Genomic DNA, 71,378 nt, shown 5'->3' with positions numbered 1-71,378 from the left:
CCTGAGATCGAAATTTGGTAATTTTGATGTTTTGTAAACTCTTTTATTAATATAATTTACAACTTTTTGCTAAACTGAAAGTGTACTGACAAAGCTTCTTTGGAAAGCCAGCAAAGGGAACATACGAAGTGATGACTACTAACCTCGTGACCGAACTTTCGTCAAATTTCATCTGACTTAACGAAGCGTTGTTGAAATGCAATCTTTTATAGGACACTGTTTCGGTTGACGTCTGTGACGTCTTTGATCGATTTTGACCGATTATGCCTTAATTTCAGATTGCTGGAATACAAACAAAATTGTCCAATGCCGGCAGCCCCGATAATTTCGCCGTTCTCGACAAATATGGAAATCTACCTCAAGACGCACTCCCGGCAAGGTATGATCATTACTCGGCGTACCAATTGGCCTGGCAGTCTCTTCACATATCGGCCGCTGCTGCTTGCAGAGGAAGCAGCCCTTCAGGGGTGAAAGGCCCATACAAGAACATTGTTTTGGCGAGAGATAAGCATCAAAATAAAACCTGCAACGAGACTTGTCCCCAGGCCATATTCAGTACCTGCGATGCAGAGCTGTCTATCACCGGAAAGGAGGGTAAAGCCACTGCAAATGGAAAGCACGCGGGCACGTTTTACAACTGCGATTGTGATTCTGAAAACTACGCGGGGGCAGGAGGTGATGAGGTGGCCGTCCCTAAATATGTGATCAGCAGCCGCAATCCATACTATTACTACAGCTTCTGCTGCGGTCGAAAGATTTGTTCCAGCTTCTGCTGCTACCGAAAGTAGTCTAGACATAAAACCTATTCGTTTGTCTTTTTAAGGGTTTGATTCAACTCAGCTCATGGTATAGTAAGAGGGAATAATGTTATTTATCACCGGAACCTAGTTTCTGGTATGTATCGGAAGTAACATCAATAAAAGCCTTTAAACGGTGCGACATTTTTCGTTTTGGTATTCATTTATCGTGTATCTATTACTAGCAGTCGAACTTCCGTGTGCGACCAAATGTCGTTAGAGGCCATCCTCTAGGGCGGGGTCGAGCGGAAGAGGTAATATCAGTCCGTCTCGAGGGCGAAGGCGAGGGCCATGATACTCAAGTTTAGGAACATAACACTTGGTCTACCCTTGCCATCAGATTGATCTCGCCGCATGAGGTACAATTCCATGATTTCCTGGGCATTTCAGTACAAGCTTCGCGCTCAATCACCCGCTTAAAGATTCGCGACCTCTGTCGAATGAAAAGTATAACAATCGTTATCCGTGAGCAATGGTTTGTTTCAAGAGAGGCACCGTGGCCAAAAAGTTTCGTTTATTAGTTATACAGGCGCGACACTGAATTTTGACTAAATTTGGTAAATCACTACATAATCTATATGCTTGGGGTATAAAATGAATAAAACGGAGCTAAACTTTCTTTTTTTTTTAACATTTTTAGTATTATCACAACATCACTTACATCACTTTCACTACAAAACTTAAGGTTACAGCTAAATTATTTATATCCCTGAATTCTGAGTATGTAAGGACTAGACTGGAAAAAAGAAATACTACAATTAAATTCCGACAGGTAATGAAATCGTCTTATACCGGCTATCTTGATGGATGGATGGATTTGTCATATGTGTCTTGCCTGTGCTTTGTAATTTGGCACCGAGCTGTCTGGGTTTGAGAGAGAAGAGACGACTCTCTTATATAGAGAAAAGGAATATTTCAAAATATAGCAAAAGAAGCTGTTGGCCGTAGTAAACATTTCGAAGCAAGAACTTAAATGGCTCTCACTTTCTATGTCCTTGATTTAACTTCAAACCATGATCAGCAGTTCGAAAAATGGTCCTAAACTGTCTGTTTCTTTGTTTTTGTGTTTGCCGTTTTTGTTTGTTTGTACGCCAGGTACAAAACAAATGCTAAACTGAAGTATAAACCCACCTAAACGAGAAACTGCCTCTAGTAGCTTTTTCTCCTTCTCCTTCTCCTTCTCCTTCTCCTTCTCCTTCTCCTTCTCCTTCTCCTTCTCCTTCTCCTTCTCCTTCTCCTTCTCCTTCTCCTTCTCCTTCTCCTTCTCCTTCTCCTTCTCCTTCTCCTTCTCCTTCTCCTTCTCCTTCTCCTTCTCCTTCTCCTTCTCCTTCTCCTTCTCCTTCTCCTTCTCCTTCTCCTTCTCCTTCTTCTTTTTTTCCTAATTTTTATTTGCTCGTTCATTGGATTAAAATATAGTTTTCGTTTTCATTAACGAAGCTGTGTCATTTCTCTGGCTATTCGGGTCATTCCCATAAAATTTCCGTCTGTCATCACCTTCTCCCGGTTAATGAGTCGGTCGGTTGGTTACTAAAAGAATAAAACAAAACCAGAGGAATGGTGATGAATTTTCGTCTGTCATCACCTTCTCCCTGTTAAACGTGAATCGGTCGGTCGGTTCCTAAAAGAATAAAACAAAAGCGGCCGAACGAGCAAAAGCGGGAATTGACGATTAAATGATTGCAAGTGAGATACTTGATTTTATCCTTGCCCCTGACTGTCGTCACACGTCGGAGCCAATATTACTCTAAACATCACTCGAAGACGTTGTCCTCTGGATGAACGTGAGATCGATTAAGATGTCAGAGTCACGTGAACGGGTATTAATGGAGCTAGCTAAAGTATTTAACTTAGGAGCATCCGAAAAAAATAATGACAATAAATTAGAAACTGATTTTTTGGGAAACTCCTCTAATTGCCGTCTATAATTTGTTTACAAATCTTCTATTTTCTCAAGATCTTCGAGTGTATGAACTTACACCTGCATTCTCTTTCAACGGAAATTATTATAAGGGTAAGTTACGGCCCACAACAATTCAACAAATGACGAGGAAAAATGGTGAGTTCGTGAGGCACAAGACCGGCCAAGTGAGTTGAATGAAATTTTAAATTCGCGCACCCCAGGGGAGTACTATAGAAAGTTTTGTACAGGGAGGCTCCGCCCTGAGGTACAACTCCTTATCCCTTTCTATATCATTTTGACAGAAAAGGAATTCCTTTCGTATACCTTTCATAGAAAAAAAGGATCCCTTTCAAATACCTACTTAAGAACATTGCATCTCTTTTCTAAACCCTTGAAATAAAGTTAATGATGTAGAGCTTAATAAAATAAATGATACAGCCGCAAGGTTCGTCCGTTCGAAATATTCTAATTAAGATTCCTTTTAAATACCTAAATGACAGATTTTCCTAACCTTTCATATACCTCAACTTGCAAAATACTTACCCTTCTGTATACCTGAAGCTTGAAATAGGTACCCCTTTTGAGTGGAGGTTCGCCGTAAAGGCAATTGTAGGGAGTACCCCCTCCCCGTTTGCGCCACGCGCTGACGTTTCTGTAATTCGGAAGAAGATAGCATACTTTGAGTGTATCTTTTGTTATCGAGGAACTTAGTTGCCACAAAGCACACTCGCTGGCATATCTCTGAAAAAAACAAGCACGATATACGCATTTTTGACAAGTACGTAAGACTTGTAACCTAGTATAGCTATATGACTTAGGGCATAATTGGAGCTAGAAAATTGCTCACCTCTGGGAGTTAATTTAACCGTGAAACGTCTTTTTCGCGGGCAACACCCAGGCATGGTTGTCTGTGCGATGGCCTTACTACTTTAATGCCACCTCTGAAAATGTAAAAATATCAATCTTACAGTCCTCTAGGGATCTCTTAAGCAAACATCTGTTCATAACATTATTTCCTCAAAAATATCTAAAAAAGGGGGAGAAACTAGAACGGAAAAAAAATATGAGACGTTTTGTTTATTGAGTAATGCATCTCATCTGGTAAATTAAATAGAAAGGAATTCAAGACTACATCTTTTTTGAAAATTGCTATATTAAAGCTCAATATATTTCAGGTGTTTTTTGAGAGCAATACGAACCTCCAGCCAACCAGACAGACAAGCAAATGCCCCTGGTGAACAGAAATTAAATATATCAGCAGAGAGAACTGAGATTAGTCATGTTTATCTTTAGCTTCAATGCAAAGTTACTAACTACAGTAGAATCCCGATAACTCGAACTAGGATAACTGGAACTCCCCCGCTAACTCGAACCAAGTCCCATTTTCCTTGGATTTGACCCCACTTTTCAGTCACTTGAACTCGGTTAACTCGAACTCGGATAACTCGCATTCCCCGCTAACTTGAACTAAATTTCGTTTCCCTCGATCAAAATCTACCCCGATAACCGAATTCTGGTTCATGTAACTCACCACGGATGTCATCCCATTAGCTTTTGTTGTCGTGTATTCGGTAAAAACACTCAAAACTAACACCACAGCAATTTGATTTTAATTAGTGCAATTGCAACCGACCCTTCACATATTTGACAGTCATTGCCCGATCTTGTGATTCATACCGGATGAAACAGTGTTACAGAGCAGAACGTTATGAAAAGTACACATGCATTTCTGACGAGATAAGTTGTATTTGCATTGTACTGTATACTGAAGTGCTGAAAAATCAGTGAACTATCAATTATTAACATGGCAAGTTGGATATTCAATCGACCCCGATAACTCGAACCACCGCTAACTCGAACTGTTCTTCGTTTCCCTTCAGAGTTCGAGTTAACGGGGTTCTACTATACTTTCTAAAACCAAAAGTGAGGTCTTTACGGGAAAATCGTAAATCGAGACCTTACCTTACTGACCTCGCTATCGCGAGATCAATACGGCACGGTCGAGGTTTGAAATTTTCCCGTAAAGAACGGACGTTCGAGGTTAATAAGTTGTTCATCTTATGGACCTTCTAACTTTTTGCTTTGCTTTTGCAGGCCAACCAGAGTGCCCGTCATATCGGCTACAGACACAAGCCATATAATAATGTGCCTTATAGAACACAAAGCAGCTCCGTATTTGAGACACGCATAAAAAATTAAAGGAAACGACATATCCTAAGTATTTTTTAAACTTTCAAATGTAACCCTCAAGTTTCCAAGACAACCATGGAATACCTTGTCTACATTGCGTGAGTTTTGCGCAGCATTTAAAGCAGTTCCTAAAAATTTGATACTTCAATATCAAGTTATTCCAAGTAATTTTTAGTGGATAGCTGAAGCGTGATATCAAGATAAAAGCTTAGAAACATTACGTAATTTTAATTTGTACACGACATTTCATGACGCTTAAATAAGACCTAACAGCTTTATAAGCAATTTTATTTTTTTAACAATTTGCGCGCTCATAAGTTGAAAAAATGGAGAATTATCCACCAAATAATTTCTGTGCTGGCATTAATACTTTAATTCATCGTTTTCTCTAAGCAGGGAAAAGAAACATAGTTAGGGTTACTATACTACTAAGTTTTTCAGCCGTTGACCTGTAACGAAAATGTAAGCGGAAGGTAAATAAATAAATAATGTACCGGTATTCATATTTCAATTTATCTTTGTTTTTTTCTGAGCAGTGAAAAACTAATATAGCTTAAGATATGGTTATTGTCAAGTTTTGACCACCGGCCGCGAATCAATAACTTACCTTGGGTCGAAAATGTCAGTTGAAGGTAAATAAATAATGTGCTGGTATTAATACTTTAATTTATTGGTCTTTTTTTCTCTGCATAGTTAGGGCTTGTTAGTAACTTTCCCTGGGGCGAAAATGTAAGTTGAAAGTAAACAAATAATGTGCTGGTGTTAATATTTTGATTTGTTGTGGTTTTTTTTATTATCATTTTTTTTATTTTATTTTTTTTTTTTTTTTCTGAGCAGGGAAAAAGAAAAGACATAATTAGGGTTATTATCAAGTTTTGGCCACCGCGAACCAATAACTTGCTCTGGAGTGAAAATCCAACTTGAAGGTTTGGGTATGCCTCTAAAGGTGCGCATGCCGCTAACATGAAATGATACACTCGGATGAAAGGTAAACGTTCTAAACCTCATAACTGAAAATAAAGCGAACCGGTAAATACTGGACAGACCAGAGGGTTGTTCTTATAATATTACCAAAACAACAAGGTGTAAGTACGGGGAATGTGTACCACGACAGCAACATGTGGCAGAAATATTTCGAAAATGTCAAATTTTCAAACCCCGCAGTGATGTGTCAAACTTTCGGCCACCACTGAAACCATTATCACCGCTGCCGTGAAGGCAGGAAGATTTAATCATGGCTGTATATGACTTGCCAAAGGAACGTTGCGTTAGAAGAACACCTCCCAGGGTACGCCTTCTACCAATTTAAAAATGGCTCGCCTGCTGTTGAAAACAACGAAAAGATGAACGTTTTAAAACTCATTAAACGGGGAGGCGAATTGCTAATAAAACTGTAAACTCAACAGGGGAGCATTTTTGTGATATTACTAGAAAACCAGGTCGTAGCTATGTGGGAAATATCACGATAAATCTACAACAGCAACATTTGACAGGGTCTAAACAGTTTTAATGTTCGTTAAACTGAAGTAAGTCGTTAAACGTGAAACTGAGCGATGGATCATTTCTACTTTGTTATTACGAAATAGAAAACATGTGCCATGTTTCTATCGAGTTATAGAAACACGAGTGGAAGTTATGTTTGGGAGAACGAGAAATACTGTGGGAACACGAGCCGACAGGCGAGTGTTTCTATAACTCGATAGAAACAAGGAGAACATGTTTTTTATTCCTTTTAGAAAATTCAGTGACAAAGAAAAGGAAACAACTTGTTCACTATGATCATCAAAATGTAAATTCTCTTTGCTCCCGCCATCATTACGTCAACAGCTCCTGCTAGGTATAGAAACACGATTTTAAACCAATCAGCGCGCGTATTTTCGTTGGGCTATTTTCTAATCATAAGCATTTGAAACTCGTCATACTGGGACAAAATTGAATGTCAAAAATACCTTCCAAACTCTGCAAAATTAGTGAACTAGTAATCTTTCGATCAACAGTCGCTGAAAACGAAATATCTTCCTGGGTTACAAATTCCGTCGAAAAAAAAGAAAACAGAAAATATGTTTATCGTTACGTTCAAATAATATTTGGAGTAGTTTTCGCCCCTTGCAAAGCTTTCTAAACATTTTTTTTTTAATTTCACTAATTAAGCACCTCCTCTGAGAAAAAAATTCAAAACGCACAGGAACATGATCAGCCTAAGAAATGAATAACTAGGGCTTCAATAACATATCCAACTGTACTTTTACTAATTGGATAATCACATATGATGTAATAAATACTTTCCTGAAAGGGGACAATGTTTTATTCTGAAATTGACGTTCTATCGTTCACTTCAGAAAGTGCCAAGTACGACGTGGTTGGAAGGTCAAGATTTTTCTCTCTCACAGTTTCTCTACACTAACGCTCATTCTTTCAATAGGTAGAAATTAATTTGCATCTGACTGTTTTAAATTCGCTCTGCAGAAAATTACACGTTTTCATGCAATTCAATTATTGATCGAGTCAAATTGCTACATTGCATTTGAAGTGGATTCTTCTCACTTTGAACAATTTTTTCTTTTTTCGATTTACAGGGATAGAGCAAAAATGAAGATTGCCTGGTTCTCTACCTGTTTGCTTGTACTCATCCTTGCTTCAGGAATGGAAGCCAAGAAAAAAAAGAACAGGCGGGTAAATAGTATGCAATAATCAAAGTGATATTTATATTGTCCTAGGGCAGTTACAAAAAGAGAGACAAAGAAAAATCACTTTCATTTGAAAGCATCTATCTTAACTTAGCTCCAAAGTTGCTCCAGTTTCGATGCTTCGTGAAAAACGTCATAGGCTGAATGTTTCAAGTGCCAAGGTCGAAACTTGACATAAGCATTAGCCCTTTGGTAATTTTGGTGTTTTGTAAACTTTTTTGGTGCAATTTGTTCACAATTTCAAGGAAAGTGTACTTTGAAAATGTATGATTAGAATAGCTCCTTTCAGAAGCCCCAAAAGCGAGCACATGGAGTGATGACGATTGCGATTTTGTGATAGAATATGAACAGAACAGAAAATGTGTTAACAAGTGATTCTTTTATAATTAAACGCGACTAACTGCAAATAAAATGACAAGAAATGGAAAGAAATTTCAATTAGGCACAAATTGCTTCGTCAGGTTTCACCTGACTAGCCTTGTGTTATATATCTAAAACTGCCTTAATTTCAGCTTGCCAAAATAGAAGCTCAGTTGGCCAAAGCTGGCAAGCCCGAAGGTTTGGCCATGCTCGACCAAGATGGACATCTGCCTCAAGATGCCCTCCCGGCGGGGTATGATAAATACTCGGCATACGACTTGGGTTGGCAGTCTCTTCACATGGCGGCCGCTGGTGCTTGCAGAGGGAGCACCCCTACAGGGGGAGGAGGTTGCTGTGGAAACGTGGTTGTGACGAGAAATGCCGCTGATAAGAAATCCTGCACAGAGCTTTGTGCCCAGACCGGCAACAGCAACTGCGATGCGGGTGTTTCTATTTACGGAAGACAGGGAAAAGCCACTCAAAATGGTGAGGTGGTGGGTTCGTTTTACAACTACCCATGTAATTATGTTGAACACGGAGGAAGTGAAGCATCCAGCCCTGACGAAGGAATCATCGACTACTCCGGGTATTACAGCTTCTGTTGCTGTCGAAAGGGATAATCAAGATGATTTATGTCAGCTTCTGTTGCTCCCGAAAGTATTTTAAACATAATGTCTTTAGTACGTTAGTATTGATAAAGGTTTGATCATGGTAGGGTAAAGGGGAATTATGAATATAAACAGGAACTTAGTTTCTGGTATGTATCAGAAGCAACATCAATAAAAGCTTTGAAGGGTTGGATTTTGTTCGTTGTACTTACTTGTGATACCCACAAAACAGGATCTTGGTACCTCTTGAGGGTCCTTTTCAAAATTGGGTTAGGGGGTTAGGGTTACCCCTAACCCTAACCACCTCCGCCCTTTTTATATTAGAGTTCCCTTCCCGGAGTGCGTCTACAGTGTCGTAAGTGGCCATCCCCAGGGGCGAGGCTGAAGGGTAACTTAACGTAAATTTTTAAGAGTGACCCCGAGAAATAAAATTAGGTAAGTGTCGAAACTTAATAGTTGTGTCAGCTCGGCCTCCAAATTAAAGGTCTGCAACCTCCGTTATACATTGAACGATAAGTGTAGCAATCCCAATGCACCAGCAATGGTTGTCTCAAGAGAGTCAGCTTGACCAAGAATGTCACTGGATTTATAATCTGAAGGACCATTGTTCAAAGCCTCCATCCAGCCATTTCACTTGTTCTCGGTAGCCCTGGGCTTATCCCCTCTGCCCAACGTTGTAACTAGGCAAATGGTTCTGACCTCCCACCAGTTAGGAATTTTACCAAGTAATGTTTCGCAAGTCAGTGAAGACATGACGCCATTAGTGTTAAGCAACGCAGAATAAACTGCCTTCTTTTAGTAACCAAATAAGGCAAGGTGTCGATCACAAAATCATCAAAGCATGACATATCGTAACAAGTGAGTACTGTGTGCTTTGTCTGCGTGGCGAATTTTGTATTCATATCATTGCCTGCGACGGAGGCTTGCCAGCGTAGTAACTTAGAACTGATAGTGCCTGTGAGGCCTGCCTGCTTGGCAAATTCTTTGTACTGATAATGCCTAACAGTCTCTTCTGAGTAATGAGATGCTTTTCGCGCGTAAGGCTCGCTGGTATGGCGGATCTGTACCTATGTCTGCTATTGGAAGTTTTCACTGTTCCTGGGTTTTCTCGGGTTATATTAGAACTAGAGTAGCTCCGGAAGGGTGGGAAGATGAGAGACCTTGAGAACGAGGTTGGCTCTTGATCAGGGTGAGTGATTCCTGTTGGTATACCGCATATTCTCGGTAGCCACCAGACTGTAAGCGAAATCCCTATTCGAATCTTTTAATTGCACGTATATGGTGGGACGTAAAAGATCATGTCATCCAATGGATGATTTTCGGGAATAGCAAAACCCCTAAGAGGAATTTCGGAATCATGCTGAGGGAATGAAGCCGAGACTAGCGGAAAATTTTTGAAAATTACAATAATATTTTACCGACTGTGCGAAGAAAAATGTAAAAAAACGTCTATGAAATTAATTTATTCTCAAAAATTCAACTTTTTTCAGTCTCAAAATTTTTGTTTGCCCAGATTGCTGTCAGGAAAAACAACATTACAACACCACTTATTAAACTAAACACTTAACCTTGCTCTCCTACGCGAAATTTCCAGTTCGTTTCAACGCACAGCAGCGAGGAAAGTATAGCTCACGGCAGTCGAGGATTGGGGCTGGACGCGATGGAGTGAGAAAGTGTTTTGTTGGGCTCCTTCGACAAGAGATGTGTATCTTCAATGCTCCAACTTTGTGAGCCATGCTATTGTCAGAAAAACAGCAGCAAGGAATCGCTGAACTCTATTGATACTAAGGTTCGTGAATTGGAAAAAACAAGACATGAGAATCAGAAAGACTTATTCAGAAGAGCAACCAAGATCTCTTTACAAAACTTATGAATCTAGAGCGATACTCCCGTGATTACAACATACAAATTATCGGTGTGGAAGAAAGAAAGTCGCAGATAGCAGTGCCATTCTGCTAGATTATCTCGCACTGCTTGGTTTTCAAAATGTCTCCGCTGAAGTCGAAAATGCCCATCGGACAGGGAAGAGAATTTAAGCTGAAAAACCGCAGTATTTATCGACAGATAAACGCAAAGATTCTTCAGTAAAATATTAATCCATTTTCGAATGCGCGTCGCCGTCATCCTTACGTGAGATATCCAACTCGCTGTGATCGTAGCCAAAAGAACTAGCGCTGAATAGAAAATTGCGAATTTGTATAATTTCTAAAAAAGCATGACAACCTCGTGAGGTATACCCAAATTTTCGAACATTTTTCCTGGAAATTTTCCTTCCACTTAATTTAAATACCTGAATTTCCGGGATTTTCGGTTGAATGGTTCGCTTTTCGGAAATTCGACAACTTCCGAATTTTCTGGAACTTTTCCCTGGAAATTTCCTAACCATTGGTCCCCGTTTCGAAAATTTCGGAAATTTTTGGTCGAATACAAAGCGCCCTTGGTATAGCCCCATGTAAAGGAATCCAAGAGGGTCTTGGATTCCGGATTCCACATCGTGGATTCCGGATTCCGGTGACTGGATTCCGGATTCCATGCCTATGGATTCCGGGTTCCAGACGTTCCGAGATTCCGGATTCCAAAGGTTTTAACTCTGATGTTCATTCGTACTGCGATAGCAGATTCTGCTATTAAAGTACGAATTGAGTAAAAAAGAAAATACCATTTTCTTTTCAATATATCAAAATGTGTTAATATCCTTAAACTGGAGTTCATACGGCATCAATTAAATTAACTTTTGATAAAATAATTAACTTGTTGGGGTACCTGTTAAGAAGAGGCGTCTCTGAAGTCCACTGAGTAATCCACAGCGTTGAAGCTATCTGACGAACTGTTCTCATCAAAACGATTATATCGTCAACAGAACCAAAAGTAGTAGAAATTGAAGTTTGGTGCTTTGAATGTTCAAATTGAAATCGCCTGCTAAAACTATTTATTTCTTTATTTCAGTGTTTAGCCAATACAGCTACTAGTACATTAAACAATAGCCGAAGCCATTTGCTGCAGCTACTTAAGAATTGGTTGATATAAATTTATTTACGTAAAATGTCCATTATTTTAGAGTTCCGTAGGAATTTTTATACGACAAAACAATAACTAGGACATTAGTAAACCTCGTACAGTCTTATGCCGCTGTCTGACACTCAGTGTTTTGTTACTGCACTCTACTTACAATCTTCGTGCAGAAAGCCCGTTCCCGTGGATTGTACTGTAATTTACTTCGCGACTTGTCGATCTCCCGCACAATTCTCGACAATTTGTTGTTAAAAACTCTTGTTATATTCCCTAAGTAGTTTCATGCAGGAAATATTTGCATAAAAATATATAATTCATTGACCAAAATAAGATCATTTTTTGGTTTAGAAATTTGTGGAAACACCAATATGTTCACTAACTTCAGATAAAAATACCCTATTATCATTTCTCCGCTTGTAATGAAAATGTGGTTTACGACAAGCAAATAAATTCTCCTTTTTTCCCCTGTTAATTCCAAGGAATAAACGTTGAGAATGAATAAGTGTACAACCCTGATTAAATAGCTGAAACACGCACGAATGTCGCATTCGATGACATCTTCACAATAACTACTTAGTGAACGACCACATCCCTTTTCTCCGTTCGTTGCTGACAACTGGCAAAATGCAAGCCGGAGGTGTTTTGTCAAAATTTACAGGGTTAAGGAGGGGCAAACTATTCGAAAAGCTACGCATTTCAACTATTGAAACAGGCTTGCTAATTTTAAGTGTAAAATGATCGTAAATGATTGGGCTCAACCTACGATCTAACGGCTCAACTCCACTTAAAATTCCTCCTTATTACACAACATGAAGTGCCCTTCATGAACACGAGTGAAGCGACAAGAAAGGTCGAGTGACCGAACAGAGAACGGCAAATGTACAAAAGTCACGAACCGTAGAAGTCGTGTAGGCTAGTCAACCCCATTTTACACTGGGACGACTCAGCAGACTTTGTTTGTGCGCTTTCTGACCTGTCGAGACCTGAGAAAAAGGTAGGAGTGCAAACTTAGTTTTTCCACTTATAGTTTTGCAGAGAGCACAAATCTTGACACAAATGCAACTCGGTCACATAAACGTATAATTGAGTTAAGTTAGATAACAATAGCCGTCCATTTGTTTTGTATCCCATAGTTAGAAAAGGTAATGTAATAGTGGTAATAATAATAATAATAATAATAATAATAATAATAATAAAAAGAAAGAAACGTATAAATAACAACGTATACATTTATATTAGACCACCTAAAATTAATGAATGCGTTATGCATCCATCGATTCCAGCTGTTACCATCCCCTTCCCCCACCGGCCGAACCCCGGGAATTTTTTTTCGTGGGACTACAAAATCCCCGTCAAAATTACAAATTACAAAATCCCCGCCCCTGACAACAAACAGCATGTTCAATAACGTAACATGCGCCTTGCTGCCTGGGTGAAAGTTCTAATGGATAGTTCAGATAGTCTTGCTTTGAATCGGAACGTATAAAGACGTTTCTTCGGGCAACGGAAAAGTAACAGAGGTTATAAACTATTATTACCTTAGAACATGGCCTTCAACTTTTCAATACATTGCTTTTCCAGAATCGACCACAAAAGAAGAAGCAAAGCAAAGTCTTCATTATCTGGCGATTGCATGGATCTAGCGATAGGTCAAGTTTTCTCGCCCACCACCCTCGGGGCAACACAATGTTGTACAAAAACCCCGCCCCCGGGGGGCTGGGCCCTACAAATCCCCGAGGTGTAACAACTGGAATTGATCGATGCATTATCAATTATAGATTGTTGTCGAAAATTTCCCGCAACATTGGCATTCACGCGCCCGGTTAATTAGTGTTTCGAAAGCATTTAGTGTATATTTAACAATTATTCCACGAGTGCGCGTTGGATATAAGATGGAAGATAGCCAACGACGCGCGAAGCGCCGAGTTGGCTATAACGATCTTGTATCCAACAAGCGTTTCCGTTGACGCGTATCGGCTACGATATTTATGGTCAATGGTAGTTAAGCTCATATAATTAATCAAAACTCAGGAATTGCAATATACCATTGCTAGTTTTTAATAATTTTGGGTATGTTTTGGGAACAAAAATTACGACCCACAAGTACGCCTACTCCTGGTTTCGCATAGAAGAGACATTGCGCTAAATTTATAGAATTTACCTTTACTAGCGAAATATAACATCCTTTCTGTTCGATTACGTTTCGATACGTTCTTCTTGGCAAAGTTACCATGCCTTAGCTTATTGGCCTATATTGTTTATTCCTATTCTAGATCTGTATCATCTGTACGATAATGACAATGAATCGGAATAAATTCAAGTCTCACTACACTCAGATAACTTCCCGGGCAATATTTGCCCATTGACAAGCAGATGCCGATAATCGCACGTGTCAGAGCTAGAGATCGAAAGAGAACGTAGCCGGAACGTACTTCTCAGGACTTCGTAATTAACCCTACAAACCTTGCAATTTCCTTGTCTTGTTTTTGTTTTTCTTTATTCTTTATTCTTGGACTCCTGCATACGAATTCAAGTGAAAACATAAGTTCGAGAAACAATCGAATTAATTCAAAATGCCGCACAAAGATTTCTCTTGATGTTCATATACCCGACACATGTCACACATGGATTCACGTAAGTAGGAGTCTAAAACAAACTTTTATGACTAATACATACCTTTCCCGCTCAGCTTTATGCTTTCTCCGGTGTTTTCCCATCTTTTAGAATCCTCAACGCAATGTCGAACAGTAGATCCAACAGTCGAAATAGTGAATAAACACACTAGCTCGAATTTCTCGCTCGCCGGAAATTTAAAAAGTAACTTAATAATTGACTGGCGCCTGCAAGCGTTACTCCATGGGGTGTACATCCTGGACAAAAATTTTAAATGGTTAAGCTTCGATTTTATCTTTAAGCAGGCTCGTCAACTACCGCTTCCACCGCAATCGCATTTATTGAGAATTCAGGACTTTCCGGCATTAACTTCGATTCCTTACATCTTGATACCGAAAACCCGGCGACGTACAGGAATAATGAAACCCCCTATGGGGCCAAGTAACTCCCGTGAACAGTGTTGACAGTTCTAAAAAAGTACGCTGTACTTGAAGTTATTTCAGGGCCAAAAATGTCACAAATCTGACACAAAGACAATACAGTGCATGTCAAAATGGTGATCTTCAACAAATGATGCATGCGCCCTGGCCTATTTAAGAATCAAAGACCACAACACCGCCGTGTTGACAAATATGATAGTTTCAAGTGAGCAGTCGAGTAGATATCAAAGTTTTTACAGAGAAGGTTTCGAGAGGTAGGATTCCGGATTCCAGAGGCTAGATTCCGGATTCCAAAGGCTGGATTCCGGATTCCAAAGGCCTGGATTCCGGATTACAAAGGCAAAAATATGTTGGATTCCGGATTCCGGATTCCCTTACATGGGACGATTGGTAACTCATCGATTTAAAAAAATTTTAGTTGTGACGAACGTCCGTACGCCAATACCTTGAAAAATACGAGAGTAGCACCATTACCATAGCTACATCTTTGAATTTGGGCATCCATGTTATGATTAATTGACAGCTGCCAAAACAAGCTATTTGCTGACCAGTTTCACGTGACCATATTGCGGGCTCAGGTTTAGAGCTCATCGAGGTCGCGTGTTTTTCTGAAGTTGCTCACAATTGATCATTTTTTAGTTTCTGATCCAAGAAAATCAAATCCTCTTTTTCCTTTATCGTTAGTTATTGCACTCAAGAGCTCCGCTTTTAGGCTTGGCTAAATCCATATATTATAGACAATAGATTACGTCAAATTGCTATTTTTGTGTTCGGTAAAGTGGGCAAAGGCTGGGCTTTTAGGTTCCATGTTGCCGTGCGTCTTTTCAGTATAATAGATCACGGAAGACGTAAAAATGTTATAGGAACATCGATCACTGACACATTCGGCTATTGCCCCGTCTATCACTTTCTTTCTTACAACATTTTGACGTCATCTGTGATCTATTACTGAACAGACGCGCGGCAACATAGAACGCGTATTTTCTTTTTGGGCTATTTTCTAATAATAAAAACTGTATCAAACTTTCTAGCAGCAATTGAAAGTCTTCATACTAAAACAAAATTGACTGTCAAAAATACCGAGCTTTGCAAAGTCAGTGAACTTGTAGTAGTTCGATCAGCAGTGGCTAAAAATGAGATATCTTCCTAGCTTACAAATTCCCAGGGAAACCACAGAATATTATTATCGTTATCTTCAAAATAATATTTGGTGTATCTTTTCGCCACTTGCAAAGCTTTGTAAACATTTTGTGATAACTAAGCACCCCTTCTGAGAAAAAAATGCAAAACACACAGGAACATGGTCAGCCTAGAGGTACACCTTCCGGGGTACGCCCGCTATAAATTTAAAATGGCTCGCCCGCTGTTGACAAGAACAAGGGGAAAATGTTTTAATTGAGCAATAAACCACTCTCTCTATGGGTTTACCGACGCAATAAACCACTTGGATGTTGGGAGAACACGAGAGAAGCTTGAAAATCACAAGCCGTTAAGCGAGTGATTTACAAGCTTTTAGAGTGTTTTCTCTACATCCAAAGTGGTTTATCGCGCCAGAAACCCATAGATAGAGTGGTCTATTGCTTTTATGGAATAAGTACGGAAAAAGTACTAGTGTGGCAACGAGAAAAAAAGTTTTTGTACTTTCATGATCAAGTTGCTTACTTTCATCAAATTCATGTGATGACGCGACAAACCAATCACAGTGACTGAAAGAATGAAAGCAGAGACTCAGCGCCGGACACAAAATCCGCAGAACAAGGCGACGAAAATATTTAAGAAAAAAGCAAGCTTATGGAGACAAAATTCATTTATCGTGTTATTCATGCATGCATGCGCTGAGTTTATACTCAAAAGTTCTGATAAGCTTATGTTAACTCGAAAGAAATCCTTTCCCTTTAACAACCAAGTTGATCAGTCGAACCCAGCTGAGTTAGTCCTCCACAGACCGTGGAAAGCACCTATAAAAGGGTTTAAAATTTCCTTAATTTTAAACTCCAGCGTAACCGGAGTCGGAGTAAAATTTTTGCCATGGAAAAAAAAGGTAAACGACCAACTACTGGTCCTTTTTTTCCTTGCAAATTTCCATGTGTATATGTCGAATGGAAAGATATTCGAGTTATTGATATCTCAGCCAGTGAAAGCCGAAGCTGTTTATTACATTCGTTATCGCTAGTGTTCTGGGTTCTTTAGTTCTCGCATAGAGCGCTAACTGCCACATCGAGAGCCGTAGCTAACGGTACCATAGACCATAGGTTTTGCAACTCCACTAACCAGTCAGAGCGCGCGTAATATCTAAGTTATTTTATAAAACTCATTAAACGGAGATGAGAATTGCTAATAAAACTGCAAGTTCAACAGGGGAGCATTTTTGCGATATTACTAGAAAACCAGGTCGTAGCTATGTGGGATATATCACGATAAAGCTACAACAGCATCATTTGACTGGATCGATCAAAACAGTTTTAACGTTCATTAAACTCAAGCAAGTCGCTAAACGTGAAACTGGGAGAAGGATCATTTCTACTTATTTACAAAGAAATAAAAAACACGTAGCGAGCTTCTTTCCTGTTACAGAAACGAAAGTTTGGGAGAATGAGAAATGCTGTGGGAACTCGAGCTACCAGGCGAGTTATGAAAACACGATTTTAAACCAGTCAGCGCGCGTATTTTCTTTGGGCTATTTTCTAAATAATAAAAACTGTGTAAAACTTTTTAGCAGCAATTGGAAGTCATCATATTAAAACAAAATTAAACGTCAAAAATACCTTCCAAGCTTTGAAAAGTCAGTGAACAAGTAATCGTTCGATCAACATTCGCTGAAAACTAAATATCTTCCTGGCTTACAAATTTCCTCGGAAAACAGAGAATGTTTTTATTGTTATATTCAAATTAATATTTCATGTATTTTTTGCCCCTTGCAAAGCTTTATAAACATCTTTTCATAACTAAGTATCTTTTTTGAGTAAAAATTCCGAACACACGGAAACATGGTCAGCCTCCAGGTGCACCCCTCCAGGGCACCGTCCTGTTACAAATTTAAAAATGGCTCGCCTGCTGTTGACAACAAAGAGGGAATTACGTTGAAAACTCATTTAACGGGGAGGCGAATTACTAATAAAAGTGTAAACTCAACAGGGGAGCATTTTTGTGATATTACTGGAACACTAGGTCGTAGGTATGTGGGATATATCACGACAAAGTTACAACAGCAACATTTCACAGGATCAAAGCAGTTTTAATGTTCATTAAACTGGGGCAAGTCGGTAAACGTGAAACTGAGAGAGGGATTATTTCTACACTTTTTTTACGAAATAGAAAATGTAGCGTGTTTCTATGGAGTTATAGAAGCAGGAATGGAAGTTACGTTTGGAGGACGATGATGCTGTGAAAACTGGTGCTGACAAGCGACGGGTTTCCACAGCTTCTTCGAGTTCTTCCAAACTTCCACAAGTGTTTCTATAAATCCAGAGAAACACGGAGAACAATTTTTCTATTCCTTTACGAAATTCAGAGACGTAAAAAAACAGAAAACAACTTGTTTACTTTGATTGTCAAGCTGCAAATTCTCTTTGCTCGCGCCGGCCATTATTACGTCAACAGCTTGTGCTAGTTCTGTGATTCCTTCGAGTTACGGAAACACGATTTTAAGCCAATCAGCGCGCGTATTTTCTTTGGACTATTTCCTGAATAATAAACACTGCATAAAACTTTTTATCAACAATTGAAAGTCATCATATTAAAACAAAATTTAATGTCAAAAATACCTCCAAAGGTTTGCAAGGTCGGTGAACTAGTTATCGTTCGATCAACCTTCGCTGAAACAGAGATATTCTCCTGGCTTATAAATTTTCCCGGAAAACAAAATATTATATCGTTATATTCACATTAATATTTGGTACACTTTTTGCCACTTGCAGAGCTTTGTAAACATTTCGCTAAAACTAACACCTCCTCTGAGAAAAATATTCAAAACACACAGGAACATGGTCACCCTAAGAAATGAATTGCTACTGCTTCAATAACATATCCAACTGTGCATTTTACTAATTGGGCAATCACATATATATGATATAATAAATACTTTGGTGAAAGGAGACAGGCCTTCATTCTGAAACTGACGCTCTATCGTTCACTTGAGAAAGTGCCAAGTACGACGTGATTGAAAGGTAACGATTTTTCCGTCTCACAGTTTTTCTATACCGTCGCTTATTCTTTCGAAATGTAGAAATTCGTTTGGTACTGACTGTTTTGATTTTGCTCTACAGACAATGATACGTTTAATTATCGATCATGAGCAAGACAAATTGCTACATTGCATTTCAAGTGGATTCATCTCACTTAAAGCCACAGCATATTCAATTCTCCTTAACAAAAAATTTACATTACAATCTAGTTTAAACAAATTTTCTTTTGGATTTACAGGAATAAAGCAAAAATGAAGATCGCCTTGTTCTCTACCTGTCTACTTGTACTCATCCTTGCTTCAGGAATGGAAGCAAAAACAAAAAAGGATAGGCCGGTAAATAGTATGCAATAATCAAAACGATATTTAGATTGTCCTAGGGCAGCGCACAAGTGCACAGAAAGAAGATTAAGAAAAATTAATTTCATTTACAAGAATCTATTTTAAAATGGACTGGAATCTACTCCTGTAACGATATGCTTCGTGAAAAACGTTGTAGGCTGAATTTTTTCAAGTGCGAAGAACTCGACTTAAGCATTAGCCCCTTTGGTAATTTTGATGTTTTGTTAACTCTCTGAACACAATTTCCCATAATTTCATGGAAATTATACTTTGAAAATGTATGATTGAAATACTGAGCTTCTTTTAGAAACCCCAAATGCGAGCACACGGAGTGATGACGACTGGGCGGTTTCGTGCTAAAGCCCAAAGGTTTTGCCATGCTTGACCAACACGGACATCTGCCTCGAGACTTCCTCCCCGATGGATATGATAGATACTCGGCATACGACTTGGGCTGGCAGTCTCTTCACATGGCGGCCGCTGGTGCTTGCAGAGGAAGCACCCGTACAGGGGGGAGCGGTTGCTGTGGAAACGTGGTTATGGTGAGAAATAGCGCTGATAAGAAATCCTGCACAGAGCTTTGTGCCCTGACCACATACAAGAACTGCGATGCGGGTGTGTCTATTTACGGAAGACAGGGAAAAGCCACTAAAAATGGCGAGATAGTGGGCTCGTTTTACAACTACCCATGTAGTTATAGAAACCACGGAGGAAGTGAGGCCTACAGCTTTAAAGAAGACATTATGAACTCTCGCGGGTATTACAGCTTCTGTTGCTGTCGAAAGTAGTGTAAACATAATGCCTTTACATTGGTCTTAATAAAGGTTTGATTATGGCATAGTAGAAGGGAAATTCTGATTTATCACCGAGAGCCGAGTTTCTGGTTTGTATCGGAAGCAACATCAGAAATATGTACTTATTAACTGCGTGAGAGGGCCGGACGGAAAAATATTTGATTCCAAGCTAGAACAGGTCACGATCTAAGGACCGAGCGCAGAGAGGTCCGTACGTCCTGACCGAGTGCCAAATATTTACCCGTCCGGCCAGATAAACTCAGTCAATAAGCGTTTTATCATAGGACCACTCAGTGTTTAAAATTTTGAAAATTCTATTTCAACTTAAATAGGACGCGACCACATAACATCAGACGGCCTCGCGCGGGATAACTGTATAAAAGGATTCTACAATAAATAAAAGCTAGTCATCTTATGTATTTATTTATTTACTTTTTTTTATTTTATTTAATTTTTTTTTTGATTCGGAATTCGATAAGAACTCACCATTCGTCGAAAAATGCTACTCATCTACCCATTTAAGTTTGTCTTTAACCATTTGAAGCCCAAGTGGCCATATACGGCCACTTAAAGGTCGCGGTCTTTGTACCACTCGTGACGTCATCAATTTAAATGTCATCAGATATTCTTGATAAGCAGACAGTAGTACTAGGCTAGGCCTTTCCGCACAATGGTCAGGTTTAGATGTCGACGACATTCCGACGTCGCAAATCGAAAAACAACGTTATCAGTTTTGGTGCAAAAACGGTGGTAAAATGGTCCACAACGCCCATGATTAATCAAGGTCCATTTCTAGGCTTCGCCCGTAATTAACATCCAACTTTTCACGGCAGCCAGAAAGAACATACAACGCAAAAGGTAGCTAGTGTAAAAGGGCCGAGAAAAACAGAAAGGAAAGGGGCAACAAACAAAATTGAGAACGGTTAATGGCAAAAAAAAATTGGCTTTTGCGCATGCCCGGAATTGAAATTTTGCTCAATTTTGTGCCTAATCCTCGAAAAATCTCTCCTTTTAGTCAAAAAAAAAGCTTTCTTAGCAAAACTTAGGCTTATTTAACGTCATGGCAGCTAAAAAACCTGACTAAACGGTTAAAAACGGTATTTTTTGGCTAAAGTTTGGTATTCAAAGGGTTACATAAATTTTAGTTCACATCTTGACAGGTAATGTGGAAAACATAAACATGGGGTTGTGAAAATGCGAATTGACGAAGTCACTGAGAGGCGGGAAAGTCCATCATTGTTCCTATTTTGATTTTCCTGGCTTACAAATTGCCTCTGAAAACAGACGAAATTGTTATTGTTATATTCAAATTAATTTTTAATGCACTTTTTGCCACTTGCAAAGCTTTGTAAACAATTTTTAGTGACTAATTAAGCACCTCTAAGAGGTACACCTTCCATGCCTGCTAGGGATTTAAAAATGTTCACCTCCCGTTGTAAACAACGAGGAGATAAACGTTTTAAAACTCATTAAACGGGGAGGCGAATTGCTAATAAAACTGTAAACTCAACAGGGGAGCTTTTATGTGATATTACTGGAACACCAGGTCGTAGCTATGTGGCATATGTCACGATAAATCTACAAAAGCAACAACAATTCGTTTGGTACTGACTGTTTTAAATTTGCTCTACAGGCAATTACACGTTTAATTATCGATCATGAGCAAGACAAATTGCTACATTGCAAGTGGATTCATCTCACTTAAAACCACAGCAGATCCAATTCTCTTAAATTAAAAATTTACATTACAATCTAGTTTAAACAAATTTTCTTTTGGATTTACAGGAATAAAGCAAAAATGAAGATCGCCTTGTTCTCTACCTGTCTACTTGTACTCATTCTTGCTTCAGGCATGGAAGCAAAAGCAAAAAAGGACAGGCCGGTAAATAGTATGCAATAATCAAAACGATATTTATTTTTGCGCAAGTGCAAAAAAAGGAGATTAAGAAAAATTAATTTCATTTACAAGAATCTATTTTAAAATGGACTGGAATCTACTCCTGCAACGGTATGCTTCGTGAAAAACGTTGTAGGCTGAATTTTTTCAAGTGCGAAGAACTCGACTTAAGCATTAGCCCCTTTGGTAATTTTGATGTTTTGTTAACTCTCTGAACACAATTTCCCATAATTTCATGGAAATTATACTTTGAAAATGTATGATTGAAATACTGAGCTTCTTTTAGAAACCCCAAATGCGAGCACACGGAGTGATGACGACTGGGCGGTTTCGTGCTAAAGCCCAAAGGTTTTGCCATGCTTGACCAACACGGACATCTGCCTCGAGACTTCCTCCCCGATGGATATGATAGATACTCGGCATACGACTTGGGCTGGCAGTCTCTTCACATGGCGGCCGCTGGTGCTTGCAGAGGAAGCACCCGTACAGGGGGGAGCGGTTGCTGTGGAAACGTGGTTATGGTGAGAAATAGCGCTGATAAGAAATCCTGCACAGAGCTTTGTGCCCTGACCACATACAAGAACTGCGATGCGGGTGTGTCTATTTACGGAAGACAGGGAAAAGCCACTAAAAATGGCGAGATAGTGGGCTCGTTTTACAACTACCCATGTAGTTATAGAAACCACGGAGGAAGTGAGGCCTACAGCTTTAAAGAAGACATTATGAACTCTCGCGGGTATTACAGCTTCTGTTGCTGTCGAAAGTAGTGTAAACATAATGCCTTTACATTGGTCTTAATAAAGGTTTGATTATGGCATAGTAGAAGGGAAATTCTGATTTATCACCGAGAGCCGAGTTTCTGGTTTGTATCGGAAGCAACATCAGAAATATGTACTTATTAACTGCGTGAGAGGGCCGGACGGAAAAATATTTGATTCCAAGCTAGAACAGGTCACGATCTAAGGACCGAGCGCAGAGAGGTCCGTACGTCCTGACCGAGTGCCAAATATTTACCCGTCCGGCCAGATAAACTCAGTCAATAAGCGTTTTATCATAGGACCACTCAGTGTTTAAAATTTTGAAAATTCTATTTCAACTTAAATAGGACGCGACCACATAACATCAGACGGCCTCGCGCGGGACAACTGTATAAAAGGATTCCACAATAAATAAAAGCTAGTCATCTTATTTATTTATTTATTTATTTATTTATTTATTTATTTACTTTTTTTTATTTTATTTAATTTTTTTTTGATTCGGAATTCGATAAGAACTCACCATTCGTCGAAAAATGCTACTCGTCTACCCATTTAAGTTTGTCTTTAACCATTTGAAGCCCAAGTGGTCACATACGGCCACTTAAAGGTCGCGGTCTTTGTACCACTCGTGACGTCATCAATTTAAATGTCATCAGGTATTCTTGATAAGCAGACAGTAGTACTAGGCTAGGCCTTTCCGTACAATGGTCAGGTTTAGGTATCGACGACATTCCGACGTCGCAAATCGAAAAACAACGTTATCAGTTTTGGTGCAAAAACGGTGGTAAAATGGTCCACAACGCCCATGATTGGTCAAGGTCCATTTCTAGGCTTCGCCCGTAATTAACATCCAACTTTTCACGGCAGCCAGAAAGAACATACAACGCAAAAGGTAGCCAGTGTAAAGGGGCCGAGAAAAACAGAAAGGAAAGGGGCAACAAACAAAATTGAGAACGGTTAGTGGCAAAAAAAAAATTGGCTTTTGCGCATGCCCGGAATTGACATTTTGCTCAATTTTGTGGTTGTGAAAATGCGAATTGACGAAGTCACTGAGACGCGCGAAAGTCCATCATTGTTCCTATTTTGATCTTCCTGGCTTACAAATTGCCTCTGAAAACAGACGAAATTGTTATTGTTATATTCAAATTAATTTTTAATGCACTTTTTGCCACTTGCAAAGCTTTATAAACAATTTTTAGTGACTAATTAAGCACCTCTAAGAGGTACACCTTCCATGCCTGCTAGGGATTTAAAAATGTTCACCTCCCGTTGTAAACAACGAGGAGATAAACGTTTTAAAACTCATTAAACGGGGAGGCGAATTGCTAATAAAACTGTAAACTCAACAGGGGAGCTTTTATGTGATATTACTGGAACACCAGGTCGTAGCTATGTGGCATATGTCACGATAAATCTACAAAAGCAACATTGGACAGGATCAAAACAGTTTTAATGTTCGTTAAACTGAAGCAAGTCTGTAAAAGCGAAATTGAGCAAGGGACCATTTTTTTCTATTTCTTTCAAAAGGTTCGTGACAAAAAAGAGGAAACAATTTGTTTACTTTGATTATCAAAATGTGATAGCTCGTGCTAGTCTGCCTCTATCGACTTATGGAGACACGATTTTAAACCAATCAGCGCGCGTATTTTCTCTGGGCTATAATTAAATAATAAACATTGTATAGAGGTTCCTAGGAACAACTGAAAATCATCATACCAAAACAATTAATATTGAACATCAAAAATACCCTCCAACCTTTGCAAAGTCAGTGAACTAGTAATCGTTCGATCAACATTCGCTGAAAACGAGATATCTTCCTGGCTTCCAAGTTCTCTCGGAAAACAGGGAATATTATTATCGTTATATTCACATCAATATTTGGTACAGTTTTTACCGCTCGCAAAGCTTTGTAAACATTTTTTTTAAAACTAAGCACCTCTACTGAGAAAAAAATTCAAAACACACAGGAACATGGTGAACCAAAGAAATGAATAACTACGGCTTCAATAACATATCCAACTGTGTGTTTACTAATTGGGTAATCACATATATATGATATAATAAATGCTTTTATTAAAAGACACAGGCCTTTATTCTTAAATTAACCGTTCTATCGTTCATTTCAGAAAGTGCCAACTGCGACGTGATTGGAGGGTAAAGATTTTTTCGTCTCACAGTTTTTCTATACCGTCGCTTATTCTTTCGAAATGTAGAAATCCGTTTGTTACTGACTGTTTTAAATTTGCTCTACACGTTTAATTATCGATCAAGCCAAATTGTTACGTTGCCTTTCTAGTGGATTCATCTCGCTTAATGCCACAAAAAAATAAACATGGGTTGTGAAAATGAGTATTGACGAAGTCACTGAGAGGCGGGAAAGTCGTTCAATTGCCATTGTTTCTATTTTGATTGGCTAGCCTGTCTAAAGGGCCAACAGAAAGTTGACAAAATGCTGTCAAAAACATGTCAAAACTATCAAAAACGTAGCGAGTGACCAAAGTTCGCTTCACGCACTGAGGGCACGATCCATTCAACCAAAATTTCCAGAAAGTTTGGTGTGAAACTAAATGGATCGGTTCGGCCCAACTGGAAAAGTTTCGAAAAAACCAGCCCGCCTTTCGAGGTGGACCACTTTTCTCGGTTGGGCAGGTCCATTCCAAAAGTGACGGTCCCATTTGACCATTCCGACCAGGGGCCCGTTTCCCGAAAGCCTCGGAAACTTTTCGGGTCCTTAAGGTCATTTTTGGTTCATCTGTATCTAAAAACGGAGAAGTGTATACGACTGAAACTTCTTGTATGAAGGGAACCTCCGTGTTCATATTAAGAATATGTGAATAAAACAGCTCTGTAATCATAAGGTTCGAAATTTTGATATGACTTTCTGGGTAAGCAAAATTTTCGGGACCTTCGAGAAACGGGCCCGAGAGCCGGGTTGTTCGAAAGCCGGTTAACGCTAAGCCAGGATTAAATGTCAACCAAAGTATTATAATTTTTCTCGCGTAAAAGTGTTTTTTACTGCTTATCATGTGTCGTTTGAGCTTACTCAAGCTCAAAACCGAAGAGCAAACAGTATAAACTGAAAACCTCACCGAAAAGTGACAAAACTGAAACAAAAATTCTCGCTAATCCTGGGTTACCTTTGAACAACCCTGCCGCCCCTGGTCTTTAGCTAGTAGGTCTTGACGACAAGCTTCGAAAATGTTGTGGGAACAGTCTGGCAATCACAGCTTTTAGCACAAAAGGTGTACAGTTTCTATATGATAAACAAGCGCTCTACAACACATCTCAACTTAATTGTCAGTTGTGTTTGTCCCTAACAATTTTTCATCAGTTCGCCATTTTCGTTAGCATATTTTGCAAAAATGTTTTGAAGAGAGATTTTTGTGAATCAATTTTCAAGTCTACAAGGGCCAGCAGTTTATGCCCTACATTGCTGACTAATCGCTCCTCAGTCAAGTTCTTTTAAAAACTTGTTGGTTTTAGCTAATGGTTTTTGACGAAAAGTTTGACAAATGTTTTGGCAGCAATCTCCCTCAAGAGAGGGTAACTATTCGGGTTTTCAGACTAAGCGGAAAATATCACCAAATCGATGACATTCAATTGTTTCTCTCCACCATCGCCGGCTGATAATTAGACTAACAAAAATTCCACAGACCTCTTAATGATAGACCACATCGGTGCCTAACCACAAAATGGTATTAAAATACCCGCCTGTCACGATAGAAAAACTAACAAAGTTTAAGTCAATACGCTTTCTTGCAAGCCATGAATCTTCTATTGTACTGTATGTTCTTTATCGAATAATCATCTTCATAATGTCCTCTTCCCCAATTAGAAGATGATACCTTATCACATACTCGTCTCTAATTTCACGGTTTTAATCCCATAAAAGCCCGACTGCTAACTCTTTTAGTGTTGGTTTAAAAACGTGATGGTTTTTCATTAATAATACGGGGGGAGTACTCTGCAATCCCTCTGCAACTCCTTTTGTATATCATTTTGTATATCAACCCTTTTGTATATCATTTTTTTGAAGTCAATGATGTAGAGGTTAATAATTATACAACACAGCCGTAAGGTTCGTCTGTTCGAAATATTTCAGTTTAACTCCCTTTTTAATACCTGAAGCCTTGATATAAAACCCCTTTCGGACGAAGTCTCCTCGTATAGGCCATTACAGGCGGTACCCCCGGGTCCCTAATATGTATCATTACCGGAGCTTGCGGCAATTATCATAAAAATGTTTCTCTCTTTGACAAATAAGATTTAGTGACAATTTAAACTTTGGTTTCTCAGCCCTGGGCTGCAATTTCCAAATGAGAAATACACAAGAATTTCTAGAGAGATTCTAGCACGTTTTCTTAGCTACGACTTTAATAAGCCTTTCAATCCGGTATTTCTATTCTTGTAAACTATTTACTTGTTTCTAAGTGATTTGAATCCATTCAATACTGATAAACTCGCAGCACGTGTGTTATCGCATCTAAACTCCCAAGGCTTCTTGTGATTCACTTAACCTGATAAAACACTGCTGCTAACTTATTTAACATTACTGAAACGTGTTGTGTTAGCTAATAGCTTTTGATGACACGCCCCGCAAATGTCCGTGGGAGCGAATGAGACTAATAAGACCTCAGTGCAACCGGTGGAAAGCACTTTTTCACCAATCTTGGAAAAGGAAATTGAAAGCTAGACACCTATTTTTCTTCATAAACTCAGTTTTTATATCTACTGGTAGGTAACTATAGGGAAGGAAATAGTCCATCACATATAAGACGCATGAAATTTAGCTAAATAATAGTGAGTTTAAGTAACTACGACGGTGACGCCGAGGACAACGTCGATTACGAAATGAATTTAAACTTTACCAACAAATCTCGCGATACTCTGAAGTCATTTAGTTTTTTTTTTTGGCTTTGTCAAAACTCGAATCGAGAGTATGGGACACAGTGTGTATAATTCGAAATATACTTTTTAAAAATTATCATATCCGTCGTGGTTCACGTTCTCCCCACAACACAGAATTTGGTCATTTCACGTTGTTGTTTTGCAGAGGACAGCGAAGAAATGTATCAAGAATTATAACCCACGTGCACAGCCATTGTATTGCTCATTAAACAACCTTTTGCTCAGCGACGTTCCGTTGCCGTTACCGTTGTGCTTTGCTTAAACTCCCATTATTTTTAATAATGCACTTCCCACAAGAAAACCGAGGGCTAAGCTAAGGTGTAACTCTAAAGTAATTTGGTTGATTACCGTGAAATTCTCCTTTTCAGTTTTTTTTTAAAATTGTAACTGAAAAACGTACAGCTACTTGTGATTGCAAAGTGATTTTTCGCCTTTTTTTCTCCCACGAAATTCATACTAAAAAGGGCCTACCGCTGGTTCAAATCTGCTGCCGATCAAGCAAGTCGTGTTTTAGCCGAAACAAAATACGTTTTGTATTAAGTAAACACAAGCAATGGAGAGTTTTGGGCTTTTGTTCCCTAAGATTGTCATGTCGCACGGATTAACTTGTTTTCCGAATTTAAACGCAAAAACAAGAAAGACGTCAAGATGAGAAGCTATTGTATGCAGTTTACATCGATTAAGCCTGATTTCTCCTTGTTAAAATATGAAACTCTAGAGCTTTTTATGCTCGTTTTACTTTCTTCTATGTGCGCTTTAATGTTATACTCGAAATACAGTCGATACTGTCTAGGTATGACCACACCTTGCTGGCGACCGCTATCACCATTCGATCACTTTTAGGGCTGATGCTTTGCTATTTGCTGCTATTTTCAATCCCTGGTAAGCGGCCACTTCACATGGTTCGACCTCACTACAGGCGATAGCTGAGTAAGAAGAGACCGCTGGAGTTACTATATTTTTTCGTTGCTCATCATAATTTAGAGTTTACGAATGCATTTGTGCATGGATAATGGTTAATACTACTATTTGCTTTGACCAATAGATTTTTGTCACCCTTTTGGAAGCCATCTTGACGGATGAAGATGAAGTTTGCCGCTTTGAGCCCTCCATTTCTTGCTTTGGTGTTCTTGATCACCGCGCCATGTTATCATGGTGTGTTGGGCAAAACGTCAAACAATTCGGTCCTATCGGGCTGCCCCAAAAGTCAATGTTTGGTAAGTTCACGTACGTTTTTAAGCAAATTCAGTTTCAGAATCCAATCTCCTTTTTTTTCTTTAATTTTTCTACGTTAAAATAATTGTTCTCCTCAATTAGATAGACGCTATTTCCTGCTTTGTAAATGGAGGGAACCCAAATGACGGAAGTAAGTTATGTAGAGATAGTCGGCTTTCCCTGGGACCCAATCTTGGAAGTCTGTTATACTCTGGTGGTTTAAGCCAACTTTGACTGCCGGTTTGTGGGTACATTCACATTTATCTGGCTGTTTACGGTTAAGAAGTTATCGCATGGTTGCGGAAAATCATAAATTTAGCTCTTGGCTTTCGGGGTTTTTTTGCGTGTTTTTTGGCGATCATTCAAACATTCCGAGCAATCTTTGTGCTTGTGAACAGTCTATTAGACGTCAAAACGTTTTTGTTTGCTGGTTACTGAATGGAGTTAGAAACAATTTGTTCTGTTCTTTAAATGTGTTTTTTTTTTTTTTTTTTGAGGAGAAAGACGATTATATTGAGCAAGCATATCGTAAAAAATTTGCTACGCACTGTTAAATGATCGGCTGTGATGATTATCGTCAGCTACTAGTGGGGCGGTTTAGGTCTTAAGGCGGAGAAAACAAAAGTAGTCTGCTGTTTTAAATGAACAGAATATGGCAGTTTGCAGGGTGTATAGCCCCCTAAAATAAACCCTCGATATTGCCAAATGAAATCTGCTGAAATCTTACAGCCGGTTGAAGAATCAAGCGTTTTATTTGAATCAAAAGCGATTTTGTTTTAGCGCTAAACCGCTCACGGGCAACATAACTTAATAACAATTATTCCGAACAAATTCAAGGAGTCGCAACAATTTTGAGTCATAAGAAATTATGATAACTGATGAACACTCCGTGATAATCATTGTTCTTCCAGCTTTATTGCGAATGAGAAGGTTTATTTAACTGATCGGTATGTACAGTCTTATCAAAGATCTTACCATTTATTATTTCCTCTATTGCGAAATACTGTGATCAAACTATGAACCAAATGCGTGGAAGTGTGTTAAAAACATATTTACTTTTCCAATTCAGGTCACGCAGAAAAACTGGCAAAGCTTGAAAAGGAGGTCAGATGTCGTTAATCGTTGAGAATGAAATGAAATGGAGAGAAGAAAGTCTTCGGTGAGCATTTGTTTGTATCGTCGTAAGCGGAGGGCGATGCAGCCCCCAACACTCCGCCCCCCCCCCCTCCCCCCCCCCCTCCCAGCTACGGAAATTTTGTAATTTTTCGGGCAAAACGCTCATGATTCGGGCAACGACAAATGAGAGAAACATTACAAAGTAATACTGTTGGCGTGATTTCCAAATCTCCTGAATAGAGTTTCTAGTTAGTTACTTTTTATGAATCTCTGTGTGATTGGACGCCCGCCGAGGAGTAAGTAGGCTCTCAAGTGGTTGCTTCAGAGAGTTGGCACTTTAAATAGTGTCGTGTGAAGTGTGTCATTTGTATCTGCTGCTGATCTGAAGTATTGTTGGCATACCGAAGACGCCAAGGTAGTATGCGGGCCTCGAACTTTTAGGCTCCCGACAAAGAATAAGCCCTCTTTTTTTGGTTTTTTAAGTTTCAAGGCTTGTAAGCTACTCTCTCTGAAATTTGCATTGCCAAAAAGGACTAAATTATATGAGTGACATGGGGTTTTCTGTTAGCTACAACACGCATCAATGCAAACGAAGACCAAGACTTTTGTTTTTGTGGTGGCTCTGAAAAGAGCCAGGGAGGCGCGGTGGCCTCATGGTTAGAACTCTCGTCTCCGGGTCGAGCGGTCCGTGTACGAGCCCTGGCCTTATGTTCTAGCGAAAGACGCTTTACTCTCATAATGCCTCTCTCCACCTAATTAAGTGTTTAAATGGGTACCGGCAAACTTAATGCAGGGGGTAACCCTGCGATGGACTAGCATACCATCCAGAGGGGAGTAGAAATACTCCTAGTCGGTTCATGCCGCAGAAACCGGGATAAGCTCCGACCTGATGGGTCACTAGGCTCGTATGCAGAATTTACTTTTTCTTAAAAGAGCCGTTTGTAACACCTAAACAAAGGGGTGTTATAATTTTTTTTTTCACTAATTTTTCTCAGGAGGTGTTCCTATATTACGTCCATGTTGTTTAAAATCGTATTTGCGTGGCTTTTGAATTTATAAAAGGCTTGCAGTGTACGCTGCAAGTCTGCTGTGGCCAAAACAAGATTTTTTCGAATGACGTCAAGCAATGCTTCGTGTTGTTCTTTGAACGGCCTCGAGTATATCGAGAAGGTCGCCTCGAATAGAGTTCAGCTTCTGTAACACGTCCAAATACGGTCCATCTTCAAACAGATGTCTCGATATATATTGAGCGCGCCTGTGGCATTAAAGTCATTTTGATCAGTGTCACTGTGTGAACAAGATAAATAACATTTTCAGATAATGCCTTGAAAGAAGGAACTTTTTCAGATTAATAAGTTTTAGATTTTACTATATTGAGACTGCTGATAGAGGTCATTGAGTATGCAAGCTTTCAGTTTAACCTTTTTTTGAATTATAGAAGTTTCATTCGATGTCAGAATTATAATTATATAATTACGTTTATGTTTTTCATGGCATTTGCGTGCGTTTGCATCCCGATTTCAACACGCGCGCATTCGGGCATTACGTACTTTTTTCGGGCAAGTAGGTCACCGCCCAGCTCTCCCCCCGCCCTCCTCCCCCTGGTCCGAAGGTGCCCGCACGCCTATGTGTATCGTTCTCCTAACTTTTCCTCGAGAAGCGAATGTCCAAACAGTTAAGAAAAAAAACTTGTGGAATTTAAATTTCTGTAACTGCTTGTCTCTGTATAGTGCTAGGCTGATTAGTCTGAGAGAAGAATAAATCAATGTTCATGAAAAAGTGAAAAAAGGAAAATGATTGCATAAATTGTAACCTTGGTCATTCCATGAGTGAACTCTCCTTCTTATGAATTCCTTTTGTGCATTACTTAAATAATTGATCTTTTGTTTCGGTGACTTTTTTTTCACAATCAAGGTGGCAGCCTTAAAAGCACAGTTAGCTACAGCCGGGAAACCATCTGGTTTCGCTTTGCTCGACAGCAATGGCCGCTTGTCCCAGAGTCTCCTTGTGGCGGGTTATGACAAGTACTCTTTGTACGACTTGGGCTGGCAGTCTCTTCACATGGCAGCCTCTGCTGCCTGTAGAGGAAGCACTAGTTCAGGGGGTAGTGGCTGCTGTGAAAACGTTGTCCTTGTGCGTAACACGGCTGATAAGAAGACCTGCTCTCAGATCTGCGCCCAGTCTCCGTTTTCCAACTGTGATGGAGAAGTTTCCATCCATGGAAAAACAGGAAAAGCCACTCAAAACGGAGAGAAGATTGGCGCGTTCTACAACTATGAATGCGGTAACGTGGCTAACGGAGGGAGTGAAGTGTCACGATCTGAAAGTGACATCACTCGGTTCCCAGACCCATATCCCTATTACAGCTTTTGCTGCTGCCGGAAATAAAAGTACGAGTGTAAACAGAGCGCTTTGAAGACAATAAAGGTGTTGCTCTTATATGCTCCGATTCGTTTGATTTTTATGGCCGAATTTTTCTCTTCCCCTTCGCCGTTCCTTCAAATTCACTTGCCCATTTTAAGCCCACTATAGATAAATCATTAAAATGAAAAATTTTACAATTCATATCCGAGCATAATGGAGACAATTATGTTTATTATCCTTCAAATATTTGTCTCAACACGCGTATTTTTGAAAATTGGTGAATATCACTCGGATATTCCCTTGTTTTAGCCAGGGAATATTCAGTCATGTGACGTGTTTAGACCAGTCGCGAGCGAGCGAAAATATATTAAGGATTATGAGCTCGGATATTTGTCCTTGGACATCATTTGTTCCTCAAAGCTCACAGCTTTCCTCGAGCTACGCTCGAGCATATTTTCGCCCCAAATGGAGGCTAAATATCTATTTATTTCCACATCCTGAAAAAAGATGTAAGCGATGTTCCAGTAGTCCAGTCCCTGATCTTCATTGATCTGCGTTACTCATTATGGCCGAGTGAGCTTGGGTTAGGGGTCAATAGAAACAAAGATGGCGGAACACGTACTTACGAGGAATGTCAACTTCTGGTTGAAACGTTACAGAGTTCTTGAAGGCTGTTGCGTTACATTGAAAAGACATTCAGATAAAACCAGGCCAGAGTATTTAAAAATGGTAATCTACATGAACAAGGGAGTATGATTTGGATCATAATGATAAATCTCTTGACATGAAACAGGGCCGGAGAGACTGAATACAGTAAGTGCAGAATTCCTTGTCGTGGCGAGAGAATTTTTAAATTCTTACTTACTGAAAGGATAACAGAGTTGAGCCTGTTTGACCCACAGGCCAAGATTGGAGATTTTGGATATTTTGAATGAAATGGAGAACAGAGAAGAGAGAAGGCAGATGAGATGAAAACCTTAGCAGATGAATACAAGATAACAGTGGTAAATGGCAGTTCCAGTAAAGACTACCCAAATGAACATCTGGCACTATCGAACAGGTATGTTGATTATTAATTAACGTATTAGTGAATAACTGTGTTCGACAGAACGCAGTTCTAATCGCGTAATGGAGGAAAATCGAGTTTTCCTGTATGTATCTTTCTATGGACGCCAATATTTGGCCCCCCCAAAAAAATTTTTGAGGGGCGAATGACGTCATCTCCATTCATTTGGTGATAGAAGTACGTCGTGTCGCATACCGACGGAACAGGCAACGTTTCTGTCGATTTACACGGTCCAGAATCGTAGGATTCCGGTCAGTATAAAATAGGTCTGCGGGCTGCAGATAGCGGACAGCGGACAGCGGACAGCGGACAGCGGACAGCGGACAGCGGACAGCGGACAGCGGACAGCGGACAGCGGACAGCGGACAGCGGACAGCGGACAGCGGACAGCGGACAGCGGACAGCGGACAGCGGACAGCGGACAGCGGACAGCGGACAGCGGACAGCGGACAGCGGACAGCGGACAGCGGACAGCGGACTGCCGACTGAGGTGTAAAACGAGGACTAAGCATTATGGATTGGGTATAAAACATGGACTCATATATAAAACGCGGACTGCGGATTAAAGGCGGTCTACCGACTGCAGTCCGTGTTTTATACTGACTGGTCGTAACTAATACTTAGCTCTTATTAACCGAGCAGGAGGTCTGTATGGGAGAATCTTGACCGAGGTCGTGAGTACAGACCGAACGCAGTGAGGTCTGTACACGCGACCGAGGTCAAGATTCTCCCATACAGACCGGCTTAGCTACGTTATTAAGATGTTTATTATATGGCAAAGAAGAAAACTTTAATGCGTTTAATGTAACTGGTTTGTACTAGCTGACATTTTGCTTGCGAACGGCGATGAACTTAACTTACACCTGCCGAAATTTGTTCGTCCTCTCTACTTTTTTTTCTGTCATCAGGCTTTTTGGCACTTTCATAAATGATTGAGAAGAAAATAAAAGAAAATGGTGAACATTTTTGTATTTTAGTTTGCTACTTTTTCAACGCGAAATGAAACCGGTCTGGATTCCGGTCTAGATGGGAAAATCTAGACCGCGGTCAATATCGATTTCAGCCAATCAAATTCGAGAATTCTGTAGTTCCCAGTCCATGTGAGACACAGCCATATAATAATACATAGGGATAATAATACTAAGGAGCTTACATTGGTTGCCAGTTCATTTTAGGATTATTTTCAAAATATTGTTGTTAACTTACAAAGCTCTGAATGGACTGGCCCCTGATTACATTAGAGACCTACTGCGATTTAACATTTCTGGTCGGACACTACGATCTTCAAACAACAGGTTGCTTGATGAGCCTAGAGCAAATCTTAAAACGTATGGTGAAAGGGCTTTTTCCGTGGCGGCACCAAGGCTCTGGAATAAACTACCCCTCCAGATCAGACTTTCATCATCAGAGGCAGTTTTTAAGGCTAATCTTAAGACTTATCTTTTTAAGCGTGCATTTGATTTGTAGTTTTTACTTTTTATCTGTAGCCTAATTGTATTATATAGCGTATTTAATTCTTAGGATTTTAACTTTTAGGATTTAGGATTTTAGGTTTTTAAAGAATTAGGATTTTAATTTTAAAGTATTGTAAAGCGCCATGGACAATTAGTGGAAAATGGCGCTATATAAATGTATATTTATTTATTTATTTTACATAATACACGTACACGTATGTACGTGCTTTGCGAGCAATTCATTTGTTTTCTCCCCTATTTGCAGTTTCGCCCCCACGCAAGCACAAGAAAAAGCAAAAAATTTAGTCCTTGTGCTTGTGCCTCTGCTTATGCCTGCGTCAAGGCCGTTTTCACGGTGAAATAAGAATTATTATGTTTGCGCTTGTGTTTGCGCTTGTGCTTGTGTCGCTAGTGAAAATCCCCGCAGGCTTTACTGCGCAAGCTTAACAAAAACGGTTTTTCAAAACAATGAAAACGGGCGGATTATTCGATTGAGCCGCGTGTTTGTCGGCTAAGCATAAGCAATTCAATCGGAAAACTGATAGTTCCTGATTTTCAATCAGAAATCCTCGGGAACGAAGACTCCGGGTACGAGGCTAGTTTCTGACACATGTTGGCTTTGCCGCGTTTGACCCAAAATTCCAAACATTTTGACACAGGGGCAAATGGCACGAAAATTTCATCGAAAAGTTTCCGAAGATCTGAAAAAATTTTAATTTACGAACTGCAAACCATTCAACCGAATATTCCGTAAATTCCGGAAAAAAAAACTCTCAAATGGGAAGGAAATTCCCCGTAAGAAATTTTTGATAACTTGAGTATACCCCCCTTGCCTATCCTCATTTCGAGAAACTCCAGTAATTTCAGGACATTCAAACTGGAAATTTTGGTCGAAAAGAAAATGCCCATAGTAAGGTAAAGGTAAAGTCTGCATACGAGCCAAGCGGCTCATCAGGCCGGAGCTTAACCCGGTTTCAGTAGCATGAAGCGACTAGGAGTAGTTCTACTCCCCCCTGGATGGGATGCTAGTCCATCGCAGGGTTACCTCCTGCATTAAATTCGGCGGTAGCCATTTATACACCTGGGTAGAGAGAGGCACCGTGAGAGTAAAGTGTCTTGCCCAAGAACACAACACAATGTGCCCGGCCAGGGCTCGAACCCGGTCCGGTGGGGCTCGTTTCTCGAAAGCCTTGGAAACTTTTCGGGCCCGTAAAGCCATAGCAAAATTTCAAACCTTACGATTATAGAGCTGTTTTATTCACATATTCTTAATATGAAGAGAAGTTCCCTTCATACAAGAAGTTTCAGGCGTATACACTTCTCCGTTTTTAGATACAGATGGACTAAAAATGGCTTTACGGGCCCGAAAAGTTTCCGGGGCTTTCGAGAAACGGGCCCCCAGACCGCACGCTCCGGAGTCGAGTGCGCTAACCATGAGGCCACCGCGCTTCCCGCAAACGCCCATAGCATCAAACACAATTTGCGTGTATGAGTGACTTCAAAGTCAATATCACAGCTTTGAAGGTCTCTAAAAGCAAAAGTCCACTCGTCGATTCTGATGTAATTTCTAAGCTAATCTGAGGCCCCTTCCACACTACGCCGGAGGAATTTGAAAACGGATCGAGGTTCCACCCTAAAAACGCATCAAATGTTTTCCGTCAACATTACGCCGTAGGAATTTAAAAACTCAACAATCTTCGGTCATTTTGAATTTCTGTTTGAGCTCGAGGACAACTTGGTCAGGGAAATCACATGATTGTCGTGACTACATCCCTTTCGAAAAGCTCGGTTTTCGTGACGGATTCGAGTGTGGACGGTAGGCCTAACCGTAGAAATAAAGCTGCATTTTTACATTTCTGCGGCGTAATGTGGACGCTGCCTGATATGAGTCACCGTTGCTGGCTTATAATAGCGATTAATTTCGAAATCAAATACTAATGATGGCTTCTAAGCGCGCGCTAAAGCCGTGACATCACAATCAACGTCTCGTTCTTGTTTGTACGTTGGCTGTCCACATTTTCAAACAACTTCTTACGACGCAAGCGAAAACACTTTTTGCTAAAGACTTCGTCGCCGAGTGGGCTATCATCATAAATGAATGATCTCGATCTTTGGTTTGAAAGCGCGAAGAAAGGCGAGGTGAAAACGCTGTGTAAACTCCTAGAAGACAATAAAATCACAGATGTAGATGTTCAAGATTCCAACCATCACACGGCGCTGTATTTAGCAGCAAAACGAGGACGAGATTTTTGTGTTACTGCTCTGTTGGATCTCGGAGCCGATCCTAACAGGTAATTCTGTACGATAGGTACATAATAATTAATAGTAAATAATGGGAATTTGCAGTGGCACATCCCAGGTAGAGGCTCTTCGTCCGCTGTTTCCAGATCAAATTGGAATTCAAAAGCGATGGTTTCTATGTAGAGAGGAAAACCGGGCGGAGAACCCGAAGAAAATCCCTCGGAGCAAGGCGAGAACTAACAACAAACTTAACCACTTACGACGCCGGGTCCAGGATTCAAACCCGGGCCACACTGGTGCGAGGCGAGCGCCCAAACCACTGCTACCATCAGCAAGAAACCAACAAGAGACTTCGAAGGAAACATTCAAAAACTAATTGCAAATAGCCGTCTTCCTATTCAAGTTTGCATTAGATGAATTTTGAATTAAGCTTTGGACGAATGGAATATAGTGTGTTGTTTTTTCTCCGCCAGCACGTCAGAGCACGGGAGGCCAGGTCAAGCAGCTTTAGAAGGAGATCATGTGACCTGTTTGACTTTATTACTACGTCGAGGTGCTGACCTTGAGACCAAGAATCACAATCAACAAACCCTTTTAGAGTGTATCACGAAAAAATACGGTCAGACAAGGACTGACAAACTGCTCAAGGAATCTGGTAACAAGTGGGGGGTTAAAGAACGTACGTCAGGTCCCGTTCACCTTATAGACCCTTTTCATAAATGGCTGCTAATTATAAATTCTTTTGTAAGTATTAAAATTAGCCTGACTAACCTCGTTTTTGAGTTGATAATTCAAAAGAATTTTTACCCCCAAATGGGTTTAGTGAGGCTAATTTAAATGCATACAAGAGAATTTTAAATTGGCAGCCATTTTTGAAAAGGTGTCTATGGCGGAGAATACGGTTAGGCTTACCGTATTTGATAACGCCGGCTTTGCGTGTTAGTGTAGACGAAAACTTTTGGAAATCGGAGTTTTTCGAAGACGACGACGTCACAATTATCATGTGATTTACCTGCCCAAGTTTCCCTCAAACGCAAATACAAAATGACCGGTAATTGTTGCGTTTTTTCAAATTTCTCCGGCGTAGTGTAGAGGGAAAACATTTGATGTTTTCAGAGTGAAAACACCGTAGTGTGGACGGTGCCTAAGTTTATTTCTTATTAATTTACTCATCACAAACTATCTTAAATGTCTCGTTCGAGTTCCACTCCAGATCTACTTCATTTGCACTCAGACAAGACCATTGTTGTAGTTTAATGCGTAGGACGTGTTGGCACTTTGGGTGCGTCGCTTTGGGGTGATCTGAATCAGGATCAGCAATCCAATATCACTCAGATCACATGCATCAAAGGAACTGATAAAACCACCCTGATCACGGATTCATCGGTTCCTTTGACGCACCATGATCCGAGTGATCTTGAATCACTGATCCTGATCTAAAGTAGATTACCCTAGAGGAACGCACACTTAATGATATAACAAGATATAAAGAGGTCTGCTAGAGATTTTAAAGAATAGACGGTCGCTTTTTCTTGATCTGTTATATGACATTGTCATATGTGATCAAAGAAAGAATACCCCGCGCTTGGGTGATGTTTAAATGTCAGAAGAGATACAAAGTTTACTTGTCGCGGCAATGTGATTAACTCCATAAGATGTTAATCAAATCTAGGAGGCTTTCAGGGGGGAAGAGTAGCTATTCTGGACGGGAGACAAATTATTTTTAACACCGGAGTATAACCTCCTTTTTCTTAAAGGAGCTCAGTCGTAACTGAGTATGACTGCTGGAAAGTCCTGAGAACTGTTGCCAGCTATTGACATTAAAGAAAATTTTCATTAAGGAGGGGCGCTCGTTGGAAAAAGGTGAACCATGAATATCTCAGGGTTATTTTGGCACCGGTAGATACCTTTACAACTACATTTTTTGAAGAAAGAATATTATGCTCAAAGATCCGATAGGCATCTCTCGTTTTTCAACGGGTTTGAAATTTACTAACGGTACATTCCTTTACAACCCAATGCTAAATACTTGGCCAACAAGATGGTTTTTAAACTCTGATAGCAACTAATACCTTGTTGTTGAACATTTTCTACATCTTCTTCACCTGCGTACTTGATCATTATTTCAGTTGTTAAATCAAAGGAGCTCAGTCATGGTATTTTGAGTTATTTTGGCCACGTACAAAATTACCTTTAAATTAAAGGAAACCTGAAAATAGTAGTTTACTAAAATAGAAAAACATCAAAGAGATAATAATAAACCACAAAGGAACAAGGATGGGTAAGGATGGAGAAGATTGACACGAATTACAAACGACAAACTTGAAAAATTTAGGCTAAACTTTTCAAAATGCGCAAACCGTGACTAAGTTCCTTTAATTTTGTTGCACAAACTTTTGATTTTTGACATTTACAGAGAAGCAAAAAAGGAAAGATTCTACTCTGGAACGACGAAGGACAGCGCCTTTCGTCCATTTTGGTAAATATAACATAGCTATTGAAAACAAAAGCAACAATTTTTGATGAAGAGTGAGATGATGGTAGTTACAGAGAAAAGGTGTTCGTTAGCATATTCAACAGCAGCCATATAATTTTGATGATGATACAGACATTTGTGAATTTTTTTTTATCTGGCCTTTATATATATATATATATCACAATATCTAGGTCGGCGGTCAAGGTTACCGTACACCTTTAGAGGTGTCTCACGTCCAAGGATGTAGCGCATCCGGTTTAAACTGTAGATACCTAAACCCCTAGAGCTGGCTATCAAACTATACCAAGAGCTGAAATGAAGTAAAATGTCGAATTTTTTTACGACCTCTAAATGCGAGCACCCGAATCACCATTTGAAAGTTACAAGTCAAAGTGAATTTTGTTTTTCGCTTATTTAATTTGGGCTTAGTTTCCGGACCCAAAACGCGTCTGCGATTTGCCATATTCAATTCAGTGAAAAGTTACAGAACATTTTCGAAATAGGATTAAAAAATATGGTGTGATCATAGAAAAATCGCTCTCGTAGAAAAAATATGTGGAAAAAAAAAGTAATTGGCAGACAACTTTTTGTTGTTTACTATGTCAAACTAGCTTCTGTCCAAATTTGAGGGCAAACAAACGGGTAGCTTTAAAAAGGGACCCAAAGGATAATTCGGACGCTCACATTTAGAGGTCGTGAAAAATTCGACAATTCATTTTATTTCAAAAGTCTTGGTATAGTGTGATAGCCAGCTCTATGAGCTTTAATTTGATATGGGGTTTAGGTATCCGGACGCACTACATCCCTTGGACGCGAAACTCCTCTTAAACTGAAATCAGAAAAAAAAATGCGAAACCTGAAACAGGCTGGTGTGCAATAGGCGCAGTAGGATGCCATTCTATTTGGTTCTTGAAACAAGATAAATGACATCTTATTAACCCCGTTTCTGTAGAGGAGTCCATTAAAAGCCAGAACGTGGACGAATTGACAAAAGGAAAGTAAATTGCGAAACCTGAAACAAACTGGGGTGCAATAGGGGTAATAGGATGCCATCTCTTTTTGGTTCTTGAAATGAAATAAATGACATCATATTGCCCCTCTTTCTGTAGGAGGAGTGGAGGCGCGGTGGCCTCATGGTTAGTGCGCTTGACTCCGGAGTGAGCAGTCCGGGTTCGAGCCCTGACCGGGGACATTGTGTTGTGTTCTTGGGCAAGACACTTTGTACTCACAGTACCTCACTCCACCCAGGTATATAAATGGGTACCGGCGAACATAATGCTGGGGGTAACCCTGCGATGGACGAGGAGTAGACATACTCCTGGTCGCATCATGCCACAGAAACCGGCAACTTTTGTTTTTGTTCTTCTTCTTCTTCTTCTTCTTCTTCTTCTTCTTCTTCTTCTTCTTCTTCTTCTGTAGAGGGGCCCATTCAAGTTGATAGCGGACTGCGGGCGCCTGTTCCTCAAGTTCTTGGTTTAGAAATAGAATCGTATGAGCAACACGTGTATTGTTACGAGCCGTTCAGCTTTTACATCAAAGGGAAACTAAGAGACGGATATGTTACGTTAAAAAGATATCGGTGGGAAGTGAAAGAAGCCATTAAACAGGAGCAATTTCATCACGAGGTCACTGTGCTGAGGTAAGGATTATAACCTGAAGGTGACTCTGTTATTATACACGTATACAAAGATAATCCTTTTCAATACCGGTATATCTTGTGCTTATACTTAAAAAGCGAAATCAGGGCCGTAGCTAGTAGCAGGCAAGCTGAGGTACTTGCCTCAGTCATTTCTTTAGTTTTTACTTTTGTTTTTGTTTTTGTTTTTGTTTTGTTTTGTTTTTGTTTTTTAAGGGGAAAGTAAAATACTGGTAGCAAATTAATAAACAAACGAAGAATTAACATTGCCTCAGTCATTATTTTTTTCTAGCTACAGCCCTGCAACTAGAAAACTATTTAAGAGACCACGTGACCAGTCATTTTTCGCTCCGCACTAATCAGTGCAACATCGACTGTGTAATTACTTTTTGTGTTTTCTCTTTCCTCTGTAGAGTTAGTTTAAGTATATCTTGCCCTTCCTAGCGAACCGGAAATTACTTTCACTGGAAGTTATAAGTTACGCGCGCGGATTGATTGACATATTGACATTTAGAGTTGCAAATAAAAGTTCCCGGATTTTGCGGGAGAGCGCTCACGCCATGGAAAATTTGTTATGTGGATGATTTGTAGTAGTTTTCTTGGTGAAATTTTGTCAATTGGATTGAAAATATAGAAACCTAAGGAGAAACAGTAACTGCTTCAAACTGTTATAATTGAACGTGAAGTGGAGGAATATCAACGAAATAAAAAAAAACTTTTTATTTCATTGATATTCCTCCACTTCATGTTCATGTTCATGTTCAATTCTACATGATGTAGAATGGAATAAAAGGTACTTATGCTTTCTTCCACCCACTCGGTAAAGACATTTTGTAGATTCTGTTGAACATTTTTTCAAGTTTCGTTTCCTCTGCATAAAGCTGATTTTCACCATTAAATAGACTCAAACATAACACCATTTACAAGCAAACAAAACTGTGAAAAAGTAGGTCTTATTCGTAAGCTGTATTGATTTTCGTGAATTTGATTCGAGCACTCCAACGTTGCGAGGAAAAGATGTACAACGTGGAAAATACTACTCTTTTTTTGTTCATCCCTAGCGACTTGCGCCATCCCAATATTCTCCTTCTTATGGCCGTGTGCAACAGTCTGGATCCTTCTCAGCAGGGCCTTGTACTTGAACCCGTAGAACGTGCCTTCCTGGGAAAGCTCCTTCACGAAGAGAGGACCATTTTCAGTGAGGACACTGTTTTGGGCCTCAGCAGAGATATAGCGTGCGCAATGCAGTTTGTACATCAGCGGGGATATATTCACTGTTATCTGGGATCCAGCAGTGTGGTACTAACTGAGAACTTCAAGGCTAAGGTTCGTTATTTTGCTAATCTATATTGCCTAGTTACATGCATCACATTTTGCGTGAGAAAGAAAAGAACCTTGAGGAATTTATAGAGGCTGAAACACTGTAGCAACTTACGGTTTTAATAATTAAGGATTTTGAATTCATTTGCGGCGTGCAGGATGGGACGCCATTGGTCACCGTTAGGGCTTTATTGCAAATTTTTCGACAAGTATCCCCGCCCCTTTCTCGCGGTAAATAGCCCCTTTCCTGGCCTTCTCCGGGCTCGCATTCTGGTGTCAAGGCTTTCCACCACAATCATGGTATTTATTAAATCGGGGAAAGGACTCAATTTTGTGCGCTTCTTCGTAGTTAGAGGGAGACGCTGTGCTCTAATGGTTAGCACTGGCCAGGGTCCTTGTGTTGTGGTTTTGTACCTCTCTCTATCAAGGTGTATAAAAGGGTATAGGTGAACCGGTTGAGGTTGACAAATTGCTGCTCAGCGGATAGGGGTAACCTGTTGTTGGACTAGATTCCACCCAAGGGGATGTGGCAATACCCCCATCGTATTTTGATGACGTCATTTCCTGCATTTTCTCGGTTGTTTGTGCACACGGTCAGTTTGTCTATATAATGAAAGGAAAGTTACACGGTGGCTTGGAAATATGAATTTTATTCCTCTCGCCACTTCTGTCCTTACCACACTTTGACGTCATCTGTGATCTCTTACTGAACAGACGCACGCCGGCACATGGAATCTATTTGTTGATTCCATTAAAAAGCACTTAATTTTGTTTGTTTGAAAACGCGATTTAAGTCAACATTTTGAAATGTAAACAATAAAGGCACCAGCTGAACTTTAATTTTTTTGTAGGATTGAATACGTATGTAAGAAGTGTGCGTTTCCAATGTCATCTAATAGTATTACGTTTCTTCAGATCTGTAACTTTGAGTACGCTCAGCGTGTCCAATATGGCGACTCTAGCGGCGTTCCCATCAGCCACCTCGATTACTTATATGACTGGATGGCTCCAGAACAGTTAAGTGGTAAACCCGCTGACCAAGCTGGTGACGTGTTTAGCTTCGGAATTCTTGTCTGGGAATGCGTCACGAGAAGACGACCTCTAAAATATGTCAAAAGCTTGGAACAGTTAACTAAAACGACTGTGGATCCGAGACTGAAAAAGATTCCAAGGAACTGGAGCCAGACGTTCAATATTCTCCTTGGGGATTGTCTAAAGTCTGCGGAGAACCGACCAAACTTCCAACAGGTATAAAGGGATTTTTTTTTTTTTACCAAAAGTGATAACAATTTCAATTCTTTGATTTTAAAGGAGCTATGCCACGGTTTGCGCATATCTTGAAAAAGTTTAGCCTAAATTTTTCAAGTTCTTCGTTTGTAATTTGTGTTAATCTTCTCCATCCTTTACCATCCTTGTTCCTTTGTGGTTTATTGGTATCATTTCCGTGCTTTCCTATCTCAGTGAACTACTATTTTCACCGTTTCTTCGATTTAAAGGTAATTTTGTAGGTGGCCAGCTGATCATGAATAACTCAAAATACAGTGACTGGGCTACCTAACAAAATAATGATCGAGTATACGGGTGAAGAAGATGTATAAAATAATCAACTAGAAGGTATTAGTTGCGCTCAGAGTCAAGTACACGGCATTGGGTTGTAAAGAAACTTGACGCTCGTAAATTTCAAACCCTTATCAGATGTTTGAACGTAATATTTGTTTGTTTTTTTAAGTATACATAGCTGTTAAAGTATATCCATCATTGTCAAAATAACCCTGAGATATTCATGGTTCACCGCCTTCCTCCAACCAACGCCTTTAATGAAAACTTTCTCTAAGATGGCTGGCAACAGCTCCCAGCACTTTGCAGGACTCGGGCAAACCCACAAACTAAATCGTCTTTAACAGCTAATTGGCGTTTTGCAGGGCCTGCGAAAACTGTTTTCCTTGAACTTTTCAATCTTGGGTAATGCCATTCCCTCAATTTTCTGGGCCCGATTCACTGGTTTTTAGCGGCCCTCTCTTTTACCCCTCTCTCGGCAGTAATTAGAGAGCAGACTAGAGAAGACGGTGGAAATTCAGGATAGCGCTCAGTACGAACCCTAATGTAGAGATTTACAACTGCCAGTTACAAAAAGCATCGATTGTCTGAATTATGCTGATCTTATTATCATTTCTTTAGATCTACGGATGGTTGTCCGCCATGGTGACGTCACAGTTCACATGCGTACGTCCAAAAAGCTTCGTCTTAGAACAGTACGATAACTTGTTTCCATCAAAAACGTCAAAGAAAGTTATTTCATAAGGCAAGTGTATAGGGGGCTGCAGCCACTGATTAACAAAGAGTCATTTCGGGGCTCAGCAAAAAGTTATAACCAATTGGTTTGCACTTTATAAGCGTTTCGTCGAGTCTGCGCGTTTATGTTCATTAACTAGTAGTGAAAAAATAAATTGCGAAAAAGGGAAGTTATATTAGCTCATGAAGAAATTAATGTATCGAAATAATTTTTTATTAGTTTGAAGATTTAGAAAACAATGACCAAACAAACAAATAGACAAAACCTGTTGATTGCGTCTTCTATTATTTACAGAGTTATTTTACGGTAAATGTACATTATCTGAATGACACTCGTTCCAGAATTGGTTGCACATACCTAAACATAACGCACTACCTCTACTGTAAGCTCTCGATTGTGTGAACAACAAAGAGAAAAAATCTTATCTATCCACCATGAAAGATTGTACAACTCGTTATTTGCCTGAAAAAAAATTGCTTCTTCCATACGTGCCTGAGTTTACTGCACGGAGAGACTATTTACTAATTGGATCATTCATTATTAAAATATTCTTTCTGCGATGCCAATTTATTCAAAATACTTGTACATGTAAAGCAACTTTTAGTCAAAGTAACTGATCTTTCCTGAATAATCTATATACAATAATGGGCTTAGAAATCGCGTCTTGTCATTTTTTACAACTAGAATTATGGTCGTGCAAGCTTTGTTCATTATCTTTTAACAAATTAGCAAAACACAAAACAAGTGAAAGTAAAATAAAGCATAGTTTTTAAAAGTCCGTCAGTGTTATCATAATTTAGCCCGGCGGTTTCTTATGTGACCGTCAGCGTTGTTGGGGGTTTGTTCCGCACTGTGGCTATCAGAGTCCCAGGCTTTCTCTTTTTTTGTCCACCGCTGGCCGTCAGGTGCATTCGTCGTTCAGTTTGCATCTTGGCATTGTAGTAAGGTACAGAATCGGGGTGCTCCATTAACAACTCAAGCTGAAGCCGATCAAACTTCTCCTGTTCGTCTTCGGGGACCTGACCCTCTCGGCCACCCTTCGGCTCATCGTCGGCTCCGAGGAACGACTCCGAATACCAGTTCTCAAACTCGGTCACCAAGCGATTCCTACATTGATTTACAAGTTTTTCGCAGTACATGACTTCAGATTTGGTATTCAGAAGGTCCTCGTAATCGCGTCGGTAGCGCGACTTCAGATCTTTTACTTTACGGAGGAGTTCGTACTCATCTTCGTCAATCACGACTTGTCCGTCGTCTGTTCGGAATTCACCCTGTTCGAGCCTCTCTTGTTTACGAGTTTCCAGCATTGCTCCAGAGTCGTTGATTTCTTCCATGAGGCTGTTTACCGACGAGGAAAGCTCCTTGGCTTTCTTCTTTTTCTCGCGTAGAATTTCTGAAACACGAGTTGAAAGATATAATTTAGTACAAAAAAAAAAGAAAGAAAACAGTTGATTACCATTTGAACTAAATAAACATGACATTATTTACTAGCTTAGTTGGTTATATAACATGGTTCTGCTGTGTAGCCAAAGACACTCTGGTAACCTACTGTATATGTTGTAAACCGACTGTGGTTTTTATTCATTTTCTGATCGCGCCTTTCTCATTTTGAAAATTTCCTGGTGTATGAACTACTTCCGCAATGCGTATGAATAAATTTAAGTCATGTCACAAAAGCTGATACAAAAACTTCGAAAACTGGAGGCGCCATTTCTTACTGACAGTTTGCACAGTTTTATTTATTGCCAGTACAAATTACAACTTACACTGTTCGCCTATATAAATACTGCAATACATTAAGTCACAATAAAAAAAGAAAACTATTAAATATTAATTACGAACCATAGAACCGCAGAAGACAATCAACGCGTCAACGGAGAATGCTTCAGTTAATGCTCTCAAGAGACTCTGTTCCCTGAATATGTGGTGTGGTTGTTAATTCACTGTTTAGAATTAACTTCAATAGTTTACTTACCTTTATTTTGATTAAGAATCCTGTTGATCTCACTTCCTCGTTCCTGTTTGAATTCCTCAAAAGCCTCGCTCCTGGGTGGAGGCGTGGCGACACGCTGCGTGGGAGACTGAGGTGAGGGAGACTGGAGCCGATCTTGTCCATCACTACCGGCTTGCCCATCAGTTTGTCCGGCACTACCCCGGGCGGGCGACTTAGCACTGTCCCTCTCTTTCCCCTTTCCACGGCTTTTCACCTTTCTTGTACTCACCAGGGTGGACACGTTTGGTTTGACGCCGGGGGGAGCAACTCCTACCCCGAACCCTTGACCGTCCACTTCGCCAACCAACCCACTCTCTTCACCTTGGACAGTGCCTACTTTACCACCTGAGGCTGCAAGTTATACACATTGGTCAGCGTTTGATTTATAATCAATGTAATGCTTCATGTAAGCTAATTTGACTCCACAAGGGGTATGTGGCACTTTCGAGCCTGGAGCCGGGGGAGGGGAAGGCGACGAGGAGAGGCTGGAAAACTGGTATCAAAGAGAGCAGAAACTAGAACGAGAACAGGTAACAAGGATTCTCAAAGTAGCAGAAACTTAGAGAAACTGGAAAAATTTTACAGTGTTTCGTAGTATTTTGTGAGAGAAAAAGCTACAAGATGTAAAATTTGTAGTGTACAAATTCTATGTGGATCAGTATGCTGAAGTATGCATAACAACTCGAATTACTTAGTAATACCTAAAATCACAAGCCTTAAAATCATAATTACAACTTAAATGACCTTAACAAAATAAAATTCCCTAAAATAATTCCTTAAAAAGTAGGGACTAGAACAGGGAGAATTCTAACTCGAACTAGAGGCAGGGAATTTAGAACTACTCTATCCTGGCCCCCACCCCTATAGTTCCACCCCTCGGACTGTGAATAGGACTTCTGGTAAGCGCAATATCTTTAAAGTGCCCTATAGGTAATACTGACCAGAAGTCACTCCATCTCTTTCGTGCAACACATATTTCTCTCGCAGCTTTTCCTCCACCTCTGACTCCATTGAGTTCACGATCACTCGGAACTGCGCGAACGTCTCCTTGATTTGCCGAACATTGACGAGCTCGATGTCGTTCAGTTCGCCCGACAGGAATCGCTTCACCTGTTCACGGACATCTTGGATTTGCGACTCCGACAGCGGCTCGTACGAGATTTGGCTGCGATTCGTCAGTGTATCGTGCATGGCGAGTTCCTGACGCAGAGTGCGGATTTCCTTTTCGTGTTGCTTGCAAAGCCTTAGTGTGTCGAAGTGTTCTGTCACGGCTGGTTCGGATGGCACGTTCATCATTCGGCTGCCAAAGCGCATGGTCGAGAGCTTTGAAGAAGAAAACACAAGAAAAGTGTACTTAGATTTGCCTCGTCCAAGAATCTTTCTCTGGAAAACCGTAATGAGCTTCTGTTCTAGTTAACCTTGCAAAAATAAGTGACTATAAGCCATAGCGGCGGGAAGAAATAGGAAACAAAATGCTCTCATGACAAAGTACTACAAAATGTTTATGGTATCCTGTAATAAACCGGCATCCAATTCAACCAGAATAACGATACTGGTTGTTTTGATATGGGTAATCTAAGGGAAACTACGCCTATATAGAACAGGGTGATTGATTAAGAGTCCACGAATGTTATTGGTTATCTCCTAGTTCAGTGACTATTGCTTAAAAGACGATTATACGCGCGTCATCTTGAAAGCAGATAGCTTTCTTATTTCCTGCTTAAACGTACCTAAAATTGGTCTAAGATTGTTGTCCACTATGGTTTTTTTCAGTGGGGGGAGGGGGGGGGGGGTTTAGATCCCAGTGAGAGTAACGCAACTGGATTGAGATTCGAAAGTCTTGATCTTACTGCTATCCAAAGGTTCCTAATGTTTACTAGATAAAGACAATTGTACTCTACACTCCCTTGTTTAGAAAATAGCTGTAGAAAATTGTGTCTGATAGTCGAACTGTTGAATAGTGAATGAAATATGCCAGTTCTAGCGTGTTATGTTCAATTCGGAATGCGATGAATTGTGAACAGGTGAAAAAAACTGACCTCATGTAGCAACGTATAACACTGCCTAATTGAAAATGCATGTCAATCTTAGCTTAGTAAGGCAGTGTAGAATATTCTTTACCGTTTCCTCGATGTGCTCGGCTTCTCCCCATATATTCGCTATCAACAGTGTATTACACTTCCCACCAATTGAATCCTTCAGCACGTGTGTCAGTTTGCTCTGTCGAAATGGCACGTGATCTCTTCGTCTATCAGACAGTGCTATCACAGCTTGTTCTAAAAATGTCAGCGACTTGTTGATGTACATGGCTTCCACTTGCGTTTCGCCGACAGACAGCGTTTTTCCGAGTCTCTCGGAGCCAGCCAAGTCCACGAAGTTCAGCTTGGAAGTGACGTACTTCGTGTTGGACTCGACGCGCGAGTGAGATTCGATGTAGATGGTGAAGACACAGTGCGAGCGAGAAGAGCGTTTGTTCAGTGCGTGTTGAGCGATGATACGGTTTGTTTCTCCCTGAAATAAAGGTTTTGAAACTCGGTTATTGATTATACACCGGGCCACAAGGAAATGGTGAAAAAGGGTATTTTCATGAATAATGTAAGATCGCTCCTTTTTTATTCTTAACAGTTCTGCGTATATAGCAGTGAGCCGTGAGCCGTGAGCCATGAGCCGCGTTTTAGCTGCTGCGTGCACCGTGTTTTTTGGATTGTCACTCAAACTTGACAAAGGGCTTAAGATTTATTGCAACCTTGTTCCCAGGCTCTCGTCCCACTAGGGCGGGAAGATGGGAGACCCTGGGAATTAGGCTGACTTTATTGCATGCTGGGAAACGTTGTCAAGATCCCTGCCATCATCAGTTCTTGTTGCATCATGGGATGCATAAAGCCACACATCCCATCCCCACCAACTCTTGGGGTTGATTAAATGCTACATTTCTGATGTGTGCAACAAGCGTCTGAGAAGTCTTAGAATTATATAAATTGTCTTGTATAAATAAAACTTACAACTTGCTTGTGACTGTTCCTATATGACATGAAAATGTTGTAGGATGTACCAGAACTAACATTCTACTCAAATTTAATTTGAGAAATCCCTGGAATCTCGAGAATTCAAACAAACTAGTCTATTGTTCTTCCTGACAATCCTTTGTAGTTTTGACAAGGAAAAACCCTAAGCCAGTATCAGCACTTGTAACATTAGATTAAGAAACTCTCATACACTCTTCAGTGATAAAAGTCACATGTGCAGTGTCTGATCTAGGATTTTACTTTAGGGGGGACAATCTGTCCCACACAACAATTTTCTAGGGGACATTCCAGTTTTTGGGGGACACCCTGTTTTTGCTTGTGGGAAATAAAAAAGTCAAGTCAGCATAAATGAGCTATGAGTAGTACATGCATGTTACAAAGACGAAAAAACAGGGGGAAACACAACTTTGCTGGGGAAGATCTAGGGGGTTCGGTTGAGCCCCCTAGACAAAAAAATGAGACATTATAACAAGCTGATTGCCAGAAATCCCATCAACGAGGACCTCAATTTTTAAATTTTCCGGGGGAGGATGCCCCCGGGCGGACCCCCCATACAGTCGGCGGTTCGGATCTCGAACCCTCTTCTCTAAAATCCTGTATCCGCGACAGACCTGCCACATTGTAAATGACCCCTCACTACTCCAATACATAAACACGTACCCCCATTTGCCTATAAGAAATTATTCTCACCTCAAAAAGTAGGTTCAGAGCTTCTTCCTCGCTGTTAGCCTGGTGGACACTAAGCCCCTTAACTCTCGTAAATCCATCATCGTCTTCAGTGACTGCCATCAGGGAAGGATTTGACACTGTGTCAGGTAATGTACAGAGCAAATCGAACATGTGCTCATTGTAGATTTCTAAATAAGAGATCCGAACAGTCACGGCGTGCTCCGGTCTTTCGCGTATCTCCCTGTAAACCTGCTGAATTGCCCGCGGGATAATTCCACGGTGCTGGAATTTCTCTGTGGACCCCGTCATCGTGAACGTCTTGCCCGCACCGGTCTGTCCATAGGCCAAGATTGTCCCATTGTAACCGTTCAAGCCCTTCGAGACGATGTCCGCAGCGCATTCCTTGTAAACATCGCTTTGACTGGCGTTGTGCAAGACGCGATCTAAATGGAAACTCCAGTCGAGTATTTGATTGTTGATGTATCCTCTTCTCAAATCCTTCTTACAGTGGATATTGAGCGACTTTCCGTCTGGCAGGAGTTCGATCATGTCCTGCGCGAATCTTGCCGTCGGTCGAATTCTGGCATACACTTTGACACGTCCATTGTCTTCTTGAAGCATTTTGCTCTTGTTATTTCCCGCTACCTCAACGAAAAACCGCAAAAATTCAACAACAATCTTTACTTTGCTTCTTCCCGATCGAATCTGCTCCCTCTGTTGCTAAGGTAATCGTTTATTGTTGCTAGGAGTATTGCGCATAAAGTTCCATGAAGACTGCTGAGCATTTGCTTGCAGGCGCTAAAACAAAATGGCGGACGGAGGAAGTCACGAACAGGGACTAGAGTTTTTGCAGAAATGCTCAAAGCAAGAAGCCGAGAAAGTAAGTGAAAAGTGAAAAAACGTGAGAAGAGGGGTTGATGTCTTCCTTTTTGTAAACTGGAAATGCATTACTCCTTTTCCTTGGATTTGGAAATCAAAGAATACTCGAGTGTCTTGTTTAGGCATGCATGTAGCTGGTCAAAATGATTTCAAACTACTTTGATTTGTATTTTTCTTGTTTTAGGATTATGATAACAAATGTGGAACAAAGGGAGATACAAATGAAACTGGTTTTAAATCATTTTGACCTGAAATTCATTTTAACATGCCGCATAGCCTTTGAAAACATATAAGCTTAACCTTTTAAACGATATTGGCTAAATTTACACTAAGGATGAATTATCCGAATTTAAGCTATTTGAACTTTTTAACTCACATAGATAACACAGGAACTCCTAGATTGTATATGCAGTGGGAAAAACTTGAGATATGAGAACTATGGAAAGATTTGGACCACTGAAGAATGGAAATTGTTACAGCAAGCTGGGATAGAAACTTTGAAAGGATTCACTTCAAGAGGGCTAGACAAAGAACAGGTTTGATGCGCTGCATGTTATATTTCAACGAGGATAACAAGAAAATACGGTTAAATTGAATGAAATAGAAACCCTGCAGTTCAATCAAGCATACTTTTTCTTAATCAATCAATCTAGCAATCATTACGTCAATAAACAGACTTTTAGCCAGATGGGCTGATCAGTTAGTCAGCCGGTTAGTCAATCAGTCAGTCAGTCAGTCAGTCAGTCAGTCAGTCAGTCAGTCAGTCAGTCAGTCAGTCAGTCAGTCAGTCAAATATCTGTAAACAGGATTCTAGACAGATGGGCTGATCAGTCAGTCAATCAATCAGTTAGTCAGTCTGTCTGTCTGTCTTCCAGTCAGTCAGTCAGTCAGTTAGTCAGTCAGTCAAATATCTGTAAACAGGATTTTAGACAGATGGGCTGATCAGTTAGTCAATCAATCAATCAATCAATCGCTTACTCTCTTTCTTGTTTGATTGGTCAATCAACCTTGATTGATCAATCAACCAGTCAGTGAATCAATCATCATTTTTGGAGTTCAGGTACAGGGCTTTAGCTTAAAGGAAGATCAGATAGTTTTTGAAATGAATGAATATCTAAGTGTAGGTCTTGTGTTTGGAAATGTGATTTCTGGTTTAGATCTTGTAAACCTATAGCTTAAAAGGCCCAGTCTCACCCATTTGGCTTTGTAGCTGTTTGTTTTTGTAGTGATTAGCTTACATATAAGACTTAAAGGAATAAAAAACAAACAAAATAATCCACTGTACATAGTCATGTTTATCGTGATGCAAAAGAATGATGTTGAGATAATAAAATCCTAAGAAATTAAATTGTTCTGCTAAATTAGTTCCTTGGTATTAATACATGTACATGTATACTCAGGATGCATTTCAGTATTAATTTTGTAATCTCTGTCTCAGATTCATATGGTTATATAGCTATAGACTTTAAAATTGTGTTAACAACATGCAGTGTGAAAAAGTAAATACTATCTTAGTAGAACTGCTTACTTTGGCGTACATCTTTTTTTGTACAGATTTCTAAGGAACTTGACAGATTTTCTCTATCATCTGAAGTCAAGCAAGCTGTCCTAGATTGCATTTGGCCTCGTCAAGAAGAAGTTAGACGTAGTTTAGTGTCAAGTACGGCAGCTATAACAAATTCGTACCTGAAAGACTTTGACTGGAAAGTCAAGGTAAGTGAGACAGTACTTAAGTTGTCGTGAAACAAAATCTGTACACTTGCATCTAGTACTATTCAGTTAGTACTAAGTTTACATTGGTGTAAGTTATGTAAATTGAACATTGATTTTTGTCACACTTTATTTAAAAACATTTTAATGTTAAAAGCATGGTTCTCACCACCTCCTAATTAGTTTCTGTATTGCCATTATTTAGTTATTCTAAACTCAATTTGATACCCACATCAGATCATCAATGTAATGTTGACTCCTTAATGTAAAATTTAATCACAGTATTACAAGAATGCAGTAACCTGGCCAGTAGTATAACTCTGATCTCTCCGACGAGAGTTGAACATGCCAGTCGCCAGTTAGGATCCCAATGGGGAGAGGGGAGGGGGGACTCCCATATAAAAAGGACGGGAGTGCTTGTCGTACTTTTTGGGATTAAAAACGCGGTTTTGGTACCTCTTTGGCTGTTCAGCCTCAAAAGGTCCACAGTGTGAGCTTTTGCTATATTTTTTTAGGGTATTGACCAGAAAAAAATTTGGCAGGAGATGATGTGTTGTTTTAGAATTGGCACTTCTTAGGGGTGAAAAAAATTTTCTAGCAAAACAGGATCTAAGTACCTCTTAGAGGTCCTTTTCGAAATTTCTGACAAGCACTCTCATACTTTTTATACAGGAGTCTTCTCCTTCCCCCTAAGGGTTAGGATATCATGCCATGCTAACTGGGTACAAAATCCTGATTTATTGAATGATAATTTTGAACCTGTAGATGATCATGTCCAGTGACAAGTTAGCAAGCATTAAAGAACCTGTAGTCGCACTTGACTTTGATGTTGTTGAGAGTGGTGAAGATAGGAATGTATCTGTAGAGCTTACAAAGGAGGAACTTAACAGTCTTATATCATCATTAGAAGCAGCCAATAAGGTAAATATCCAACACTTGATGGTCCCAAGGGAAACAATTAATTTGGTTTCCTGCGTATCTCAATGAGATTTGAGGGAAACAAAATCGGCTGGTTTTCCAAGAAACCAGTGATATAGCCTCGAAGAAGCCCATGAGAGTGCATTCTGGAGAATGTTGGGGAAGAACTACATGTAATTTCAGGGAACCTCGGACTAGGAATTTAGCATTATCTTGTCAGAGAAAATTAGTTTAATTTGGTTGTAGGCTTTTTTAATGGTTTTGTTGAAAACAGTCTTCTGATTATGATAATGAAAATTTCCAGTTAACATTAGCAAATTTAAACATAAACTGGCTACCATCTCTTGCATCATATTGTTTCCTGGTCAGTGGAAAGGAAATTGGAATAACTATTTGTTTTCTAAATGTTGGGGCAAGTGTTCACTAATAAAACAATGTAGGTGAAATATAATACAAGGTATACATTCAAATACATGTAGTACCAGTCTGATTAAAATTATTCTTAGTTTTAAAACATGGTTTTGTGCTCAGTGTGCTCTCGTCTCTACACAGGTTGTGATGCAGCTGAAAAAATGATAGAATTATGGAACACTTTTTTTTAATAAATAGGATTTATAAATATTCATATTAAATAGCCCTGAAACATATGTGACTTTGTTCATAATCATTCCTTGCATGCACTGTTTTGTAATAATGTAATGGTTTTATTACTTTAAAGAAAACGACAAAACTTTTAAATTTGAAAGACATGTTTCGACAGAACCTCCTGTCATCTTCAGGTAATTGATGTACAAACCATTGGAAGTTAAATTTATAATAAGCAGAAAAATGCTAATTGGAATGAATAGTAACAACAAAATGAAGCATTTTTCTACTTATTATAAATTCAACTTCCAACACTTTGTACATCAATCAACTTCAGGAAGATGACAGTAGGTTCTCTCAAAACCTGTCTTTCAAACTCAGAAGTTTTGTCATTTTTTTAAAATTCTTGACTTGCCTGCTATTATCAAGACCCTTTTATTACTTTATAAAAAATTATTTCATGGATAGAGCATTATTTGGGAACTTAACACAGGTGAATACAGATGTACACATGATATTAAAGTTGGGGGCCCTGGGGTAAAATTGTAAGTTGGAGCTTGACCAATTTTTCCCCTAGTGCTTTGATCTCCCAGAATGCTTAGTTATGTTATTTCAGTCAAAAACGCCCCTTTTCAAATCTTGAGAGAATTAATGCCAGAAATTTGTCAGGCCAGAGACACTTTTAATTTACTAAGAAGCTAGGATTAGTTTACATTTATGCCTGTCATAGATTCCATGTTTACTAACTAAAAAGAGAAAACTTGTAGCTTGTAAACAAGCAGACTTATTATTGCTTGTGACACTAAACTAATCAAACTGTATAAGAGTGATTCAAAAACTGTAAAAATATTACTTTTACTTGAGATCATCTTCTTCTTACAAAACATTTTCATACCATGGGTGAAATAAAGAATTCAAAAGGAATTTTATCGTGCCATCAGTGTTTTCATTGGTGCTTATCTTCTACCTAGGGAAATCTGGCAATGTTCCATCAGTATTCCAACATCTTTGCAGTATTGAACAGGCTGGAGTTTAAAATCAAACTACCAGCACTAGACGTCTGCCTTCTTGGAATAAAACAGATTTACTTTTGGATTTGTGTACAAATTTTGTTGACCTTCCCCCACACTCTAAACCTTCTCACTCTCCCTCCCAATGACAGACAAAACATCTGTCATCAGAGCTTTAACTCAGGACAAGAAACACAAATAAAACTGACTTCGATAAGTGGGTGTCCATATTAAGGGAATGTCAGTATTAAGCAGGTATCTGTAGAGAGCAATTTCTCTTAGAACTTTGAGAAACTTCAGTCTATGTTACTAATAAATTTACAAACTGTTAAAGATCAACCTCACAGCAAAGTGTCACAATAAACAAACAAAGAAACATCATCGAAAAGGAAAATACTTCTACATTGTATTTTGCTCTGTAGAATCTTTTTATGGACCCGTGTATTTGATGGTGGTATTTGACATTATTGTAGTGAAATTAGGTAAAAGAGAACTTTCAATAAAATGGAATTAAATATTTGTTTTTTTTTCCTCAAAGACCTTGCCTGGGTTATGTGTGAAAAACAATGCATATTGATCATTTCATTTCACCCAACTGCTGAAACCAAACTCTTGTTACTGTTAAAACAAAACTCAGTTAAAACAGAAAATGTTTTCTATTTCTTTTTGCAAATACTACGATGAAAAGCAAGGAAATAAGTCCTTTATTAAATTTATTGCAATGTAAATTGTTTGTTTGCTCTATCATTAATTTAACTTTAAATACATTCTAGTTCTCCCAGTTAGAGACTTGGGCTTACAGTTTAATTTTTTGAGTAACACCTTATAAGAGGTTTTCTGAGCTGGAAGTTGAGTTTACAAATAGCTTTCTAAACTAATTCTTGATGCAATATGCGTTGATGAGGATGATTTCATAACAAATGTCCGGTTTAATGGTTGCCCAAAGATATTATCAATCCTTTACCATTCCGTCACAGTTCTCAAGGGGGCCACAAATTATAACATCTTTAAGACTCTGTCAACTTAGCGTGAAAGGAGAATGTTAGCTGAATATTTTAGACGTGACCACATTTTAAAATGCCATGCAAATAATTTATTTCGGCAGTTGATGTCCATCGCCATTGCAGTTTTATTCCATATACAAATATGCAGATTGTCAAAGTTTGCAACCAATCCTGAGAGATTATCACAAAAGACTGACCACCATGTTGGATGACACAAGCAAAAGAAACTAGTCAGAAATCTTTTGCTCATGTCATCCTATACGGTGGCGATGACGTCATTATCACGTGAACCAAGAATAGTGGCTTTAGTTGTTGTTGCACTGTGCTGCAAAATCCAAAATCCTTCAAGCGATACAGATTCAAATGGTTCCTTAAAAAAGGTAGAAATATCCCCAAGCTGTACAACACAAGCTCGCAACTCATCGTAGTATGTCAGTATTAATCCACGTGCAATGTTACGTCACCAATCATTTCATCATATAAGCTATTGGCATTCTCAGGTATTCTCGATCTCCAGGGCTTGCAATGATAGACTAGGGTTTGGGATCACCAGAAGTGAACAGTTACATCTTTCACTTAAATCTTTCGGTAAACCGTTTCGTAATCAACATTTGAGTATCGAGAAATCTTTCCACACAGTTTACGATGCATGTTTCTGTCTTGCCATCGAATTTGCTGCCGGGTTTTTCCACACACTTATCCCAACACATATCGGTGAACGCAGCGACCTGACTATTAAACTTGAACAGTTGTTCTTGAGCTATCAGCTCCTGTTGGAGCTTTTGATCGACTTGGGAGTTACCGGATGATCCTCCAAACGACATTTTGAGCCAAGAAGACTGTTGCACGTGTGAAAGACAAAATGGCCGACGATGTGGACGCGCTAAACTGGGCACAAAGGTGACCTGCGCGACAACCTTTTTCCCTGGCCGCTATTTCAATGTCACGCAACGCGAAAGCTTAGAAATTAAAACGTGCATCTATATTACAAAACGAAGAACCCTGTCGAACTAAAACTTTGTAATATGTCAAGTCAGTTAGAGGGAATCCATTTCAAAAGACCACATTTAGCCAGCTTTGATTTTATGACTGTCTTAACTTTGCGTAGATATTCCATTGAAGAAAAACTGAAAAAAGCAGGAATGGAGGCTACAAAATCTGTTGTCACATCCGGTGGTTTCCCATCATACACTAAAAGCACAATCTAAGATCACGTGGTCAGAGGCATGATGTCCTCGAAAATATGGCGGGTGTTGTAGATAGCTTGCAAGGTAAGACATTTTTCTGTTTTTATTTGCTCTCCTGTGGCTTGTTCTTGTATTATCAAAAAGTAAGAGTTATTCACGGCTTCAAATTGAAAAGTAACTTGCAGAAGTTAATGCAAGGGGAAGGAAACTTTTTTAGAAGGTGAATTTGAGCACATGGCAAAATAACATTTCATTAATTAGAGGTCTTCCTCTACCACAGACAGTACATGGTCTAAGCTACTAAATCACTAGGTTAGCCTTCATAACAAGGAGTGTCCAAGAGCAAATAATTGTGCATATTTTGCGTGTTTTTGGTCCTTAAACAGGCAATAAAAGAACTTGGCCAATATCCAGCCATCTTGACCTCACGCCTGGTCAATAACCATACATGTATGTACAATGTAACTGGACTGAGTTGAGCACAATTCAGGGTGTAGATGACGAGGAAAGTTTGTTTTCTGACAACAAATCATGGTTGTTTTCCAAGCTAGTCTACAGCTCGGAAACTTTTATATTCTAACCTGTTTTCTGACCTCAATTCATGGACATATTCTGTCCATACTACAAAATATTCATTTCTGATGACAAGGGTTGAGTTTTAAAAATCAACAGCAGCTTTGAACAGTTGCCCTGAATCTATGCCTAGATGATGTAATTTGACCCAGCTGCAAGGAGGGCCAAATCGGTGAACATGGTCGTCGCAAAAAAAAATCTCGCTACCGACTGGATTATGATTGTATTGCACTTCGTGAATGCAATAACTGGTGTTATCTTCAAAACAAATTTAACCACAAAATAATAGCATGCTTTAAACAGGGATCCAGATTTGCAGTCGTCCAGTCATCCGAGACCACCAAAAAATTGTAAGGATCACCATATCAATACAAAAACTTATTTATTGAACAAGTTTAGTTTGACTTGACCAAAAAAGAACATTTCTTAAATTTTCTTGTAAGTTGGCTGCATTCTGACCACTTGTCATCCATCTGGAACTTTTAGAAAACGGAGAAATATTTGCAGCTTTCTTTTGCAATAAAATCATCATTTTGGTCTACAATCTTGGATGATGTGGTATTCTCCGTGACTAAAATCATTGCAGGCTCAATTTTCAGTCAACCACTGACACTGATGCTCATGAAAACATGTGATACGATCGCTTCAGATGCTAACACTTCAGAAAAACAAGCCAAATATGAACAGAAGAGTCAAACATTCGTTTCAGTCTTCACGGCACTCAAAGAGGCCTTGGTTTTCATTTGTACCTGGATATTCTGTCTCACTGTTCTGAGAGACTGGTCTGGTGAAAATGATAAAAAAGTACACTTTCCATGTACAGTCATGTTGTTCAGGTGCCATTCTTCCCTGTTGAACAGGCTACTAAACGTTTGGCTGATGACTTAGGGACCATTCATTTTTTATGAGGGAGGGGGGGCTGGTGGGATTTGGGAAGCACCATTTAAAAATCGCATGACCCCCCCTTAGCTTACCAATTTTTTCACGTGGCCCCCCCCCCTTTATAGCGGTCATTTTTTGGGATGACCCCCCCCCCAAAAAAAATTGAACAAACAATATTTAGATTTCAACTTTTTTAATATTTCTCTATTATCCCCCTTCTTCGCGTTTTGTGCTCACTGTGAAGACAATATTTACAATCCCTATACTGCAGAGAGCTGTTGTTTGAAAAACAAATCAAAAGAAAGAGAAGTCAATTTCGGATCTCCTAGTTATGGCTCGCCCTGAGCGTGTGGCATTTGGCCTCTCATTGGCATCTCCCTCATCTGAATTGATGAATGCCCACAGTTTTAATGTAAAACAGATCAAATGTATAGAAGCTAAGTTGACGAAGGTCATGCAGGACATGGAAGCACTAGAAAATAAGAGCAATTATAACGGCATATTCACGGGCATACTCAAACATGCACAGCACATCAACAAAAGGAGAAGAAAAAAGAAAACCGCAGAAAGTCAAATGAAAAAAAGAGGAAGCGGACTGAAAACAACGTCCAACGAGTTTATGGAATCTGTGTTGGAAACCCGCTAGGAAATGATCTTCCACAATGCCTTGTGTACCCTCCTAGAACGGCCGTTCCGGAAGGGTGTATTAAAGTTGAGGATGTTGCCACGTCGTTATTTAGAAGAGATAGGCCATACATCGCACAGCTCTTGGAAGGGAATTATTTCACCAATGCTGCAAGAAGCAGAATCACCACAAACCTTGAGCAGGAAGTCAGAGATTATGTCTACACCTTCATGTACCCTGAAGAGTTCACTCTGACGGAAAGCATTGCTGCTTCTTGCAGCATCGGTGAAAGAGACTCCCATAGCAGCACAAGCGGCGACGAAGAACTCGACGACAGCGAAGATGAAGATGACTGCCAGTGAAAGTTGCATTCGAAAATAACAGTGTTAAATACTTCTTTTCAGTAGCTACAAATGCTTTTTTGTCGCCAAACGTTTTTTTAAAGCAGAAGGAAAGTTTGTAATAAATTTGTATCCTGCCTTCTATGTTTATTCTATAGCAATTTTTTTGATATTCAAACATTATGCCATTTTAAAGTTTTACTAAAATATTTCACGTGACCCCCCCTTTTTCCCTTATTTTTTTGGGATGGCCCCCCCTCGAAAGCCATTTTTTTTTGCATGCCCCCCCCCCAAATCCCACCAGCCCCCCCTACCTGATAAAAAATGAACGGTCCCTTAGAGAAAAAACCAATATGGATCCCTGCTTTAAATAATGTAAAAGGATACCAATGAGGTGAATATTATGATAAAGGGACCCAATGGGCATGTTAGCATGAAACCACAACTTACATTAATTTTCAGGGAGAAAATGCTCAACACTGTAATGCCCATGTTGGGCTGGTGAAAATGCACTCCTATAGGCCCCTACACTAGTTAGTTTCATGGAATTAAAATAAACTTACTACTAAAAACCCTATAACTTGGGAAGTTTTTTTGGAGAAGGCTTTATCAGGAGCTAGTTTCTTTAGCTTGAGTAATTTAAGCCAGAGGACTTAAATCCATACTGTAGGGATATCATAGGATCAACTCGCAAAACGGACGCTACCTCAGAAATAGCCTTGGGTCCTTGCTTTTATGTTGTTCAGTAGGAACCTGGTAGAGAGTCAACATAGGTCCACCATCTTGGACTATTTTTGCACGACCAGACACTGCAAGAATGAAATAGATTTCTACCCTGCCTTCATGGAAATGTTCTTCTAAGGCCAACAATCCTAAGGCAGGTTTATGTTGTTTACCAGGGGACCACATACAGCATGAAGAAAATCAAGTGCAATCAGCAGCCAAGAAATTTTCAACCAAGTTGGAAAAAAATAGAATCATGACCAACCACAGAGCACAGAGCACAGAGCAAGGCTTGCCTTTAGCTAAAACCGTGGCCCCCAAAACTTATCACGTCTTGCATAAATATTTCACAGCTTCGCCTGTTCCCTTTCTCAAATCTGGCCAAACCTTTGTGATTTATGATTTATGGTTTGCCAGTATGGCTTAAATACAGACGTTTAGTTTATGTTTGTAAAACTCCCTGAAGAAATCTACGATAGTTAGAGGAAAACGCATCAGAGAATAAACAAGTTTTACAGCTGCAGTTCGCAAAGTGCTGCTCACTGGTGTACCTTTTTAAAAATTGTTTTAAAAATTGTAAAAACATAAAAGATCAAGGCTGTCTTAAAGGTTAAAACAGTTCTCATTTCTTTCTACAGCGTAGATACAAACCAGAAAGCTCTAACCTGAGACGTATGTGGAGAAAGATTTGTTTTGAGGCAATAGATTCCATATCAGGTGAGTCTTTGCGTTTTGTGAGTGTTTGTGTGATTATTGGTTGGAAAGGTTATGACTTGATTTTAACTGTACTAGAAATTATGGTGCACAATACAGGGAGAAAATTAAAACAAATAGGGATGTTGTTTCACAGTTCTGCTATTCCATTGCATTGTGTCCTTTCACAGTGCCTCTCTCCATCCAGATATACAAATGGGTACTGGGTTAATTTCATAGTGGGCTAGCCCTACAATAAAATGGCACCCGATTTTAAAGGGGAAGGGGAACGAAAACTGGGATAAGGTGTGGTAGTTTGGTTCACTTAGCCCAGTGAAGACTTGACCTTACCTTCATCACTGAAACTCCCCCAAGTAGGGTTGAAACTTTAAAAATTTGATGACTTATTTGTAGTTTGTAAAACATCAAGGAATTCCATAAAGGTTAAAACATTTACAGTGTCTTACTAGATACAAAATGGAGAAGCAAGGAAAAGACTATGTGCAGAGACTCGAGAGGAGAAAGAATCAAATTGAGACATTAGATCACGTAGTAAGTCAGTCACAGTTTTATTTATGTTTGGTATCATGTCGTAGGAACAGTTGAGCACAATGCAGACAGAGATGTTGTTTCCCTACAGTTCAGCTATTTCAACAAACCCTTATGTGGCCATATACCTTTGCCTTTCATGGGTAGGGTGTACAGAAATTCCGTAAGACTTCAATGCTTGGAGTACTGTTGTCGAGGAGCATTGTCATGTGGGAGGAGGAACACAGTGGTCTAGTGGTTAATGCACTGGACTGCATATCAAGCAGTCTGGGTTTCAGCCAATGGGTCTCTGTATTTTGTTCTTGGGCAAGACACTTACTCTCACACTACCTCTTGCCACCTGAGTGTACAAATGGATACTGGGTGCTAACCCTGTGGCAGATAAGCATTCTGTCCAGGTAGAATAGAAATAGAAGTAGAGACCTGGATAAGCTGAACTTGTTTGGATCACTTGGCCTGATGCAGACTTTACCTTCATTGTCAAAAATTGCCCCTTTAGGGTTAAAACGGAAAAAAATCTGATAGTTGTTTTTAGTTGTGTAGTGTTTGAAACTAAGAGATGAACGATTTCATAAAGGTAATTAAGGCATTTCCTGATTCTTACTAGATTTAAAACAGAGAAGAAACAGTAAAAGCTGTGCTGAGACTCAAGAAGAATCAAATTGAGGCATTGGAGCCCTTATTAGGTGAGTCACAGTTTTCTTTTAAAAGGAGGGTTTTTAATCACTTGGTGGTGCATGTACTAGGAATAATTGTACACAATGCAGGCAAAGAATTTAAAGGAATAGAGATGTTATTGTTCCACTGTTCAGATATTTCAAGAAACCATACCGTTCAGGGTTATGTTATACAAACATTCTCTAAGAATACAATGTCCCGAGCAACTGATGTGATTAATATTCAAATTGTGAGATAAGGGGCCTAATTGGATCAACGACCAATTGTTGTCTGGTTCATGTATCAGTACTTCCTTAGCTGTTTAGCCTCATGAGTGATCAGCTTCAAATTTCTCCTGCTGGTTTAAAACGTAATCATGAAGAAACAGTAAAGAGGATTTAGCGAGTAATCTCAAAAAGGAATTGTCTAGATAACCAAAACCTGTAAGGAGAATTTGTTTCTTGACTAAGGACCCGGAGTAAGGACTAAGCAGTGAGAAGAAAGGTTGCAAACTGGAGGATATTGTCTTGATGTATCACCAAATTCTCAGAACAAACCCTGAAAGAAAATTACAACAAAGAGCACCAGACAACCTGGAAATTTAGACGTAAAGTTCTTGTTGAAAAATATCATGTACTTGCCCATTTCAAGAGTGCCAAAGTAAAAATTGTACCTCATCTTATTTTGCTATAGTAAGTACATGAAAATACTGCCTAGATTCAATGTGAGTGAACAAACATAGGGATCTTAGCCATAGATTTTAAAGCTACAACCCAGGGGCGTAGCTAGGCGGTCCTGGGGTGCCCCTCCCCTTTTGTAAGCCTTTTTTAAGAAAACAACCTACAACAGGCGACAAAAATGACATGACAATCTGGTGAGTAGCCTCACTTTGGCACAGTGTGAACCCCCCTTGGAAAACTCCTGGCTACGTCCCTGCAACCACCTTTTAGAGCATAGTAAGAGTGCCACATGAAAGTACTGCATGTGTCCTGAAAGTGCATGTGAAATAGCAAATGTCGGTCTCATCATATGGCAAAACTTTAATAGTGGGAGAGAGATGCTTCATAACTGCGGTGAAGTCGCGGAGTTTGTTTGTCTCTTGATTTATTTTTTGCCATGACATTTTTCGGATTTTCACCGTTGTCTGAGTTTCCCTCTCAGTCCGGATTCCAGATTGAAATAGCCCCTTGAAATAGCTGTCAAAGTCGTTTTCAGTCGTTTTGTCAAAACTAGCCGCAGCTGTTGGGTTGTCAGATCAAAGGTGAATACGAGAAAACCATAATTACCTGTAAATTACTGTAAAATCTATTATAATTCACGAATTGCCTTGCACGTACTTCTTGTTAGAAAACGATTTTTGCTTGTTTGCCGAGTATTGCATTTGAACAACAGTTCGAATTTTAAAGCCACTTTGTCCCGTTATCAATTTCTTTTGTATTTGGTCAAAAACGTCCGGCAAATTACATTACCTTCACTGTAACAATGTGAAGCTACCCGAGAGCTTTTTATTTTTAAAAAAATTCATGAGTTGTTTAAAGATTTGCGACTATTACCCGCGCATTAATTCATACCCAGGAATTAAGAACATGCAAATATTGCCCGTTAAGTCGCGAACATTTTTGCGTGAACATATTTGCCGTGAAATTTTTAGTGTGCTATTTTGCCGTTGAACTTTTCGCCTGCAAACGTTGCTAATGAAGGTTAATTTTAGAGTGCCATATTTTAACCGGTGTTATTTATTTCGTGTTGCTGCTTATCCGTTGTTTAAGTTTTTGATATCATGTGAACTCCGTGTATTTTTATGATAACCAAACGACAAGCGCATTCCCGATGGGAGAATTAACTTGCAAACTTAATTCGAGTGCACACTGTAACACTGTATGTATATTTTATTCTTTGGGTTTTAGAATACCCATTATTAACTTGACGTTTTAATTATCTTTCTCTCAGGCTGCCATCTCAAGTGTACATGCACGGACGTTAACATGCAGAAAGAAGCAAAGGAAAACAAAGAACTTCGTTTAGATGTTTCTTCAGTGGATCCCGTTTTAATAGTGAGGTAGATTTACAAGACAGTTTTATCTCGATCGCGTTTCTTGCGAAAGATTGTTAGGGCGGAGCCCGTATCAGTGATTTCACAACACAACACTCGAGAGTCGAAAGAAGACACTGGAATTACTGTCAAATTGTCTAGTATCTGCCAAATTGTCTCGTATCTTTCTAGTTTTAGAAGCCTAGCCTACGAACAGGTTCCCGGTGAGCCCGAACGAAGCGAGGGAATTTATTTCGTTCGCCGATTTTTTTTTTTTTTTTCCGTCTTCTCCGGGAGTCTGTTCGCAGACTATAGAAGCCGTGTATTGTATTTAAGTTTGTAGCTTCAAAATGAAGATAAGATAGAATATTAGCATTACCTGGATTTGTTTTTGCAATCCGAATTTTCAGCCTGGTAGTCTCGTTATTAAACTCGTTGAAATTACTGTCTAATTGTCTAGTATCTATTTCACAAATTTACTGAAATCTTTGTAGTTTTCGAAGACCCATTGAATTGATCAGAAGGTTGCGCTTTTAAAAGGACCAAGCAAAAAAAATCTAAAAGTGGAAAATTGTTCTTAGGAAAAAAAGTCTGCAATTTTAAATGGTGTCTGGTTTTGAGTCAAACATAGACCGAGTCATTTGGCGGAAAAAATCTTGCACTATGTAGGATTTTTCCCTTCAAAAGTCGCAGCGTATGTTTGATTTCTGGTTAGACTCTGTTCAAAAGCGCAGAATTTTTTTTTCTTCTTGGCAACCCTACATAGTCAAAAAATAGTAAAAGAGATAGCCTACATTTTGACTAGTTTCCAGGCCCTTTTAAAAGCGCAATTTTTTTTATATATTGTTTACTTATTCAAATTGTTTGTAATGAATTGTAATTGAATTATTAAAAGCCAAGAAAAGTTATATTGAAGACGTGTGTGTAATCGTCTTATATTTGTTGTTGTACATTCATTGTCTTTAATATTTTTAAGAGTGCTAAAATAATGTACACAATAAAAACCATCACTCACTGTTTTCATTTAATGTGATTTTATTGTTTTGCAATAACTAATTAATTAATTAATTAATTGAATATCACTAAATTAAATTAAAACGTGTGAAGGGAAAACTTCGCGTTCAAAAACTAAGACTTTTGGCGGGAAAATTGAAAACATTTGCACAGCGTTTCCCCTTACAACTTTTTTGAGAATTTAGAGTTTACCCTTCGGGAGTTTTTGATCGCAAAAAAATTCTCAAAGGCAACAGTTGACAGAAGATCCCGTCGAAAACTACATTACCACCTCGCATTGAAAAATCAATGTTGATATTTCTAGATAGTTTTTTTCCGACCCTAATTAAATTTTTGCCAGTCTTCAAATTTCATTTTTCAGCGAACTTCGCGATGATTTTTATGCGAGGTGATGCAACAGTTCCCCGAGACACGAAAAACATGAAATGACAAATGGATCAAATCAGCGATAAAATAGAATTTACTCCCGAAATGGATGTTAAATCTCGCGAAGTGACCGTGAAATACCGTTTCAAGTAACCGAGTTTAATTTTATTTCCAATTGAGTTTGATCTTCAACTGTTTGTTTCTTGCCATTTCATATCTTTCTCTGTCGGACGATAATATAGATGGTGCACTTCGGATCAGTTGCACAGGAGCAAGAACACTCTTACCAATCAAAATCCAATCATTTTCCCCCTGCAAATTGCCCAATTTCGATCCGGGTTTACAACTCATTCAAGTTTCGAAATAAGTTAATTTTCCCTCGCTATGCGACCGTTCGCTCCATTCTCTTTTCCCGTGCAACAACCCAAGTGTGAACACCACAATATAATCAATATCTGGTAGAACAAAGATGTTTATTCTTAACTTAACGCAAAGTTTCTTCGGCCGGTTCACTATATTTTATGAACTGGTTAAATCAAAATAATGCCGGAATAATCCACTGTGAAAATTTAAATCTCTTGTTGAAAAGTTTCCGGAAATATTTCACTATTTCGGTGTTGAATATAGCCTATCAAAAAGAAAAATTCTTAATATATATTTCTCTTTGACGTCCAAAATTTTAAACGTTAGAAATGGCAAAGGAAAGCAAGCATGTTTTGCAAAGGCGCCACGAGAACTTTGTGTAACAATTAAGGCACCGTTTTTAATACCAATTCATATGTAAATATTCATCCTTGTTAACAAATTTGTTTCTGGTCTTTATAGTTTTGGTTATGATTGTTACAAAATTGTTGGCAGCCTTTTAAATCTTGAAAAACAATCAGTGCAAAAGCTGAAAATATCAACTCTGCTTAACGATTGCCTTACTTGGTCTTAACTGTAGTTCTGAGAATTTGGTAGCACATCAAGACAATATCTCCTAGATGATAATTTTTGTTTATCACTCTCGCTATACTTTCTGCTTTCTGCTTTTTACAACACCTTTTATAAACCAGATATTGATCTTAGAGGCCTTTCAATATCTAGAGGATAAACAAACGTTGATCTGTCGTCGTCAAGGTGGCACTTTCAAAAATGGAGAGTTGTGTGGTATGTCCAATAACTTGAAGATGTTTTCAATTTATTTTAAAGTACCTGTGGTACAACAATATGCTAGAAAGGCTTTGATTTACCGCGAAAGATAACTATCTCGGTAATAACATGATTCTGAATACAGGTTGTAATCCTGGGCCATTAAAAATATACTTTTGCCTACAAAGAGCCCACCCAGTGTAAGATTACTTCGTCGATTCCGAGATAAAACGTTCGCGTTTTGATCACAAAAAATTTAGATGTTGCAAAGTATAGTGCCACAGTAAAAACTCAACGTTGTTTATCCCCTTAAAATATGTTCCCTGAAATCATGTCGACCAAAATGGTGGTTACCAGAATTGAGATCTCAGATTTAGTACGGGCGAAGTTAGCATTGAAAAAAAATATATCATTCGAAACAAATAAATACCACGACTTTTTCTACTAGAAAAAGCCTCGAAAACTAATCCTTACAACGTGAGCTTCAAATATACTGCACCATTTTAATCGAAAGCTACGAAATTAATATTCTTATCTCGTTGTCCTCTCCAATGTTAAATAACAATAACTCTTCGTGAACTTCAATCTCTTCTTTCGTTCGCCGGGTCGTACCAATGAATTCCATCTTCGCCGTTAGGTCATTTCCTCTCCTTAAAAAGAATAAAGAGAAATATAATCTTTACTCGGGACAAATGTATTTCCAAGATACACTATTACTTCCAGGGAAAGCAGCGACCAAAAGCTCGTATGAACCGGCGGGAGCTGCACGAGGTAACGGTTTTCAACTTCCTGGGAGCAACACGCAACGAGAAGAACAGGAACTATCAAACAAATTCAGGGCAAGTATCTTACAAACTTTCGCAAACTGAAAATTCTCTCTTAACCCTTCCTTGAAACGTTACATCTCAGTGATTGAAATACTACGACTATTTGCATGGTCTATGAACGAAGTTGTGTGCAGCTCGGCAAAGAAAATTGCGAGCGAAGGGTGGAACTTAACTTTGAGAAGGTAGAAATTGTCCCGTTTGGTGAAGAGCGAAAAGGTTTAAACGTACACTCACCATTAATATATTTATACTTCTGTCTCGTCCTGCTTTATCTTCTTCGAAGGAAGAACATGGCTAAATCGACATCACGTCAGCACACCATGACCAAATGTTTGGTTTGACGCACATTCCACAAGTAGTCATGAATATTGATTACAAATTAGAACCAATCGCTGACAAAACGTCGCCACATATTTTCACGACTCAGATTTTAATTCTCATGCAAAACTATTGAATCACTTAAAAAGTATCAGTTTCACTCCAGATCTTTGCATTTTTACGCTTTATTACGACAGTAATACGTAGAATTAGATACATTTGTAAAGACTGACTTGCGCGGCCGTCATATTTCGTTAAATAATCCTTTTCTGATAATCTTGGATTTTTATCTAAAACAAACGTTTCAGTGACCAGCTACACAAGGTGAACTAAGGTGGTTTTCAAAACATCAAAAATCGGGGGTAAAAGTTCGGTGATTAACTCGACAAGGGACATCAACAAGAGCTAACGACAGTTCCAGTTTGATTATAGGTATTTACTGAGGAAAATTTTGTAACGTACATTCATATTTAAACAGGTCATTCCCTGGACTCATCCGCGAGAACAAGTCATATAGCTTTTTAATTTTTGTAATCCTAATAAATAGAATAGTTGCAGTCCCATAAAACCTCTACCCTCAACCCTACCCCTGCCCTGGAAGAAAGAGAAGGTAATCACCCTCATATAAAGGTACAATGAAAGCACCCTTTGCATATAGACCGCTCTCATCAAGCATCGATCTTAATACTTCATCTCAGTCAAGTATGTCCTGAACAATCATAAGCATATAACGTAATTTCAAACTTTAAATTCATTTCCTTGGTGAATCGGTACGTAGGTGTACATACATTCAGGCCTTTTGTGTTAGAAACGAACGGTCAAGCTAGGCCTCAGCGATGTAAAGAAAGGAAAGGAGACTGAGTTCCAATAGTCAAGGGGCTGACTCGTTCCCAGCTGTCTTCATAAAACTTCATTTTGCGCGCGGCATGGGGCGAGGTGGGAACGCAGGGTGAGATGGGTAGGGAGAAAGCGAGAGAGGGAGACGTCGTCTTCTCCTCTTCCCCCTTCCTAACACCCCTTGCTTACGGTGCGCCGTGTCGCGTGTTGTATGAAGATGACTGGGGACGAGTCAGGTTAAAGGATGAGATATTAGAGATCATTATAGGGAATGAAGCGGCAGAATTTGTGAGAGCAAAGGCGTGGGGTGCAAAGTTATTAGGTTCTCAGGCGAGGTGTATGAGGTGCGGTGAAAGAAGCGAGATCAGGAGCCATTTCCCCGTTAACGTTGGCCGTCCAATTTTTGGTTTACTAACTCTCTAAGCGAAACGAGATAGAATATTTTAGTCGGACAACCACTGTCAATTTGACAATTGTGTTTTATTTCAAATGTTCCACAACTTAACGTAAGGCATAAATAATCTGTGTAAGTTTAAATGGCTACTGAAAAATCGCTATTACCTCTACGTATTAAGTCTTTAATTGATTACAACTTAGTTGTTCCAAAATTAGCCTCGAGAAAATAACTTCCATCTGTAACTACTGTGGCCGTCTCCTTCGACATTGCCACTTGATATGTGCGTTTTGTTTTGTTTGTATTTTGCTTTTTGGTTTTAGACGTTTTAAAAATTTAAGTGACTTCCAGCCTGGCCGTTTTCTTCGACATTGCCACTTGATATGTGCGTTTTGTTTTGTTTGTTATTTACTTTTTGTTCTTAGACGTTTTAAAAATTTCTTCCAGCCTGTAAGGTCTACAAAGAATGTAAAGGAGCTCCCCTGAAATATCCGCCTTAAAATGTAGTTTTACTGGCCAATAACTTGGGGATCCAGTGGGTGGAAAAAAGGTTCATTCCACATGGTATCTCCAATAAACGGGCAATCTTATTGAGGGGACGCGGACATATCTCTTCTATTGAAAAGATCCCTCCGAAAGCGGGTACTTCTTTCCACCCGTACACAACACCGTGTCATAAAACAACAAAACCAAACAGTCAAGACTTATTTATCCCGAGTCTTAACTTGGTCGAAAGCTGAACATCTTAGCGCACGGACACTGCCCAAAAACAAACATACGTGTCTGAAGTGTTCCTAAGAGTTAGGTCCGACAGTAAATTTGGCAGGTACATACTGATTCACATTTCTTAAAAAAAGTATCATGCATTCACATTGAATTTTGTACTGATAGCAGATTCGTTTTCGATTGACTGCTCAAAACCAAGTAACAGCATGTTTGTCTTTGAACTCCTTGAGGTCATTCCACTGAAATAGAGTCTGCACTGAGATTTTTGTGAAACTTTGCCTGTTGATTGTTTATATTATAGGAACTTAAATTTTGAAATAAAAATGAGGGGTCCCCATGTTCATTTAGGAGCAACAGCACCTTGTTTATACCCAATAAATCCTTATAATAGCACCATGATTGTAGTCACGATTGCTTGCCAAATTCGTTTCCGACGATTGTTTTTCGTTCTACACTGAGAATTGGTCCATATTTATTTTACACAGAGAAATTTATTACTCAATTCAAAACAACAGAAAAAAATGATGGGCCACCATACTCGTTTGCGAGAAAATGACGATTTACCTCTATGGCGAGGTCCAGCCGTAAAGAAAAAGCTGCCATTTTTTAATGCGCACGTGCTAAGCACGCGTTAAATTATGCGCAGTAGGGATGCGCAATGCAATACTGGGCAATGACCTTAACCGGTTAAGAAGTCTCATACAATGTGCTCCAAAACCAATTAAAAAGGCGGCGTTATGTCACCAATCAACCGAAACCAATTGAGAATTGCCTCTCGTGCGTTTTCGCGCGATTGGCAGCAGTTATATGTTTTCCCACTCTTGGCAGCGGTCATATGTTTTCCCGCGCTCAGCAGCGGTTGTATATTTTCTCGCGCTTGCAAGGCACCAGTTGCTTGCTTCCGCGAAGGCGCCTGATTGGTGTGTTGTGTCATTTCGGTAGGATGTGATTGGCCAGTTGAGATGACCCAAATGTTGTGTTAATGACAATCCCACGAGACGCCACTTTACCCTAAGCCTAAGACTAACCCTAACCTTAG

The 71,378-nt window shown here is 39.4% G+C and overlaps 4 protein-coding genes and 1 long non-coding RNA gene across 7 annotated transcripts; 4 read left to right on the top strand and 1 right to left on the bottom strand.

Moving 5' to 3' along the window:
• The first annotated feature begins 27,239 nt into the window (after positions 1–27,239).
• LOC145497139 (uncharacterized) lies at positions 27,240–32,300 on the top strand. Of its 2 annotated transcripts, XM_081476939.1 has the most exons (5): positions 27,240–27,315; positions 28,535–28,706; positions 28,807–28,855; positions 29,774–29,808; positions 31,735–32,300. In XM_081476939.1, the coding sequence occupies exons 2-5, from the start codon at positions 28,569–28,571 to the stop codon at positions 32,206–32,208; spliced, it is 696 nt and encodes a 231-aa protein (XP_081333065.1). In that variant the 5' UTR covers positions 27,240–27,315; positions 28,535–28,568; the 3' UTR covers positions 32,209–32,300. The 2 variants fall into 2 exon arrangements, with proteins under 2 accessions (XP_081333065.1, XP_081333063.1); XM_081476937.1 differs by lacking the exon at positions 27,240–27,315 and having other exon boundaries at positions 28,091–28,706.
• A 4,256-nt stretch (positions 32,301–36,556) lies between these two features.
• Positions 36,557–44,678, top strand: LOC145498465 (uncharacterized). Its single transcript, XM_081478394.1, has 7 exons — positions 36,557–36,995; positions 37,129–37,241; positions 37,376–37,767; positions 40,732–41,060; positions 42,119–42,383; positions 43,293–43,625; positions 44,556–44,678. The coding sequence occupies exons 1-7, from the start codon at positions 36,799–36,801 to the stop codon at positions 44,676–44,678; spliced, it is 1,752 nt and encodes a 583-aa protein (XP_081334520.1). The 5' UTR covers positions 36,557–36,798.
• Positions 44,036–51,138, bottom strand: LOC145497243 (kinesin-like protein KIF9). Its single transcript, XM_081477064.1, has 5 exons — positions 50,380–51,138; positions 48,785–49,174; positions 47,605–47,986; positions 46,646–47,014; positions 44,036–46,063 (listed from the first exon to the last, which is right to left on the bottom strand). Exons 1-5 carry the CDS (start codon positions 50,977–50,979, stop codon positions 45,483–45,485), a joined length of 2,322 nt encoding a protein of 773 aa, XP_081333190.1. The 5' UTR covers positions 50,980–51,138; the 3' UTR covers positions 44,036–45,482.
• A 17-nt stretch (positions 51,139–51,155) lies between these two features.
• On the top strand, positions 51,156–55,374 carry LOC145497247 (COMM domain-containing protein 8-like). Its single transcript, XM_081477070.1, has 5 exons — positions 51,156–51,238; positions 51,618–51,773; positions 52,792–52,950; positions 53,713–53,868; positions 54,418–55,374. Exons 1-5 carry the CDS (start codon positions 51,167–51,169, stop codon positions 54,439–54,441), a joined length of 567 nt encoding a protein of 188 aa, XP_081333196.1. The 5' UTR covers positions 51,156–51,166; the 3' UTR covers positions 54,442–55,374.
• A 2,335-nt stretch (positions 55,375–57,709) lies between these two features.
• LOC145497248 (uncharacterized) lies at positions 57,710–65,746 on the top strand. Of its 2 annotated transcripts, XR_014050669.1 has the most exons (5): positions 57,710–57,735; positions 61,434–61,512; positions 61,959–62,040; positions 62,645–62,723; positions 64,645–65,746. It is a non-coding gene; the product is annotated as an uncharacterized LOC145497248 (long non-coding RNA). The 2 variants fall into 2 exon arrangements; XR_014050668.1 differs by lacking the exon at positions 57,710–57,735 and having other exon boundaries at positions 60,414–61,512.
• Positions 65,747–71,378: the final 5,632 nt, after the last annotated feature.

The sequence above is a fragment of the Orbicella franksi genome, chromosome 9, assembly GCF_964199315.1.
Source record: "Orbicella franksi chromosome 9, jaOrbFran1.1, whole genome shotgun sequence".
Taxonomy (NCBI): domain Eukaryota; kingdom Metazoa; phylum Cnidaria; class Anthozoa; order Scleractinia; family Merulinidae; genus Orbicella; species Orbicella franksi.
The sequence above is the reverse complement of the archived record's forward strand: the minus strand, read 5'-3'. Positions and strand labels throughout refer to the sequence as shown.

Coding starts and splice junctions, on each gene's coding strand:
- LOC145497247 (XM_081477070.1), top strand. CDS start 51,167: ATGGCGGACGGAGGAAGTCACGAACAGGGACTAGAGTTTTTGCAGAAA. Junction 52,951..53,712: donor ACTTTGACTGGAAAGTCAAG/GTAAGTGAGACA, acceptor TTGAACCTGTAG/ATGATCATGTCCAGTGACAA. Junction 53,869..54,417: donor CATTAGAAGCAGCCAATAAG/GTAAATATCCAA, acceptor GTCTCTACACAG/GTTGTGATGCAGCTGAAAAA.
- LOC145497243 (XM_081477064.1), bottom strand. CDS start 50,979: ATGCTTCAAGAAGACAATGGACGTGTCAAAGTGTATGCCAGAATTCGA. Junction 49,175..50,379: donor CTCTGAACCTACTTTTTGAG/GTGAGAATAATT, acceptor CCTTTATTTCAG/GGAGAAACAAACCGTATCAT. Junction 46,064..46,645: donor GATTCTTAATCAAAATAAAG/GTAAGTAAACTA, acceptor CTCGTGTTTCAG/AAATTCTACGCGAGAAAAAG.
- LOC145497139 (XM_081476939.1), top strand. CDS start 28,569: ATGAAGATGAAGTTTGCCGCTTTGAGCCCTCCATTTCTTGCTTTGGTG. Junction 28,707..28,806: donor GCCCCAAAAGTCAATGTTTG/GTAAGTTCACGT, acceptor CTCCTCAATTAG/ATAGACGCTATTTCCTGCTT. Junction 28,856..29,773: donor AGGGAACCCAAATGACGGAA/GTAAGTTATGTA, acceptor TTTCCAATTCAG/GTCACGCAGAAAAACTGGCA.
- LOC145498465 (XM_081478394.1), top strand. CDS start 36,799: ATGAATGATCTCGATCTTTGGTTTGAAAGCGCGAAGAAAGGCGAGGTG. Junction 37,768..40,731: donor TTTACCCCCAAATGGGTTTA/GTGAGGCTAATT, acceptor GACGAGGAGTAG/ACATACTCCTGGTCGCATCA. Junction 41,061..42,118: donor CACGAGGTCACTGTGCTGAG/GTAAGGATTATA, acceptor GTTCATCCCTAG/CGACTTGCGCCATCCCAATA.